We start from the raw sequence: 52,757 nt of genomic DNA on the forward strand, positions 1-52,757 counted from the left end.
AGCAGTGCTGGCTCACACCTTTAATCTTAACACCTGGGAAACAGAGGCAGCCCTGTCTACAAAGTGAGTTCCAGCTCAGCCATGGCTACATAGTGAGCCCTTGTCTCAAAAAAAAAAAAAAAAAAAAAAAAAAAAAAAAAAAAAAAAAAAAAAAAGGCTTGGAGAGCTGGCTCAGAGGTTAAGAGCACTGACTGCTCTTCCATAGGACTGGGGTTCAATTCCCAGCAACCAGATGGCAGCTCACCACTGCCTGTAACACCAAGATCTGACACCCTCATACAAGCATACACACAGACAAAACACCAATACACATAAAATAAAAATAAATAAATTAAAATAAAACAATAAGCACAAAGATGGAACAAGAATGAGGAAGACACTTGCCATCAGCCCTCTCCACACATGGTGCGTGTACACCAACACACACGTGCACACTGACACACACATGCACACTGACACACATACATGCCCACACATGAAGACACGAAAGACTAAAAGAAGGCTGCAATCACAGCTCAGTGATAGAATGCTTGTCTATTATGTGTAAGACCGTGGTGGCAGAGGCAGATGGATCTCTGAATTACAGATCTATAGAGTGAGTTCCAGTACAGCCAGGGCTACACCGAGAAACCCTGTCTAGAAAAAACAAACAAACAAAACAAGCAAACTATAAAAACAAACAAGAGCTTAGATTTATTCCCCTGCAGAAAAACAAAAGCAAACCAGGTTTTTTGAAACACTGAAACTTTTTCAGAAGGAAATCAATCACATTTACAAATCTACAAAAAAGCCGGTTGGTGGTGGCACAACCCTTGAATCCCAGCACTCCGAAGGCAGAGGCAGGCGGATCTCTGTGAGTTTGAGACCAGCCTGGTCTACAAGAGCTAGTTCCAGGACAGCCTCCAAAGCTGCAGAGAAACCCTGTCTTGAAAAACAAAAAACAAACAAAAGTCTAAAAAAAATAATTAGAGAAAAATCTAGCAAAATAATAATAGTAAATAAAGCAGACATGGTGGTACACGCCTTTAACCCCAGCACTCCAGAGTCAGAGGCAGGTGGACCTCTGAGTTCAAGGCTAGCCTACTCTACAGAACAAGTTCCAGGACAGCCATGGCTACACAGAGAACTGAACAACCTCTATGATGAAAGTTAGAAAATAGTAGTTAGCTGGGTGGTGGTGGCGCACGCCTTTAATCCCAACACTTGGGAGGCAGAGGCAGGTGTATCTTTGTGAGTTCGAGACCACCCTGTTCTACAAGAGCTAGTTCTAGGACAGCCTCCAAAGCCACAAAGAAACCCTGACTCTAAAAACCAAAAAAAGAAAAAAAAAAAAAAAGAAAAAAAATTAGTTAAAAGTGTTGAAGAGAAACTCCCAGAATGAAAAGACATCACATATCCATGGAATAGAAGAATTAATTTGTTAAAATATCTATATTTACAGATCCAATTCAATTTTCTACCAAAATACCAACAATATTCTTTTTAAATCAATTAATTAAGATTTTATGCACACCGGTGTTTTGACTGCATGTATGTCTGTGTGAGGGTGTCAGGTCTCTTTGGTAATGGAGTTATAAACAGGTGTGAGCTGTTGTGTAGGTGCTGAGAATTGAACCCAGGTCCTCAGCTAGTGCTCTTAACCACTGAGCCACCTCTCCAGCTCCAACATTCTCCATAGAATAGAAAAGGATGGCCCTGGGAGGAGAAATGGCTCAGGAGTTAAGAGTTCTTATCGTTCTCACAGAGGATCTGAGTTTGGTTCCCATTGCCTGCTACCTACCTCAGAATTATGCAGTAGAGTTCAGTACTTAAGGAGTCAATCCATCAGAGATACATATCTCTTGAAGGATAAGACCTCAAAGGTGATGAGGAATATTGTCACCAGAGATGCACATTTGATTAACATCTGCAACTCGATAAGGAATCTTGCCTTCTGAATGTATTAGCTGTGCTCATTGCAGATTTCTCTCTCTCTCTCTCTCTCTCTTTTTAAGATTTATTTATTTATCATGTATACAGTGTGTGCCAGAAGAGGGAACCAGATCTCATTACAGACGGTTGTGAGCCACCATGTGGTTGCTGGGAATTGAACTAAGAACCTCTGGAAGAACAGTCAGTGCTCTTAACCCCTGAGCCATCTCTCCAGCCCCTCATTGCAGCTTTCTTGTGTGAAGAGCTCTTTACCTCACATTACATCTTGGGGATTTTCCCCACAGCACTACAGTGTGTTAATTGTTTACTGGACACAATTTCTCCTATGCGTTGGTATATTGGATGACTTCTCTCAGAAATGTGTGATTCTGGCAAGAAAGTAATCAGTCAATACCCTTACTCTCTCAACCAGGTCTTTGTATAAACTTAGAAGTCTGCCCCCCCCTGCAATTATCTTCCTTGGCAGACAGTTGGTCAGTGTGAGTGTCTAGGCAAAGAGAACTCAACGGAGACATTCACAGATGCCCAAGGATAAGACTTATGGCATGTCTAAGGTTGTTGAGCCATAGCTCTAAGAGACATAGAGAACAAGAGTGTCCTGGATTCTCTCTGCCAGCAGATAGGAAAGTGCTGTCCCAAGTTGACTTCTCATTAACTTTAAAACACGTCTATTCTTTGCTTGCCAGTCTGTTAACTAGAGATCTATGTCTCAAAGCCTATCTCATTGTACCCCCACCTGTGGCCACAGTTTCACTGCTGTAACCTTGGACCCTTATGTTGCCATGACAATGGCTCTGACTTTATTGCTTAGCCTAGCAATGTGCTTCTGACCAATGAAAAAGCTAACTCTGTAACTCTTTTAAAAAAAAAAGATTTATTTATTTATTATGTGTATAGTGTTCGGCACCAAATCTCATTACAGATGGTTGTGAGCCACCATGTGGTTGCTTGGAATTGAACTCAGGACCTTTTGAAGAGCAGGCAATGCTCTTCTCTCCCACCCCTAACTCTGTAACTCTTATCTTTTGCTTCAAGCCTCTGGGGGAAGAGAGATTTGGAGAGAGGAGACTGGAGAGGTTGTAGTTGGAGGGAGAAATTGGTAGAAATTAGCAGAAATGTAAAAGGAATTAGAATTAAATTTGCGACAGAGAATCAGAGCTAAGAAGCTATGGACAACCAGGACAAAAGAATTAGAACAGAGAACAGTAAAGAGAGAACAATAAAGAGCACATGTAACAATAAAGAACGTGTTGTGAGAAGATTCTCTTCTGTAGCCCTCAGACTTAGATCCTATGCTTATTGTAGCATCTCTTTTTGAACCCTGAGCGAAGACTTTTAAGGCAGGACCTTGACAGCTTCAATAACTGCCCACACCAGGCAGGTCTAAACTGCCTGGACCTCCCACTCTAAGGGATCTGGTGACCTCTTTTGGCCTCCATGTGAACATGCACTCACAAGTGTACACACACACACACACACACACACACACACACACACACACACCACATATACCACACACACACACACACACACACACACATACCAGACACACACACACACACACACACACACACACACACACACACACACAGACATATACACACCATACATCACATATAACACACACACACACACACACACACACACACACACACACACACAATTAAAAATAACATAACTTGGGGCTGGAGAGATGGCTCAGAGGTTAAGATCACAGACTGCTCTTACAGAGGTCCTGAGTTCAAAATTCCCAGCAACCATATGGTGGCTCACAACCATCCCTTATGGGATTTGGTGCCCTCTTCTGGTGTGCAGATATACATGGAAGCAGAATGTTGTATACATAATAAATAAATAAATCTTTAAAAAAATAACATAACTTTGTTTGTTGTTGTTGTTTCAAGACATGATTTCTTTGGGTAGCCCTGGCTGTCCTGGAACTCCCCTCTGTAGACCTAGGTAGTATTGAACCCAAAGATCCTCCTGCCTCTGGCTCCTGAGTGCTGGGATTAAAGGCGTGCGCCACCACCGCCTAACATGAAGTATTTTTTTTTTTAATAAAGAAAGGGAGTGGGGGAACACTTGAAAAGTTGAATGGACCCTCAAAGTCAAAGGAATCCTGAGCAGAAAATGAAAAGCTGAGAGATTATAATACAAGATTCAAAATTACAGAAACTGCCAGGCGGAGATGGCACATGCCTTTAATCCCAGCACTTGGGAGGCAGAGGCAGGTGGATCTCTGTGAGTTTGAGGCCAGCCTGGTCTCCAGAGTGAGTGCCAGGACAGGCTCCAAAGCTACACAGAGAAAGTTTTGTTTCAAAAAACAAAACAACAACAAAACAAAACCTACAGAAACTGAGGCAGGGTGATTCTAACATAAAAGCAGTTGTGTGAACCCAGAAGGGAATCTCTGCACTCATAGCCAATTGATTTCTGACAAAGGTAGTGAGAATACACACTGATGAACCTTCTGGCCTTGCCAGAAATGGTGTCTTCGGTTGCAACGGAGACCCCAGAGTTGAAGAGGTCATGGAGAGAAGCTGAGGGTTGGCACCATGTGGCAGGGTCAGAGACCTTGAAGAGAGGACGAGAGGTCACTGGTGAAGCCTCCTGGGGGACCCAAGTATACTGAGACTCCAGGACAATGGGGCATCTGCCTACAAGACAAACTGCTTGTGCTGAGGATGGTGGGGCCGTAGAAAAGCGGCTGCCCAAGGCCCCTGAAGTCCAGAAGGTCAGGAGTCCATGAGACATCAGACAGGGCTATTCATACTTCTAGAGTTGGGCTTTGCTTTGATTTGATTGGTTGTGCTCTTTGTCCTTCCCTTTTGTAATAAGAAGAATGCAACTTATTTATGATTTTACAGGAGCCTGGGGTTATTTTATGGCCCTCTCTGGGATTATGAAATGCAGGGATTTTTTTGAACAAAGAAGGGAAAGTGCAGTGTTCCACACCATTGCCTCTCAAGTGCGCTACCCGACTAAGAGCAAGTGTTTGAATCCCTGAGCCATCATCTCTCCAGGCCCCATCCTTTCCCCTATTTATTTATTTATTTATTTATTTATTTATTTGGTTTTTCGAGACAGGGTTTCTCTGTGTATCTTTGGAGCCTATCCTGGTATTCGCTCTGGAGACCAGGCTGGCCTCGAACTCACAGAGATCCGCCTGCCTCTGCCTCCCGAATGCTGGGATTGAAGGCGTGAATCACCAACGCCCGGCTTCAAACTTTTGTTTTTTAAGATGTATTATTTATTATGTATACAATGTTCTGCCTGCAGACCAGAGGAGGACACTAGATCTCATCACAGATGGTTGTGAGCCATCATGTGCTTGCTCCCTCTCTCTGCCTATTGCTTCCAGAAGCTGCACCTTTTGGACCCCGTGGAGCCTCCATTTCACAGGATCCTCCCATACTCCATGTTCAGCAAAGCTCCTGGGCCTGTCCTCAGGGGTCCCCTGAAAGGGGGCTCATCCTCTTTCACTTCAATATCAGTGTGACACAGGTGTGACCACACATTGTTGTAAGCGTCACACACACTGTGCGCCCAGGCTACAAGTGATTTATTACTTTTAAACGATATGGATGTGTGTGTGTGTGTGTGTGTGTGTGTGTGTGTGTGTGTGTGTGTGTGTGAGAGAGAGAGAGAGAGAGAGAGAGAGAGAGAGAGAGAGAGAGAGAGTGTCAGATTCCCTGGAACTGGAGTTACAAGGCAGTTGTAGGAACCGAATTTGGGTCCTCTGCAAGAACAACAAACACTCCTAGCCACTGAGCCATTTCTCCACACACACCCCCAACAGCAATTTCTTTAAAAAATTCTTTCTGTTGGTGGGTTCAGCGCCCAAGCCTGTAATCCCAGTGCTTAGGAAGCAAAAGCAGGAGAATTTGGGGTTTGAGGCCATACCGAGCTACATAGTGAGACCCTGTCTCGAAAGCTAAGGGCTGGCAGTGCAGCTAAGCCAGAGAGTACTGGTCTAGGATGCATAAGGCCTCGTCAACTCCCGAGTTCTCTCACCAACCCCTTAGTAAAAATAAAACAAATAAGGGCCCTTTTGCTTACTCTAACTTTTTGTTTGTTTTGTTTTTTGAGATGGCCTCTTGCTATATTGCTCAAACTGATCTGAAACTCTAGGCTTCAGGAAATGCTCCTGTCTCAGCCTGCCAAGTAGGTGACATTACAGGTGCATGCAAATGTGGCAGGTGGCTTCTGTGATCTTGAATAGGAAGCCCCACATTTCTGTGATGTCATTTCCTTCAAGCAGGGTAACTGGCCATCTCCCTGGGTTTTGGAAGCTCTGAGTTGTTTTGGAATGGTCCAGCTCCCAGGAAGGGAGCATCAATGAAGACTCCCCTCCCCATTACCCCCCTCCCCGGTTCCCCCTTCCCTCCCCAGTTCCCCCTTCCCTCCCCTCCCATGTCTCCTCCCCTCTCCTGTGCCCTCTCCCCTCTCCTGTGCCCCTCCCCTATGCCCACTCCCCTCCCCTGTGTCCTCTCCTCTCCCCTGTGTCCTCTCCCCTCCCCTGTGTCCTCTCCTCTCCCCTGTACCCACTCCCCTCCCCTGTGTCCTCTCCTCTCCCCTGCACCCCTATACCCTCCATCTGCAGCTCTACCTGGCATCTCTTTGCCATGCCCAGCTAAGACAGCAGACCCTGAAGCTCAGTTACAAGCAGAAGGGAGCCGCCCTCACTGCCCTGTGTGTTCATCAGCTCCTACTCCCAGACCCTGACCCCAGGAATGCCCTCAGAGTCCAGCTCTCACATGTGGGATACTCTGTACCCCTTACTCACGTCTCAGAAGCTGTGTCCTTCGTGCTCTGTTGACTGGGGTAGTTCTGGTTGGTTTGTCTGGAATATTCTTAGTGGTCACGGTAAACTCGAGCCTGGGAGGGGGAAGGGAGGGTGTTGATTGGTGGAATGTACACCTGTCCAGGTGCACAGGCTCTGCAAACAAAGAGGCTGTGTTAGAGGAGCGCCAGTCAGGAACTCTGCAGGGTGGACAGAGAGGTAAGGAGCTGAGGGCGCCAGGAAGGCAGGGACTTGAACTTGGGTGGGCCCTGCCAGGATCAGGACAGGCAGGGAGGGTGCAGATAGGAGCAGGGTCAGAAACTCATCACCCTTCAGGGATCTCTTTCTGAGTCTGAGGGCTTCCTGCTTCCTGTGGAACTGAGCTGAGGAGCACAGGGTACTGAGGGATGGGGATGGGGCATTAGAACTGTCCATGGGGACCAAGTGGCAGGGTCATCCCGAGCACAATGACTGCTCGGAGCAGGGGAGCAACGTAGAGTCCCAGGAGGGTGGCAGAAGGGAACCCCCCAAGGGAGAGTTTCTGAAAGGGATTAGGATCCCTTCCCCACTCCAACCTCTTCTGGGCACGGATGGACTTGAGAAGTTCCGGTCCACACATACAGAGCACAGACACTACTGAACCCTCCTGAGAACTCCCACACACCAGCAGCCCCCACACCCACCCAAGAGCATATGGCTCTGCCTTCAGCTCGGAAGGTGGAGTACTGGAAGAACCTGGGCATGGGACATGGGCACACAGTGCCTGTCACCAAGCAGTTGTCTGCCTGTTACCACACAACAGGATGGAAGAACTGGTGGGGCTGCGGGAAGGCTCCTCCGGGAAGCCCGTGACTCTGCAGGAGCTGTGGGGCCCGTGTCCACGCATCCGCGGAGGCATCAGAAGTGAGAGCTCGTTCCCCCTGACCCTTCCCACCCCTCCCCTTCTCATCCCCATCCCCCTGACCCTTCCCACCCCTCCCCTTCTCATCCCCTTCCCATCCCCCTTCCTCTTCCCCTCCTTCTTCCCCTTCCCACCCCTCCCCTTTCCATCCCCCTTTCCATCCCCCTCCCCCTTCCCCGTGAAGCCCCCTTGGGATATCACTGACCCTAGACCCAAGATCACTCTCTACCCCTTTGTCTGTGTATTAGAACCTGACCACCCCAGAGAAAGTGGGGACCCCAGAAAGGGGCAGAGGTCAGGCCCAGGTGCTGATGCTCACAGCCAGAGAGGGTCAGCTTTGAGGCTGGGCTAACAGCCAGTGGCCAAGGGCATACCCAGGGCCTGAAGTACAGATGGCCCACAAGCCCTGGGGACAACACGAGGTTCCTGCTCAGACCCTGGTGAGGTATCATCTGTAAGAGGTGTACACTGTCAGGCCCCTCGTTCTCCTCTACCACCTTGACCAACCTTCTGTAAGGCCCCAGTGTGAGCTACAGTGGAGGGACAGACCAAAGGCACCCATGGTGTCACTACTTCACTTTCTGCAGCCCTGCTCAGCCCCTTGCATGAGGCAGAGCCCCTCCTCCTCACCCCAGACTCCAGCTCCAGGCCCCTAGCTTGCTGTTCCTACCCAGAGCCTGAGCAGTCTCTCGGGAAGGAGCTGTGACCCCAGTGTCCTGCCCAGGGGCCCTGGAGTGGCTGAAAGAGCGGCTGTTCCGTGTGGGTGAGGACTGGTATTTCCTGATGGCCCTCGGGGTGCTCATGGCTCTGATCAGCTATGCCATGAACTTCGCTATCGGGCGCGTGGTCAGAGGTAAGGCCTCCCCAGCACACATATCCCCTCAGGGCAATAGGAATCCTACTTTAGGCTTGGGATGCTAGCTGGACAGCCAGGGGCAGTGGGGTGGGGCAGGGCTGTGGGTAGCCAGGCCTGGAGTTTGTGCTGGCTTCATATCTCACCAGTTGTGTGACCCTGGCAAGGTTCCTTTCCCTCTCTGGGTCTCAGTCATGTCACACACACAATGGGGGAAAGAGCCTGAATGCCTGTAGGAGCCTTTACTTCTGGCCACTGTCCCCATCTTTCTCCCCTCCCTCCATGCTGTCTGTTCAGTGGGTACTCACTTCCCCTGGACACTCAGCTGCCATAGTAAGGCTCCGCACTGTCTCACCAAGTCCTCCCTAGGCCTCCTCTGGTCTTTCAGGGACCCAGGGTTTGGGAGGGATGGGGAGGGTACCATCACTGGCTACTGGACAGAGGGGAAACTGAGGCTCAGTCCAGTCACTCAACTGAAGTCCCACAAGTAGGAGTCTGGAAAATTGAGATATGGACCTAGGGACCTGGTCACTCTCCTCTCCCTGGGTGGTGTGGGCCTCTCCCGGTCTGTAAGTGGGCACTGTAGTGTCTGTCCCCAGGGCTGTAGAGGCTCTGGGTGGCTCCCTGACAGCTGGGCATCTCCAGCGCACAAGTGGCTATACAGGGAGGTTGGGGACGGTCACCTGCTCCGGTATCTCTCCTGGACTGTGTACCCTGTGGCCCTCCTGTCCTTCTCCTCCGGCTTCTCACAGAGCATCACGCCCTTCTCTGGAGGTGAGTCATGGTCACTGGTCTCTGGCCAGCCTGCCTTGTCCTGCAGTCCCCATGGGTCCAAATCTTTTCACATCCCGTGAGGATTCTGAGGAGGGAGGGCAGAGGACGGTGCCACATTATCATTAGTGCTGGGGAAGCGGGCTTGGAAGAGCCAGGCCACTTCCACAAAGTCACACAGGGAGAGGGAGAGCAGGGGACCCAGTCATCAGTGGCTTGACTTGACTTCCCTGGGATCCTCTGGGATAGAAAAAAAAAAATGTTGGTGGTTTGTCACCTGCAGGAGCACAGCCCATGATGTCAGGGCTGGGTTGATAGAAGTAGCCAGCTCCCAGGCCCTAGAGCACCCTCCAGCTGCAGCCCACGGGATCTCCCAGGTGTCGCCTAACAATCGTGGGTCCCCTCCCTGCCGCTGTAGCCTTCAAGGCCCCACTCAGACCTTCAGCCATTTCTCTTGACAGCTGAGGTCACATATCCCACTCACAGGGTGTGTGAGGTCCCGAGGATGGTGTCAGAGTGCTGTGTGCATTGTGGCACTGTTCAGTCTGTGCTGGGCATGGAGGCAGTCACTTGGAATAGCAGGAGGATGTCTGCCAGTTCTAGGCTATCCTGGGTCACACAGTGAGACCTAGTTGAGAGAGAGCCAGCCATGGCATGCAGAATGTACCTGATGTCTCTGATCTTGTAGGCAGGGTTGGGATCAGTACTTAGATGGGGGGGTGGGGGGGTGGGGTTGGGCGTGTGGGAATACCTTGTCGTTCCCTTGCTCCAGGGTCTGGACTCCCAGAGCTGAAGACTATGTTGTCTGGAGTCGTCCTGGAGGACTACCTAGATATCAAGAACTTTGGGGCCAAGGTGGTGGGCCTCTCCTGCACTCTGGCAACAGGCAGCACCATATTCTTAGGCAAAGTGGTAAGAACAAGAGAGCCCACCTGCCTTCCTCCTTGTTCCTCCACACCTCTGGACATACAGCTCAGTCCCCAAGTGTGACAAGATGTATCTTGGGATAGTCCTGGGGTTTGGGGTTCACCGAGGACAAGGAAGTGAACGAGAAGGCGGCTGGGCCAGGCTTGGAGCTTCCATTCCCTGGGGCCTTAGGGAGGAAGAAGAGGAACAGGGAAGGGAGGACTCAGCTTCCCCAGGTCACGGACCCTCTGCACCAATGCTTTGTTCCCCACCCCCACCCCCAGGGCCCCTTCGTGCACCTGAGTGTAATGATTTCTGCTTACCTGGGCCGTGTACGAGCCAAGACCATGGGGGAATCTCAGGTGAGGGGTACAAGAAAGAGCCCCTTTGACCAGAAGGGGAAGGGAGCCGGTCCTGAACCCAGAGCTCTGTTTTCCCCAGAATAAGGCCAAGGAAATTGAAATGCTAGCGGCTGCAGCTGCAGTGGGAGTGGCCACGGTCTTCGCAGCCCCCTTCAGCGGTGAGAGCTCCAGGCACCTCCTCCACCTTGTAGCCTCCCCCTGGCCCTGAACTCCCTGGCTTGCCCAGTCCCCCCCACTGCCCCCCTACTACCCCAGTTGGCTTCTGCAAAGCCACCCCAGGGTGGCTGGGGTGGGGTGTCCAGGCCTGTAGACTTCCTTTGAACTCATGTGGTTTTAAAGCCTAGTCTCACTGTGTGGCTCTGGCCAGTGAGTTCACTGCTCCGATCCTGGTTTCTCGGGCTGGTAAATGGAAAACCTCACAGGTGGGGATGGGGACATGAGGGCCTTCTTGGCTTGAGCCAAGGACAAAGGCAACAGGGGCTTTTGGCTGTCCAGGCAGCAAGACAGCAGGTTTGAGAGAGTCAGGGAGAATGTGACCCCCAAATCCTGCAGCCAGGAGATAGAGGCCCTTCTGTGCTGTGTGCCCCCAGGGGTCCTGTTCAGCATCGAGGTCATGTCCTCACATTTCTCCGTCTGGAATTACTGGAGGGGCTTCTTCGCTGCCACCTGTGGGGCCTTCATGTTCCGCCTCCTGGCGGTCTTCAACAGTGAGCAGGGTGAGCCCCATACGGGGACCTAGTCTCTACTCTTCCTTTTCTGCAACTCCTCACCCCATCACCTTCTCCTTCCTCCCTCTCTCCATTCACCCCTCCCTTCCCTTTTTCCTCCTTCTCCTTCTCTTGGTTTCTGGAACATCTGTCCATAAAGTCTAGCTCTGGGTCTGAATGCTTACCTGTACTGAGAAAACTTGCATGCACGTGCGTGCGTGCGTGCGTGCGTGCGTGCGTGCGTGCGTGCGTGCGTGTGTGTGTGTGTGTGTGTGCTTGTGGGCATGTGCACACCCAAATGTGTGTGAATCAATTTGTTTATGGCTTTGGGTTCTCAGTCTGTCTGCACCTTGGTCACCATAGTGTCACAGAGAAGGTTAAACAAAAACCAGAAAACACATGTATTCAGACAGTCCTTCTGGAGTCAGGACTTCCAAGGGAGCCGGTCTTCAAGGCCAGCATGGAATTTTCCTACAGGAATCTTCATTGCTATGATTTCCCCTTTTGTATCCATCCCTAAGTCTTGAGGGGTGCTGTGCCGTCTATCTCTGACCTAGTGTGTACACTCCCCCAAGATCAGCTGAAGCATACAGGCTAAGTGCGGAGCCACTAAGTGCGATGCCTGTGAGCCTAGTACACTTAGCAGTCAAGACTGGAGGATCCTAAAAAGCTCCTCTTGGTCGAGGCAGTATGACAGGATTGGGCACCTCTCGGTTCTCCAAGATGGCTTTGAGAGAGGGACACAAGTGACTCCTTTTGACCTTGGCGTTTCAGCTCTCCTGTCTCCTAACAAACAAGCATGGTGATGAATCCTGCTAGACCCTGGTCGTCTTGGTCACCAAATTGTTACCAGAGCACCCAGACATAACGTGTACCACCTCAGGAGAAAATGACATGATAGATACAGAATGAAAAAAAAACAAATTTACTTATATTTTTGGTCACAACTAGGGAAGGGTCACAACTCAGGGAGAAGCCAAGACAAGCATGAGGGCCACATATGTGTGCACACATACGTGTGCACAGAGTAGGACATACACGTACATGTGCACAGAGTCATTCTGATGGGCACCCAGTCTTCCTGTCAGATGTTGTTTTCTTGTGATTCATTCATTCTTCCTTCCTTCCTTCCTTCCTTTCTTTCTTTCTTTCTTTCTTTCTTTCTTTCTTTCTTTCTTTCTCTCTTGGTTTTTTGAGACAGCGTTTCTCTGTGGCTTTGGAGGCTGTCCTGAAACTAGCTCTTGTAGACCAGGCTGGTCTCGAACTCACAGAGATCTGCCTTGCCTCTGCCTCCCGAGTGCTGGGATTAAGGGTGCGGGCCACCATCACCTGGCCAGGATTCTTTCTTTCCTTCCTTCCTCTTCCTTCCTTCCTTCCTTTTTAAAAAAGATTTTATTTATTTATTTATTTATTTATCTATTTATTTATTTATTATGTATACAACATTCTGCTTCCACACCAGAATAGGGCACCAGATCTTATAACAGATGGTTGTGAGCCACCATGTGGTTGTTGGGAATTGAACTCAGGACCTCTGGAAGAGCAGTCAGTGCTCTTAAACGCTGAGCCATCTCTCCAGCCTTCTTCCTTCCTTCCTTCCTTCTTCCCTCCCTCCCTCCCTCCCTCCCTCCCTCCCTCCTCCTCTCTCCTCCCTCCCTCCTTTCTTCCTTTGTTTCTTTCCATAACAGGGTTTCTCTGTGTATCCCTGGCTGTCCTAGAATTTGCTCTGTAGACCAGGTTGACCTTGAGTGCTGGAATTAAAGGCATGTGTCACTACTGCCCAGCCCTTCTTGGGGAATCTTTGTTGCTAGACTCCCTCCTTGACGGGCAGAAGGGGACCAACAGTGCGCGTTGGGAGAAAGGCTCTAAGGGCAGAAAGAGCTAAAGCTGCCTGAATGGTAAACTCAGGTTGTCAGACTCACAAAGCCAGAGACGCTTGATCTCGGGGCACAGTGCTATAGCCCATGTATGAATTATTCTGGGAGACTCTGTGTGGATATGAGTGTGACTTCAGACTCCCCACTCCCACCCTCCCCCAGAGACCATCACCTCCATCTACAAGACCCGCTTCCGAGTGGATGTGCCCTTTGACCTGCCTGAAATCTTCTTTTTTGTGGCCCTGGGGTAAGTGGGGTCTCAGGCCCTGACAGCCCAACGGGGCTCTTCCAGGCATGAACTGGGACAGCTCTTCATTCACCTCACTGCCACTCCAGGGCCATCTGTGGTGTCCTGAGCTGTGTTTACCTATTCTGTCAGCGGAATTTTCTCCGCTTCATCAAGACCAATCGGTACACCGCCAAACTGCTGGCTACCAGGTGGGCGAAGGCCTGCAGGCAGCGCTACTCCCAAGTCGCCAGAGAAAGCCCCACCCCTACCTGAGTCAGAGTCTTACCCATGTGTCCCTTTAATAGTTTCTATGGGACACCTCACCCACAGTGTCTCCTTTCCTCACCAGTACCCACATCTCCTGCCTGTTTACTGGAAATCAGCCTCATCATGGAACCCTCCCATTAGTCATTGTCTCCTTTCCTCCCTGAGTCCCTTCTCCTGATCTTAGACTTCCTCTTCCTCCCTCCTGACCTAGCAAGGCCAATCCCCACCCTGGCCCGGCGGGTCTGTCATCACATCACTGTCCCCTCTGATCCAAACCCTCACTCTGCCTTCCTTCCTGCCACCTGCGTCTTCTCTGGAGGGGTTTGTCGGTTTCTTTCTTTCTTTTTTATCGGTTTCTTTGCCCTGCCCTCCTCCATAGTTCTTTCCTCGTTGTGGGGCTGTCTCTGGTAAGGAGCTATGGTGTCCCCCACATTGTGGGGGAAGCAGAGGAGGCAAACTGGAACTCCCTTTCTCTCACAGCAAGCCCTCGTATGCAGCTCTGGCTGCCCTGATCCTGGCCTCCATCACCTATCCACCTGGTGTGGGGCGTTTCATGGCTTCCCGGGTAAGGGGCGCTGAGCGAGGGGGTGGGGGGTGAGCCCATTTGGTGTCTTCTCTGTGTACATCGTCTCATTCATTCCCCAAAACTGTCTAAGGGAGCTTCCTGTGGGTCACTTTTCAGATGACCAGGTTGTAGCTCAGCAATAGCAGAGCCATCCTCAGGGTCCTCAGCTAGATAGGGGAGGGTGAGACTCAGGAGGATGATGGGACAGATGGGACACGCTGACTGACTGACTGATTGACTTACGGCTGCCTCTGCCCCAGCTCTCCATGGCGGAGCATTTGCGCACCCTGTTTGACAACAACTCCTGGGCCCTGATGACCCGGAACTCATCCCCACCCTGGCCTGCTGAGCCTGACCCCCAGAACTTGTGGTTTGAATGGTACCACCCACGGTTCACCATCTTTGGCACTCTGGCCTTCTTCCTGGTCATGAAGGTGGGTCCCTTCCGTATGCAGATCTGGGGGAGGATGGGGCTGCCTCCACAACGGGACCCTGGAGCACTGTCCACTTTCAACCAGGTCTCTGATCTGAGCCTGACTCACTGTGCTCCTGCACAAGTCACACTGGTTGCTTCAGCCTCAGATCCCTTTTGCATTTTTAACTCCGTTTCTCTATCTTTACCATGAAGGAGGGGCTGAGGCGATGGCTCAGTTAATACAGTGCTGGCCTTGAAAGCATGAGGCCCTGAGATGCACCCTCGGCACCCACGTAAAAAGGTGGGCTGCTGGCACACTTATAATCCCAGCACTGGAGAGGTTGGCTCTGGAGGATTGCTGAGGCTCACTGATCTGTCTGTCTAGCCCGATCCATAAACTCCAGGCCAATGAGAGACTAGCAAAGGAGGTGAACAGCTTTCAGAGCATGACATCTGAACTTGTCCTCTGACCACCGCAAAGATGCGCACATGCAAATTCGCACACACCGTTTAAAAACAAAAACAGAGTCAATGGGGTAGTTATTCTTTCTACGCAAAGGGCAGGCTAAGGGTGAGAAAGTGAATGACTTAGCATGTGCCAAGCACACAGTGGGAACTTGACGAGCGCCTGTTTGATGTTGTCTGTAACTCCAGACGGTGCTTCAGGCCCAATACGGGCACCGTTTTCTCCGGGAACTTTCCACTTGAGTCCCATTCCTCCCTCGGCCACTTCTGCCCCGTTGCCTATGACCTCTGCCCTCTGGTCCCTTCTTCTATCCCCGCACAGTTCTGGATGCTGATCCTGGCCACAACAATCCCCATGCCTGCTGGGTACTTCATGCCCATATTCATCATCGGTGAGTCTGGATTCCAGGGAGATTTGGGGGTGTGGGGCAGAACCGTGGTTCCTGTACACCATCTGTCTCCCAGGGTGGTACTGAGAGTGGGGGTCAGGTCAGCCTGACTCCCCTTCACTCTGAGTCTGTGGCAGGAGCTGCCATCGGGCGCCTCTTGGGAGAGGCCCTGTCTATCGCTTTCCCAGAGGGCATTGTGGCTGGAGGTGAGGTCAATCCCATCATGCCTGGGGGCTATGCTCTGGCAGGTGAGTGGACAGCAAGTGGGAAGACCTCATGGGCTAGAATATGGCTGAAGGGCTGACGTTTGTCTATGGCACGAACTGTACAATGTGCCTCCCACTCCCCGAGCCCCGTCGTTCTCGGAAACTTCCAGCTCTCTTAGCTCTGTCTGTTTCCCCCACTCTATACCCTCTGTATCCCTCTCTCTTGCCATGCCTGGGTATTTCTAGCAGTTTCCGGTATGTGCCCTCTGGATGCTGCTGACATGAGCCATGGTCACACTATGCCCACCTTGCCCTCTGGGTGAGCCTGGCTGCTGGCCTGAGTCACCCACGGTGGCTCTGTCCCTGCAGGTGCTGCTGCCTTCTCGGGGGCGGTGACCCACACCATCTCCACGGCACTGCTGGCCTTTGAGCTGACCGGACAGATTGTTCATGCACTGCCTGTGCTGATGGCGGTGCTGGCAGCCAATGTCATCTCCCAAAACTGTCAGCCCTCTTTCTATGATGGCACCATCATGGCCAAGAAACTGCCATACCTGCCGTGGATTCGTGGCCGCAAGATTGGGTGAGCCTCGGGCTGGCTAATGGGCTGTCCAGGATGGTCTTGGAGTTAAGGGACCCCCCAAATCAATGCAGTTGTCCTCAGGCCACCCTCTGGCTATCAACCTCCCCAGAGCCTCATGTGTTTGGAGAGGAAGCTGGGTTCAGTCAAGTGTCTGCCTTGCTTCAGGTCACATGGAGGTTGAGGCCTCTCTCCTCTCTCTCTTGCTTGGTTCTCCGAGCTGGGTGGTCAGGATCTGGGGTGCAGATGGGGTCTGCATCCACCAGATTGTACCCAGTGGTTTCGGTTCCCGAAGCTGTGGGGCTAGAGGCTCAAGATCCTCTGTGTTCTGGGTCCAGCTCCAAGCTCGTGCAAGCTACTGTCCTGCTCCAAACCCATCACCTCAGCTGTCATGCGGGCATTACTTTTGTCATGTTCTCAAAAACTAAAATTCTCACTGGACGTTGGTGGTGCACGCCTTTCATCCCAGCACGTGGGAGGCAGAGGCAAGTGAATCTCTGTGAATTCATGGCCAGCCTTGTCTGCAGAGCAAGTTCCAAGGCAGTAGTTACACAGAGAAACCCTGTGTTGAGAGGGGGAAAAAATCTTAGAATTCTCTCAGGTTTGAAAAACAAACAAAGCCCAAACCAAAAAAGTTCCCTGGGCAGAATTCTGCTAGGCGATACAGCCCCCAGTGAAGCTAGTGCTGGGAACTGAGGGTACAGAATATGCCCACTAGTGAGACAGTCTCTTTGTTCCTTCCCATTGCAGGGTCCTGGGTGCCACTCATTCCAGGATCCCTTCAGTCCCGCCCCCAACCCCTCTCATGTTGCCCTCAGAAACCAAAAGTATTTGTTACTTTTCTCCTTGGTACAATAAAGCCCCTGACAAAGTCAACTTCATGAGGGGAGGGTTTATTCCAGCTCACAGTTTGAGTGTGCACAGTCCCCCATGGAGGGGAAGGCATTGCAGCGGGTCACATGGCATCCACATCAGGGAGCAGAGAGAGATGGGCACTGGTGCTCAGCTCCCCTAGCTTTTGTGTTAAATTCAGGACCGTAGCTCGGGGGATGATTCTGCCCATGCTTAGGGTGGGTCTTCTTCCTGCCTCAGCTGATAAAGTCTAGAAACTATTTTGCTAAGGCCTCATGATTCTAGGGTTTTTGTTTTTGTTTTTGTTTTTTCGAGACAAGGTTTCTCTGTGTGGCTTTGGAGCCTATCCTGGCACTCGCTCTGGAGACCAGGCTGGCTTCGAACTCACAGAGATCCACCTGCCTCTGCCTCCCAAGTGCCACCAACGCCCGGTGGTCTCATTAAGGTGAAAATGATACTAACTATTGCAGGTGGGTCCTTCCCAGAAAGGTCCCCTGCCTCTCCCTGAGGTCTAGCGGGGCCTGACAGGTGCCTCCCTCTGCCTACAGCTCCCACCCTGTGTCTGTGGAACACTTCATGAACTCTACCCTCACCATCCTGGCCAAGGACATGCCCCTGGAGGAGGTGATCAAGGCTGTGACCTCCACAGATGTGGCTCAGTTCCCTTTGGTGGAGACCAGAGGTACTCAGCTGGGGTCCGTGGAGGCTGCCTGGGAGGCTGGGTGGGGATTCCCTCTGAGTGTCAGAGGAGCAAAGGCAAGCAGGGAGTTGGATTTTCTGTGTGACCTGGGAAAAGTCACTTCATTTCTCTGTGCTTTGGTTCATTCATGGATGAAATGGATATAATAACCATGCTATTTCCTAGGTTTGTGTCATGTTTAGAGCCGAGCATGCTTTTGTAAAGCAGCCTAGGGATGGCTCTTGGGATTCTAGTCAGAGATGATGTAGCCATCTATAGCTGCCAAATATCCATGTCTAAAACTGAATTTCTGTAGGCAGGACAGTTACCCCACTGTGCCTCTCAACCTTCCTTATCTGGAAACTGAGTGACCAGTGTCCTCAGAGACAGGAAAATTGTGTAAATTCCTCTGAGATAAGAGCACCCGGCATGAGGCTGAGGACACAGCCGCTGGTTAAGAGCATTGCTGTTCTTGCAGGACCCGGCCTTGGTTCCCAGCACTCCCATAGCAGCTTACATCTGTTCTTCACTCTAGCTCCAGGGACTCTGGTACCACCTTCTGGCCTCTGTGGGGACCAGGCACACAGTATACACAGTGCACGTATACATGTATGCAGGCAAAACACTCATACACATAAAATAAAAATAAATACATTTTTAAAACAAGCACCCAAGCCAGGCATTGGTGGCACACTCGGGAGGCAGAGGCAGGTGGATCTCTGTGAGTTCGAGACCAGCCTGGTCTACAAGAGCTAGTTCCAGGGCAGCCTCCAAAGCCACAGAGAAACCCTGTCTCAAAAAAACAAAAAAACAAAAAAACAAGCACCCAGCATGTTCTTGGCACTTAGTAAGTTCTCAGGTAGCGTGGCTTCTGTATTCATAACATGTCCCTCCTAGAGTCTCAGATCCTCGTGGGCATTGTGGAAAGGACTCACTTGGTGCAAGCCCTCCAGACTGAGCCAGCGTCCTGGGCTCCAGGCCAACAGGTGGGTCCCCCTGCCGGGTGTGGGGACAGGGTGGAGGTGTGAGCAGGGTTATGTAGGGGGAGAGGAGTTTAAAGAACAGGAGCCTGGGAACTGTAGGCTGTCACAGGTCTCCATCATCTTTCCCAATTCCCAGTGCTGTCTCCAGGATGTCTTGGCTGGTGGCTGTCCCACACAGCCAGTGACCCTGCAGCTGTCCCCAGAGACCTCCCTGTATCAGGTAAGGGAGAATTAGAAAAAGTGGGTTGAGAAGAAAGACCTGGTGGGAGTGTTTGGGCTCCACCTCCTCCCTCTGTGCAGTGTCTCACCACACACACACACACACACACACACACACACACACACTCACACACACACACACACACACACACGCACGCACACGCAGGCACACACATGCAGGCACGCACACATGCACACACACATACAAGCGCACACACCATACCCACTCATGCATGCAAACACACACACATGCATTCATGCACTCACATGCATATACACTCACGCACACATGTATGTGCACATAAACCATACTCACACATGCTTGTACGTGTACTCACATACACATGAACACACACACCATACTTGAGCATGCACACATGTGCACACTTCTCACCTGCAGATGTTCCCAGCAGCCCCCGCCTGTGAGCCTGTGAGCAACCAGGGTTGCTGGGGCGATGCAGAGGAGACAGGGCAGAGAGAGAGCCTGGGGAACACATGCTTCTGGGTGGATACACAGTGTTAGTTAGAAGCATCCCATGGAGCTGGAGAGATGGCTCAGCTTCAGGAACACTGGCTGCTCTTCCAGAGGACAAAGGTTCAGTTCCCAACAACCACACAGCAGCTCACAACTGCCTGTCACTCCAGTCCTAGAGGAGTCAATACCCTCTTCTGGCGTCTAGGGGCACTGCATGCACGCAATACAGAGGTATACATGCAAGCAAATACCCATACACATAAGATTATTTAAAAAAAAAAAAAAGCTGGGAGTGGTGGCAAATGCCTTTAGTCCCAGCACTTGGGAAGCAGAGGCAGGAGGGTTTCTGTGAGTTTGAGATCAGCCTGGTTTACATAGCAAGTTCCAGACTGCCAGGACTATATAGAGAGACCCTTTCTGAAGAAACAAAACAAAACAAAAAATGTTTAAAAATTTAAGCATCACACAGAGATCCAAATTTGAGGAACTTCGCCTTCATCCGCCTCTCAGAGCAGGCACTTGTGTGGGGTGGTGACAGAAGCAGCCTAGGGACCTGCTATGGCCCCAAGTTTTCTTCCAGGCATTATATCCTAGAGGCTCAGTAATCTGGACCAAAGGATTCCTTCTACCGGTGAGGCCTTGCTTCTCACATGGAGTCTGGCTACCACCTAGCCAATGTCAGACTAGACATTGCAGGCTGGGCTCTTCACTCACCAAGGCACAGAGAAGGGTGTGGGCACAGGGGTGTTCCCTGACTCCATCATTTCCTGTTAACTGCCCCTCCAGACACACACCCTCTTTGATCTGCTGACCCTCCAGACGCTGTTCGTGACATCACGAGGCAGAGCTGTGGGCTCTGTGTCCTGGGTGGAGGTACTAGGGTCTCCAGGGTGGGCAAAGTGGGTGGTGGGGCACCAACATTCTCCCTTTCAAAGATTGGGAGCTACAAAGAACTCTGATGTACCCTACTCCTTGGATTAGAGTTGCCGCTGAGCCTGGGGATCAGCCTGTCACTCTTGGGTTCGGTGTCACTTGTGCCATTGAGTAGGGACCATTGAGGGTACTCTCAGTGATGGAGGCCAGAGCTGTCTCCATCCCCTCAAACCCTCCCTCCTCTTCCATCCCCTTGTCTCTGCTGTAGCTGAAGAAAGCAATTTCCACCTTGATCAACCCACCAGCCCCCAAGTGAGCCAGCCTTTGGGCTGCAACAAGGACCCCGGCTGCCTGGCTCCAACACACCCCTTCCCTCCTACTCCACCCCTCCAACCCAACGCAAACCCTCAGTGCGGCAGGCAGCTCTACCCAGCCTGAACTGGGCTCCACATTATATAGCCCACCCTGAGGGGACAAAGGAAGGGGAAAATCTCACCCTGGTGGATGTGCCTTCTGAGATGCTGTGTTCCTGAGAAAATAAAGTGATGCCCAGAGCCGCTGCTCACTCCTGCTCTCCCTCAAGAGTACATATTTGACCCCTTGGGTTCTTGTGTTGGCCTGGGTTAAGCTCTTGGGGCACCTGATGCTCACAAGGGCCTTGAAGGCTGGGCCTGGGGCTCTTCAGCCCCCACACCTTAGAGGGAGATGGAGGGAAGTGAGGGTCCCTACCAGGTCCTATGACACTTGGCCTACGTATAACAGGACCTTGGAGGTGAGGTTCTACCTTCCAGACTTGGTCTCCCTGGCTGTGGTTCAGCTGGTAAAGTGGGGTCTCTGGGGACAAGAAGATGCCCTGGCCCTCCTCCTTTGAGGGCTCTCAGGTGTTTGTGTGTTGGAGGTAGGAGTCTCCAGTAAACCCCTCAGACCCTCATCCTGGGCTCAGCAACACGCCTTCCCTGGGAGACCAGGTCAAGTTCATCCAGGATGAGCACACTACTTTAATGTCACCAGAGAACCCTGTGGGAGATGAAGGGCAAGTGAGGGGGATGTGAAGTCTCTCAGTTGGGGAGCATGGGGGTCACAGAGGAGCCAGATAAGAGGGGAGGGACAGACAGACCCTCTAGAGATGGAAGGAGTCGAGGAATGGCTTGACCGGAAGAAACAGTCCCACCTTCCATGGAAAGGATGCAGGATGCACAGAGTGAGTTGGGAGGGGCTGAGCCCAAGTCAGCGTTGGCTCCCCAGGTCCCCTCCAAATGACCCTCCCAATCCTTCCATGGTGTCCTCCTGGGGGCCTGTTGCCCTGGTGTCTGCTTAGAGCCCAGGAGCAGGCTGAGGGCAGAGGTCCTGGAGGGGCCACACAAAGCAGGGGCTCCCGCTGTTGAGGGCAGGTCCACAGAGGCGCTGAGTGGTCCACAAGAATGAGGGCCACCACCCCAGCCACACTCCACCTTGTGTTTGTCCCCAGGAGTCAAGAGATGCCCAGTACTGGACCGATGCCGTGGTACAGCTGGGCTCCCAGCAAGGTGTGCAGACACCGGCTGGCCTCAGTTATAGAACACTTCATCCTCCTCTTCTGAGAGAGAGCCACTGTCCACTGATGGCAGGGAACCATGTAAATGGGCCCCGCCATCAGGCCCCTGAGCCCCTGGCAGTCGCTGCCGATGCTGCTGGGTGGGGCTAGGGGGTTCCTCCGGTGAGGGCCAGCCGTCATCGAGGGTGAGGCCAGGGGAGCAGGCTAGGAGGCTGTCATCCTGTGAAGGGCCACTCAGGAGGCTGTCCTGAAGGTAGACGCTCTCCAGGTCTAGAATATCAAAAAAGGGGATACAGGTTAGAGATGGAATCCTGCATCCTGCATTCCTGGGTGTGGGAGGCCAGGCAAGGGTCGGGAGACCTGTAGGTCACTGCTAAGCTGTGTGATCCCAGGCAGGTCTCCAAACCTCTCTGAGCTCAGTTGTCTCCCCATGAAATGGAGCAGAGCAGTCAAGAGCAGGATGTGAGTATTGGGACAATGGATGCTCCTTCTGGTCCTCTGTCCCCCTCCCCTCCTGGTCATCGGGAGAATCAAGTGAGGTATGTCAAGGCAAGCTTCACCAGAACTCAGGTTTGGGAAAGCAGCACCCACAATGCACCTGGCCTCAACTCAAGCCACACCACAGGCAGACTTTTCCTTTTTGCTCAAGGCACTTCCTGGGAATGTGCAGGCCAGGACTGCCAGTCCCAGGTTACTGAGGAAGAAGCTAAGCCGTGGAGAAGGGGGGATGGCGAAAGGAGCCGCCTGAGCAACCAGGGCACTAGCTCAGTGCTCCCCTGCCCACCCTGCCGTGGTATCGCCAGCTGTACCTTGAAGCTGGAAGGCGCCCTGGGTACTGTCCTCTGGCTGCATTTCTTCATCATCCAGGGAGGACCAGGCACTCAGAGTGGCCTCCGTGATAGCAAACTGCTCCGCGACACCTAGGGGACAGCAAGATCAGGCTCAGTGAGCCTGCGGGTGGGAAGGGAGCACTCCATGTCTACACAGGCCTCTCTGGACTGTCCCTTTCTGCCCAGGTAATGAAGGAAGCTACCTAGTGTCCCATCCTGTGCTTCACCCCTGCCGGCCCCACTAGGTTTCCCTCCCTGCTCCCCCGCTCACCTGCAGCAAAGCGGGCCTCACGCAGCTCATCAGGGAGACAGCAGTAATGGTCGTCCTCGGCTGGGGACAGCTCCCAGCCTGACTGCTGGGCGCTCCAACCTTTCCACTCGATGAGGTGAGCCACTCGGCCGCGAGCCATGGCTGTGGGCTTTGTGATGTGGTCCTTCATGCTCTGTACCACCCCTGTGAGGTCACAGATGGCGATAGGTGACCATCCCCACGCAAGCCGCAGTGCACAGGACGCCAAAACCTCAGACCATCATGTCCTGTATCCCAACCGCCCCTGATCTATAGGCCTGCACCTGTTGGCTCCCCGCAGCCATGACCAGGGGCTGCTTTTCCTCACGGGACCCACGCCCTGTGCCGCACCCTCCCCAGCCTATGGCCCTACTTCACTCCCGTGCCGTTCCCAGGTGTGTGCCCCACCCCTCCCAATGTCTCATGGAATCTGGATCAGGGTTCCCAACTGGCCACTGCTTTCTCAGACTGGCTGTGACCCTCAGTTCCTCTTGGACCCAGCACCCTCCACTCACGAACTGACAGTTCTGAAGGAGTTTCCCCTGTGCTCCCAGCTCTTCAGAGTGAGACTCTGGTGTGGAGCACTCAGGGAGGGCTTCCTGGAGGAAGTGGCCTAGAATTCCGCTCTGAAGTCTTACAGTGATGGGAGAGCAGGCTGTTTCACAGATGGGGTCAGAGGCATGGGAAAGCAGACATAACACCAGCACACAGGGTGGCACACAGGGACAAGAGGCTGGAGCCCCACAGGGGCCGGACAGATTAGGGCTAGAGCCACAATGACAACTCCATGTTGTCTACACAGTGATGGAGAGCCCCGGCAGACATGGACCAGGGAAGAGGGAGATTACATCTGTTACTAGGAACAGCAACATAATTGAAAGATCAAAGCTCAAGGGTGGAGATGGGAACAATTCTGGGCGATTGCGGGAACCCAGCAAGAGGCAGGCCAGGGCTGGGCAGCGGAGAAGGACAAGGGCTGAGGGAGTGTATGACTTGACTGGCTGTGTGTGGAGGGCGATGGAGAGGAGGTGGCAGGGACAGCTCTGCATCTCCACTAGCTGAGGCAGGGTCAGATCTGGGCATCCCCAGTGTCCCTAAAGCCATGCAGACATGAGGCCCCGGAGAATGTGAGTCCCAAGGACAAATGAGCCATCCACAGGAACGAGGCACCAGGGATGTGGGAACAATGGAAATGAGAAAGAGGGGAGACCTGCTCCCCCAAGTGGGTGCTGGACTGCGGAGTGCGTTTGGAGAGGTGGCGTTTCTCAGGATCTGGGGGGAGGGTGTGGGGGGCAGGCGTTTCAGGTGGAGGGAGCTGCAGAGACAGGGGCGGAGGGAGGCGGCCAGGTCCTGTGGGAACCTGGAAGGGTGTGGTGTGGTGGAAACTGCAGTGCGGGGAGCTGTGAGAGGAGCCTGGTGGGCCAAGTGGCCTGGTTGTTGGCTGAGGGGTGTCGACGGCCAAGTACAGCAGCTTGAGTCCCTTCTCCGCCTGCGTGCTCTTCTCCTAGCCATCTCAGTGAGCTGCTCCTGGCACACTCCTACACCTGCTCCAGAGAACTATCATAGCTTTGGGTGCCACCTCTTCCCTCAAGGAGGCACAGTCCTCATCATGGACAACTGAGGACTGATGCCCAAACATGTCTTCAAGCGCCATCGATCCTTCAGGCTACCATGCTACAGAACTCCCAGTGGGGGTTGAGGCAGGGAGAGAACTGTAACGGAGTCTTCACTGAGCAAAATCCTCAGCCTCCCCTGATCCTTCACTCCCCAGGGACCTCCCAAGAGCATTCCCCAGGGGGGCACAGTCCCCACCTCAGGCTCTGCTTCTAGGGAACAAGACCCAAGGTGACGTGGGAGACCACGCAGTCAGACACCCAAAAACTGCACACACATCCCCCTCTGAGGCATCTCCAGGGCCTGAAAACCCAACAAGTCAACTCCTGAGGGAAGAACCCAGCCTGAAGTCTGGCAATTAGGAAACGTTAAAGCCAGCATGACTATGATCCTTTGCCTCCCCTTGGCACGTGTCCTGGGAGGAGCCTACAATCCTTAAGGGCTGGAGGGGGACTGTGTGGACCTACCCACAAGGGATGAGGTGGCCAGGGCAGCCACACTGTAGTTGCTGGGGCAGGCTCTAGAGTCGGATATGTAGCCGTTGGTGGTCTGGAAGCACCTCTGTAGAAAAAGAAGGGGTGGTGGGAAGGGCAGCCAGCCAGAGGACATTGTCTCCTCACCCCCCCAGACCATTGTTACCACCCACTTATCCTTGGTGGCTAGGGACTAAGTACAGAAAGGTAGGGAGATCCTATCCATTCACACAAGACTTCCTTCCCTGGGCTGGCAGGACTGTGAGCCTGGGTGGGCACAGCAGAGGAAGCAGGGATGGTGGCATCAGCTGGGCTGGCTGGAATGCGGGAGAGCAAGCACACTGACCTGCCACGGATCCCAACAGAAATCCATCTGCTTGTCCTGAAGCAAGGGGAGAAAGGGGACCAGTCAGGGCTGGGGACGTTGAGCACACAGCCAAGTCCCTAAGCCCCTGCAGAGCAGGGTGGTTCCACCTTGTGACCCTTGGAGAGATCAAGGTCACCTGCTGTCCCCTAGCACTCAGAAAAGGAGGTGGGGCACAGTGGCCTTGGGAGGAGAGGGAATCAGTGCAGGTAATAGGTCTGACCTAGACCAAGTGTACTTTTACAGTTTCCTGATACCTGGAGACTAGGGACTTTACAAAACAAAAGCAAAAACCAATGACCTAGCTGGTGTAGCGGCACATGCCTCTAATCCCAGCACTAGGGAACTCTGTGAGTTCCAGGCCAGGCAGCACAACATAGTGAAACCCTGTCTCAAAAAAAAAAAAAATCAAATAATAATGATGAAACAAAAAATAGAAAATAGCATCTTGAGGCTAGAGAGATGGCTCAGTAGTTGAGAGCATTTGTTGTTTTCCCAGAGGACCTGGGTTCAGTTTCCCAGCACCCACAAGGTAGCTCACAATCATCTCTAGTCTCAGGGGATCCAATGCCCTTTTCTGGCCTCCACAGGTACTGCATACAAGCTGTGACCATAGACACATGAAGGCAAAAACTCATACACATAAATTAAAAATAAAGAAATCTTTTTTGTTTGTTTTTTGAGACAGGGTTTCTCTGAAGCTTTGGAGTCTGTCCTGGAACTAGCTCTTGTAGACCAGGCTGGTCTCGAACTCATAGAGATCCACCTGCTTCTGCCTTCCAAGTGCTGGGATTAAAGGCGTGAGTCACCACCGCCCAGCCCTGATTTTACTCTTGAGAAGCTGTTGTTAGTTACTAAGCAGAACTGGGCTGGCAGTGGAACCTACTGTCTGCAAGGCTGAGTTAATTTGGGCAGGAAGACCTCTGGGATGGTATTGTGTTTTCTAAATAAGTCTGGCACCCATCCAGCTGAATGCCAAGCCCTTGGGTCCCCTATTACCCAGGAAGAAACTGGGGTTGGCAAGGAAGAAGGGAGCCAAGAATGGCCTCTGCTTGCCCTAGAGAGATAAAAGAGCAGCTGGAACCAGGGCAGGCAGGAGGAGGGTGATGAGTGGCCGGTTACCTTGCCAGCAACACGGTCTGGAGCCATGACAGGTGGATGAGGGCTGGAGGGCAGATCCCGATTCAGGAGGGCTGTGCCCTGTGACCTGGGGCAGTCTTTGTGGGCACTGATGAACAGATCTGGAAATAAAGATGACAGGAGAAGTTAAAAAAAAACCCTCTGACTTAGCCATAGTAATTAGGCAGGGGAAGACATAGGCACATCTGAACTGAAAAGGAGGGAATATGTTTTACCTACAGAAAAACTAAAGACAGCCGGGTGGTGGTGGTGCACACCTTTAGTCCCATCTCTCGGGAGGCAGAGGCAGGAGGATCTCTGTGAGTTTGAGGCCAGCTTGGTTTACAGAGTGACTTCCAGGACAGCCAGGGCAGTTACATAGAGAAACCCTGCTTGGCCATAAAAAATTTTTTTTAATGTTTTTTACCCTTCTGCAGTAACAGATTAATATACAAACACATTCTACAACTATACAGAGATATTTCCTTTTTACTTTGAGACTAGGTGTTTGTGTGAGTGAGAGAGAGAGAGAGAGAGAGAGAGAGAGAGAGAGAGAGAGAGGGAAAGGGAGAGGGAAAGTGTGTGTGTGTAAGCTAGAAGACAACCTTGGGTGTTGTTCTCCAGGCACTGTCTTTATTTATTTATTTATTTATTTATTTATTTATTTATTTATTTATGAGGCAAGGGCTCTTACCAGACAGGAACTTGCCACATAGGTTAGGACACCTGGCCAGTGACCCTCTACCTCCCTCTGGCCCTAGCACTGGCACTGCAAGTGCAGGCTATCTTGCCTGGCCTCCTAAAGTGGGTTGGGGGAACAGAATGTAGGTAAGCTGCCAACTGAACATCTCCCCAGTCCGAACTTCACCTATTTTATTGGCCACAGCAGCCCCTGCACCTGCCACAGGGCCCAGCACACAGCAGGATCTCATAGGGGCTTCACAAAGGGCTTCACACAGCAGCACAGCAAAGCCAGACTTTGTTGCAGGCAAACAAAAGCAGCTGGGCTCTGTCTCCAGGCATACTCCACTCTAGACGCCAACGGGTCAGGGAAGAAAGGGGTCCCGACAGAGGAAGGGCCCAGGGCTCACACGGCAGGCACATCCAGCCCAGCTGGAGGGAGTAAAGCAAGTATGGACCTGCATTCAAGGAGACTTTTCAGCCAAATCGCATCCTGAAAGAGGCCAAAGGATCTGGGACCTGCCCCAAGGCTGGAATGCATGGGCCAAGGCAGGGAGGCTGGAGCCAGGCTGTCTGGGACACCATAGGAGAGGAAGGCAAGGTGATGGTCAGTGTCTCTCTTGCCCCAAAGTGACCCAGACATAAGGAGGGCAGGGCATGGAGGACCACATGGGTTCTGAGAATGAGGGCTGGACCATGTGCACACAGCAGGCAGTCCCCAGCACAGCCTGCTGTGTGCCAGTCCTGGCCGCGTGACCCGAGTTAATGTTGCTCTTCTCGGGGCTCCAGGACCTCCCATCTTTACAAAGGAGGACTCAATGGCAGGGCAGGGGCCGCGTCCTTCAGTGGCTTGTCCATTCATCAGGCTTGTTTTTCACTTATTTGCTGCTTACTTACTTGGCCATTTATTTGAATGGTCTCCAGCCAGAGACCAGAACTGACGCCTTATACATGCTGAGAAGTGCTCTTACCACTGAACTACACCCTCAGCCCTCTTTTCACCAGGTCTGTTTAAAAAATAATAAGATAAATATTGAGTAGAATAGAGTGGATATCATCAGAGCTGGAGGCAGCCTCAGATCATTCAGTCTTGTGTTGTGGAGCTCCTATGTGTCACAGGCACATAGGTGTGTGTGTGTGTGTGTGTGTGTGTGTGTGCGCGCGCGTGCGCGAATTTGCACAGGTGAGAATTTTCTAGATGTGTATACTGGATCAAAATGCAAAATATATTTGTTCCTACAGGTCTGCCTTAGTTACTTTTCCATTGTGGTGCTAAGATACCATGACTAAGGCAACTTATAGAAGAAACAGTTGACTGGGGATTAAGGTTTCAGAGGTTCATGACCATCATGGAGCAGATCGTGGCAGCAGGCAGGTATGACGCTGTAAACACGGCTGAGAGCTCACAACCTGATCCACAAGCACAAAGCAGAGAGAGAGCTAACTGGGAATAGCATGGACTTTTAAAACTTCAAAGCCTGTCCCCATAACAGGCCTCCTCCTGCAAGGCCAAACCTCTCGATCCATCCCATACAGTTCCACTAACTGGGGACCAAGCATTCAAATATATGAGCCTGTGGGGGCCATTCTCACTCGCCTCCAGGTCTAAAAATTACAGTTTGAAAGCTCAACCAGCAAGATGCCTCAGTGGGTTAAAGGTGCCTGATGCAAAGCCCGATGATCTGAGTTCCATCTCTGAGAGTCATAGGTGACAGGAGAGAACTGACTCCCAGTTGGTCTATGACCATCACACATGTAAGGTCACATGTGCACACCCACATACAAACACATAGCAAACAGGTAATAAAAATTAGGGGCTGGAGAGACGGTCTAGTGTTTAAGAGCACTGGCTACTCTCCCAAAAGACCTGGGTTCGATTCCCAGCACCTACATGGCAGCCCACAACCACCTGTAGCTCCAGTTCCAGTGGCTCTAATGTCTTTCCCCAGGTCTCTATGGGCACTAGAGACAGACATGATGCACACACATACATGAAGGCAAAACTCATATAAAATAATTTTTTTCAAATTAATTTAATTTTTTTTAAGTTTGAAAGCTGTGACTAGGCTTGGTGATTCTCGATTGTGATCCTAGCACTGGAGACTGAGGCAGGAAGACCAGGTGTTTAAAGCCAGTCTGGAGTATATGGTGTATTCCAAATCAGCCTAGAATATACAGCAAGACACCACACACACACACACACACAAACACACACACACACACACACACACACACACACACACACACACCCCAAACACACATATACCACACACACACACACACACACACTATAGACACACACACAGACATACACAGATACACAGAGACACCACACACACCACACACACCATACACACACACACACACACACACACAGACACCACACACACAGAGAGAGACACCACACACACATACCATACACACACACACCATACACACACATCACACACACACACACACCATACACACACACACCATACACACATACACCACACACACACACACACACCATACACACATACACCACACACACACACACACACCATACACACATACCATACACACACACACCATACACACATCACCATACACACATACACCATACACACATACACCATACACACACACAACATACACACATACACCACACACACACACACACACCATACACACACATCACACACACACACACACCATACACACATACACCATACACACAAACACACACACCAAGCAACAAAAAGCTAAGAGAGTTTGATCTGGGATTCCGCATGTTGCCCAAAGCCAGAGTCTGTGTAGCTACGGGGTGCTGCTGGGTACCTGGATGGGTGCTGGAATGCTTCCCTGGGTACTCCTGAAAGCTGTGAGCTCTCCAGCTGCAGAGCGGGGGTGAGAAGGATGAGAAGGGGGAGCCAGGGCAGCAGGGACACCAGATGTTTCCTGAGGTGGTGGTGGGCTGGTGGCCCCTGGCTCCAGCCCCTCCCCTGCCTGCCTGACCCATCTGGGACCCGGGCGCTTCTACCAAAGTCTCCTTTTCCCCCTGAAGACTTTAGCCCCATGATGTCATGGGCTGGTTGCCATAGAGACGTCAGGTAATGAACCAGCCCAGGGTGAAATCACAGGCTGCTCTTAGCCCAGCAGGGACCCGGCCACATCAGGGCCTTGGTGGCTGGAAAAACACACTGCCATGCAGGGTGGGGCAGGGGACAGCCCAGGGGACCTCTGATGCCTGCTTATTTTGGATGCCTCTCCCAAGGAGTTGTGTGGTGACATTCCCCTTCTGTCACAGTGTCCTCCCTACTTTCACTCAATGTCTGAGACCCTTTCTTGGACCTGCCCCTCCCCCACCTCCTCAGGCTACAAGAGTGACAACCCTCTTGTTGACATGGCAACCAGAAGACCATTTTGATCCTTCCAGAAAAGTGGTGCCATCTAGAGGTTCCCTCCATCCCTCTGTCTATCAAGGATGTTTCCTGCCTTTCTACCAGAGTTCTCCAATGAGAATGTCAGCTTAACCACCCAGACAGTTCTCCATATAGTCTAACCTAAGCTCTTCATGCTGCGGAGATCCCCCTACCAGCCTTTTTTTCTGCTTGGTCCCTGGGTGACCCTGAAGACCAGTCCCTCAGACTCCTGTCACTTGCTTTCGAACTTGTAGCTATTCATTAGGGCCCTGTGTCCCAGCCCATTCGTCACCATGGTTGCCACCTGCACCCTGAGTGTTTCTCAGGAGCAAGAGAATTAGCCTGCAGCCACTTGGGAGGAGACAAGTGCAGATGAAGTGAAGAGAGCTCTTTCCCGGCAGCCCAGGGAAGGCAAAAAACAAGTGAGCAGCAGCCTGGGCACAAAGCCCCTGGCGCTGTCTCCCTGGAAGCCAGCCTCCCCAAAGAGGCTCCAGGCACCAGGTGGTCCCGCCCACTGTGAGGCGTCAGCCACCCCTGGCTCTGCACAGAAGCTGCCTTGGGCTTAGTCCTCTGGACCACAGTCATGTGTCACCCACGTGCACCCCACTTCTCACCCTGGTGTGCTGAGGGCTACAGCAGGAGGCCACCGCTGTGGCCAGGGCTCCCTCAGAGAAACTGCTTGCTCTGTCTCTCAGTTTGTCTTTCTGGACAGTGGGACTCCTGTGTCGCGCTCCCAGGCTGGAGATTGCCCTGGGGACCCTCTGAACCTTACAGAGGGAAACCTAAGAGTGTGAGTCTTTGGCCTCTCTGCCCAGTGAGTCCCTGCCAGGAGAGCAGGCCCCGGAACTTGGCAGAGGCCCATTCTCCAGTGTCTTCCCAAACCACCTGGGCCATGATGGTCTTGCAATGCTCTGGTTGGCTGAGCTCAGAGATGCTCATGGGATCCCTTTGTATCCCCAGCCAAGGGCTTCCACTCACCCCAGCTCCTTCTCCTTCCCTCTCCCCTCCTGGGACCCATTCTACTCCAGTCACACCAACTCCAGGCAGCCTGCCAGGCTGGCCAAAGGTGACGAGGTGACTCCCTTGAGGGAGAAGCCTGACCTGCAAGGACACGCTGCCTGTTTATCAAGCATACGCTCCAGATCAGCCACCATGCTGATTCCTCACCCAGGATTTCACTTTGAACTCTGCAAAGTAGGTAGAAGCATGCCCACTTTACAGACGGGAAAATGAAGCCTCAGAGAGCCTAAATGACTTATCCAAAGCAACAGGTAGTGAGCGGTATGGATGAGTTTCAGACCTAGGGGGCAGGAAGAAAGCCCAACTACCAAATAGTGCTGATCTCCAGAAAGGGACCTCCAGTCATTTCTTCTATGGTGTGTGTGTGTGTGTGTGTGTGTGTGTGTGTGTGTGTGTGTGTGTGTGCTCGCGTGTGCTCGCGTGCCTGCTCGCATTGCTTTCCCCCACTAAACTTCTTCACTGTGTCTTTCCCCTCAGATTAAACTACAGGGCGAGTCCCATCTACTCTTTCCTAATTCTCCCACAGACATCACTGCAGTGTTGCTCCCAGCAGGGGCTCTGGCAATCTCCCTCAGGATCTGGGCCTTCTAGACACAATTAAATGTTTGATTCTTCAGAAGAAAGTCCTCAATGTCCCACGTCTGCTCTCAAAGGAACCAATGCACTGGGCACTGGAGACCCCCAGGGTAGACCAGAAGGCTGACTGTCTAGCTGGAGGAGAGGACTGTGGTGGGGGGGTCAGAAGTTGAGGGGCCAGGAGGCATTAGTGAGCACAGAGGGACCCTGAGATGGAGAGGGGTAGATACTGACTTCCTAATGTCCCACACTCTGCGTCACTGACAGTGCCAGGAAAATCTAACCAGACAAGAGGCCTCAGAGCTATTCCAGAAATTGGTTCTGGACTGTTGGCCATGTACCAAGAGCTTTGGGAGAGATCCGGAGTCTTTGAAAAAGCAAAGGGCAGGGGCTTCTTGCTCAGCACTGGGGCCCACAGATCTGGACTTGAGTCTGCCTCTCTGTACTACCAGATGGGTGACCTGGGTGAGGTTCTGCTCCACTCTGAACCTACTTCCGTCCCCGGTTCAAGGAGAGCTAACTGGGTCAGGAGAGCCAAGACCTGGCCCAGCCTGGCTCAGGATAAGCATCCAATGAGTGGCAGCTTAAAAATAGATGAACCAGAGTTTCTCTGGTTGTAGCTCAGTTGGCGGAGTGCTTGCCTAGCATGCATGAAGTCCTGAGTTCAAGCCCTTAGCACCACATACATGAGGCATGCTGGTACATGTCCGTATCCTAGCACCTGGGAGGTAGAGGCAAAAGGGATCAGAAGTTCAAGGTCATCCTCAGCTACACAGCAAGTTCACGGTTAGCCTGGGCTATTGGAGACCCTATTTAAACAAGAAAAAAAAAAAGATAACTGGGGCAGATGTGGTGGCCCCAACATGAAATTCTAGCATTTGGGAGAAGCAGGAGGATGACCTTGAGTTCAATGCCAGCCAGGACTACAGAATAAGACCCCTGTCTCGAAAACCAATAAACAAGAAATGCTGAAAAATACAAATAGATACGGAATACAAAATAGTTCCTAGATGCAGTGTGTATGGCCAGTATCTCACTGTCCTCAACGCAAATGCCTGGCACCTACTGCTCCCTCAGAGGCACGAGGAGTCCCCTTTACCACCAAGAAGGCCTGGAGCAATTGTCTGTAGGATGCACCAGCCCATGAGAGGAGTGGCTATTGAATGTTGGCGGTGCCAGCACTGACGGTGGGGTGGTCTTTGCACTGAGACCCTCTCGACCCCATGTTATACTCCCACTCTATTACCATCCCCACTCAACTTGGTGAGCTCACACACTTGGGGACAGTGGGTCAGGGACTGCAGACGGGTCTCCTGATCCCCCAGATCTCCCAGGTGTCGCCTGCACCTGGAGTAGGAGGAACTGGGTAGTCCCAGTTGGTTGCAGGCTCCAGGCTCTGTGAGGCATCAGTGCCAAGTTCATGACCCCTGACCTCTACTACAGGCTCTGAACATGGCCCATGCTAACCCTTGGCAGGTGGGGACTATGGCCAACAAGTGGTCCAGGTGTGCAGAGGACCAAGGAGGCCACGGAAGCCTGAGACGACCCACAAGGCCAAGGGTGCTGAGGATGACGATCAGGCTGGCCTCGAACTCACAGACAGCCTCCTGCCTCTGCCTCCCATGTGCTGGGATTAAAGGAGTGTTCCACCAGCACCCAGCTCATACCTCTCACTTCTAAGTTGCTGGAGTACATGTTGAGACTGTCAGGCTCTGTCCTCTCCGGATGGGGAGAGGGTTAGAAAATGCAGCCTGATCTTGGGGTGGCACTCAGGATGCAGGAGGAAGGGTGGAGAGTGACTGTCTCAGCCAGTGTGACCTCGACAGCCCTGGCTGAGGGGTCGTGGAGGGAGTATGGGAGATGGGACACCCAGGTCTCCACCTCATAGTGTGACCTTGGCAGGCGTCCCTGCTGTCTGTCTGGCCTCTGTCCTGTACTCTGTGGAGCCTGTGCTCCCAGGCAGGTGCACTCGGGGCTGGAATCCCACAGCTGTGAGCATGGGTTGACCAAGGGACCTGTCACTAAGGAAACATCTAGATACCTAACTGCTAGAACTCCGGCCAAGGGAGACTGCAGGGTTTCTGGGGAGGCTCCGACTCTGAGAGCCTAGAGTTGAGAGACCCATCCTTACACTCCACCGAGCTTCACAGGCCGGGGTATGCTGGGTTCCTCAGGTCGTACAGGACCACACTTCTTCTAACACAGTGGAGGACACCCAGTAGGTAGCCCTGCTATGTTACCATCAGTCAGTCTGAACCAACTTCACACAGACTGACCCTGCTCTTCCCCTCCCCCACCCATGACCCCACTGCTGACACCTTCCAGGGACCTGAGTCACCTGCCCGAATACTATTCCATGAACTTGGGACAGAACTCCCTCAGAGTGCAGAGGAAGGGGGAGGAATGGTTTTTCAACATTCCCCAGACCAAGGTTCCCTCTAGGGCCTGCCCAGCCCCCTCTCAGACCAGTTTATCCTTCTCTGCTGTGTAAATTTCTGGAGCGGCCAGTGGAATCTTCTAAGACCTTGGGTGAGGAGACTTGGTCTCTACACTCTCACTCCCAGTCTGCCCCCTGCTCCCACGAAGGGTAAGAGTCCCAAGTGGGACAATGGCCCAACCTTTTTTTTGGTGGGGGGCGTTGTTTTGCTTTGACACAAGGTCTCATGTAGCCCAGGTTGGCCACAAACTGTGCTGTGGGTGCTGGCCTTGAACTCTGGATCTTGCACTCCTGAGATTACAGGCATGTCCCGACACCTTCCAACCTCTTTTCTAAAAGATTACCCCAAAGACAAATATGCCCCTCCCCCAGCCTCCGTGAAAGACCCTACACTCGCATTCACAGACAGGTACCGCCCCCCACCCCACCCCCCACTCCGCGCGGCGCGCGCCAACAGATAGAGTCACTCTCGTTCCCTGGAATCACCTTGGGGACAACCAAGGTGCCAGGTCAGAGACAAAGGCCCAGGGGTTACTGGGAACATCAACTGTCCTCTCTCCACTCCTGTCCCCTGGGCAGAGATGGAGGTGGGGATGGAGTTAGGGATGAGGGTGGGGCAAAGCCAACCTTGATAACCTGTTCGTCCCTCCTGACCCCCCAAGGGGTTTCTAGGGCTGAGGACAGAGGCACCGGGAGGGAACGGGATCCCGGGCTAGGAAGGCCTGCGTCTTGGGGAGCAGGAGCGAGGTCTGCTATCTTCCTGGAGCTCAGTGGCCCGTAAGAGGACCAAAAGAACCGGAAGCCGCCCTCCCTTCCCAGGCACACTGCAGGAGGCGTGTGGCTGCAGGGAAGAAAGCATGGCACCGGGGACCTTGCTTCATGCCACCTGCCGGGTGCCGAGTGGGGCGTGGGGTGTGGAGACCTCCGCCCGCTCCGCGCTCTGCACGCTGCCCGCTCTCCTGCCGAGCCCGGTCCCAACGGAGCACGCGTCCCCTGGGGCGCTACTGGTCCGTGAAGGGCGGACACCCACCCTGGGCGTCCCCGGGGCCGCGTGCTGGTACCCCCGCCCCTCGCCGCGTCCCGGGCCGCTGGGTCCTCACCTCGCGACACGCAGGAGCCCATCACGGGGCGGCGGGGCCGGGCCACTGCGCCCGGGTGCGGCGGGCGGCCGCGCGCTCATGTCTCCGCGGCCGGGGCTGCTCGGCTCGGCCTCCGCTAGCGCCTGGGTCGTCGTCCCCGCTGTCGCGTCCCGATCGCCTCGCCTCGCCTCGCGCCGCGCCCGCAGCTGCCAGGACCGGGCGACGCCGCTGCGGGTGGGGGTGGGGGGGACCCAGGGAGCGCGGAGGGCGGTGCTGGGGTGCGCCCCGCCCCCTCCGTGCCTGTGCACCTGTTGTCGCAGCCCGGGGTAACCTGGACTCGGCCCTGTAAGGAAGACTTCTAGCCTCAGACCTGAGCCGCACCTGCTGTCTGGAGCTCAAGGTCAGGGGAGGGGGCTGGGACCGGGGAATTCTGCAAGGAGGAATCTCATCCCACTGTGCACACTGAGGATGGAGACTTGGTGTGTGTGTGTGTGTGTGTGTGTGTGTGTGTGTGTGTGTCCGCGTGCGCGCGCCACAGCATGAGTATGGAGATCAAATGACACTTGGGGGAGTCTATGGGGAGGCTATTTCCTTCCACTATATGGATCCTAGGAACCAAACTCGGGTGGTCATACTTCCCGGAAAGTGCCTTTACCGGCTGAGCCACCTCCCCCAAGTCAGAGTTTTTTAATAGTCACCTGTGCATAGGAGGATGCTGGCCCAGGATGAGCGTTCTGAGGGAGGACCAGGATATAGTGGCCTCCTGGCTGGATAGAGGGCTCATGCACACACCCTCCTGCACATACGGTCTCCACAGCTCACACATACACTCTTGTGTGCAGTCACATGCGCCCATTCAGGATTTCAGAGTGACCAGCCACTCCTTGGCAAACGTTGCCAGGCTCCCCGTATCTGAGGCAAATTTCATCTCACTCCATCCTTGGGCAGAGGGGTCACTGGATCTGTTTACCCAGCATGGGTCACTAGAGCCAGCCCTGAGGGGTGGGGAGGGCTTAAAACAAGGTTCTGGGTGGGGGCTGAAGGCCCTGTGCAGAGCAAAAGCCAAGCCTGGGGGGTCTGCTCAGGGCTGCGCAGTTGAGCTCTTGAGGAAAGTCCGAGGAGAGATGGCTCTGTTCTGGCCCTGCTGTTATCAGATGTAGGTTTATCCAGCTCAGATAAACCGTGTTACTTAAACACACAATTGAGTCTGGAAGGAACATATGTGGTCATCACTGCTCCAAACACAACGCAGAACGACCGCATTTATCAGACATGGGGCATCGCAAATAATCCTGACACAGTTGGACGTACAGTGCATGGGAGCAGGGGTGATGTCACTCCTATAATGCCAGCTCTGGGGAGGTAGAAAGAGGAGAATCAGAAGTTCAAGGTTATCCTTGGTTATATAGTGAGTTCAAGGTCAGCCTGGGCTACATGGGATCCTGCCTTGAAAAAGAAAAGGATGAGAAAATAAAGTGTATGGAAGGTTGTGCATGGGTTATGAGGCAATGCTGCACCAAGGGGCTGGAGCCCCTGGGGCTGAATCCCTCGAAGACCTCAAGGGTGGCTGTCATGACGACAGCATCACAAATTACTGCCGCCTCCCACACCCATGGAGGCAACTAAAGCCACTGCTTGTATGGAACACCAACCACATTCAAGTGTGAACAACACTTGAGTGTCCATCCTCTAGTGGGTACAGGGTTCTAGTGGGTCCCAGCTGCTCAGAGCCTGGTACTTGGCCCTCCAAGCCTAGCCTCACTGAGGTGGCTGTGAGGGGAGCATCCGTTATTATAAGGACCCCAGGCTCACCACTCAGTATTAGGGGTACTCTTGCCCATGTGGGGAAGGAGAGACAGACCTGCCTATGGTCAAGCTCTGGTCCTGTCCCGTGCATATGGTCTGGCATTGAGCAGGCAGATGTGTCTGCCCTTCTTGTCATCGTTCTAGAGAACCAGCGGACATGGCTTGGAGGCAGGGCTGTGACTCACCATGACGTAAGGGCAGGAGCTGGTCACAGCTGCTGATGCTTCTGCTGGCAACGTGACAGTCCAAGGACTGGGGTGGTGGTAGTGGAATCAGACCCCTGCAGAGAGGAGGGAGAGGGCAGTTCACAGAGTAGAGGGTACCTGGGATGGCGAGAGGTAGATGAGATGAGCAGAGCATTGTCCAGGGTCCCTGTCGGGCTGACTCAGAGGCACAGGTGGGGTGGGATGGATGCGTCTTCCTGCCCCATGTGTTTCCTGATCCAATCTTGTTACTGTACACACTGGTGCTCAGACAGGGGCAGGGGTTTGCTTACAGCTTACTGATGATAGTGGGACGGGGACCAGGACAGAGGTCCCCTGATAGACACCCCTGCACTGGTACCATCCTGAGACTGGGCCATCCTGGGGGAGGCAGGTGGCTCTTCCTTGTACGTCCACATTCACCTTCCCAGTCCTTGGAATTCTGCTGAAGCAAACGATGTCCAGACAGCTCCAAGATGTGTGGCTGTCCTCCCTGAGATGCTCTGTCCTTTGCCAACTCACCCCACAGCCCATCTGCCCTGTGACCTTTCACTGCTCGCCTTGGGTGCCCTCCTGCCACACCCACTCGTGGCAGAGAGAGGAGGAAACCCAGGGAGACAGTGCCAGGACACACCCTTCACCTCTCCCATTCTTTCTGTTCTTTCTGGCATGATCTTGAGGACCCAGACAGAACCCCTTCCCATGGCTATCCATCCACAAACAGACATCTGCCGCCGAGAGCGCCTGCCCTGCTGTGGGCACTGAAGCATGGAGAGGGGACAGCACAGGGCTGGACAGGAGGAGGGTTAGTCTGCAGGATCCACTACAGGGATGAATCAGATCAGTGCTTGCCCGGCAGCCCCAGGGTCAGCAGGGACACCGTGGAGAGAGCCATGTGTGAGATGAGCTCAGGGTCAGGGTGGGAGGTGCTACTTCCCTAGCCAACAGAGCCTGTGAAAGGAGAGCTCCTGCCAAGGGCCAAGGGGACATGGGGACAACTTCAAGTCTACGGTGACCCTGAAAACAGATTTTGAAGGTTGAATAAAGTGTTGGCAGCTAGAACTAATGGAAGGCTTTCTATACATAGAGGTTTAAAACGGGTGCTTGGGGATGCTCTGGGCACATGTGACATCTGGGGAGCAGTAGCAAAGGGGAGGCTGTATCCCCCCTAATTAGAGGACCCTCTATTGAACAAAAAACAGCAGCAATTTTCATCAGATCACAGGTGCCCACTTGCAAGAGGTCGCCGGCTACTGACTGCTGATGTTGTCTCATGGAGAGCATGGGAAGGTCACTGGGCCCTCACTGGGGTTTCACACTCCTCTCAGCTACCTGAATGCCCGCACGAGTTGCTAGACTATAGAGGTTAGGGAAAGTTGATTGAATGGGGTCCCATCTATATGGCTATGGGGAAGCCATCATCCATGCTGGGTGAAGTAGCTGTTGCATGCAGGTACTTTGGGTTCCCACCAGGCTTCTGCAAGTAACTCCCCACCCACACTCTGTAAGTGAGCCCAGTAAATTCAATAACTCCCCAGGGTGAACTGTAACGGAATCCCCCTTGGGCTTGTCATTGAGACCTTGCACCCTTGGTCTTGTCACTGAGACCTTTCAAGAAGTCTCTCCAAGAGGGGCAAAACAGAAAGAACAGCAGAGATCCCAGCAGACCTGTGTGGGCATCCTGTGGATGGCAGGATCCTTAGTAGGTGCTCAGTTAATAGGTGGTGACTGAATGTGACAAAGTGAGACCTGCCTAAGGTCCCATGTCTGGAAGATCCATTGTGGTCAAGACCCAGTCAGCTTGTCCCTCACCAGCAGGTACTCTCTGATGTATCAGGCTAGGGATATGGCAGTGTGGAGGCCCCTCCACACTGGAGGCTACAGTCTCAGTGGAGGAAGTAGGAGTTGGTGTTTTCCAGCAGTGACCAGTGCCCACTTGGGACCACTGGCACCACGGGACAGGTAGGCCCTTGAGGAGGAGAAAGCAAAAAAGGTAAATAAATAAATTTTTTAAAAAATAACTAAAGCGGGGCTGGAGAGATAGCTCAGAGGTTAAGAGCACCGGTTGCTCTTCCAGAGGTCCTGAGTTCAATTCCCAGCAACCACATGGTGGCTCACAGCCATCCGTTATGAGATCTGGTGCCCTCTTCTGGTGTGCAGATATACATGGAAGCAGAATGTTGTATACATAATAAATAAATAAAATCTTTTTAAAAATAACTAAAGCTTTGCTGGGCAGTGATGGCTCACGTCTTTAATCCTAGAACTTGGGGGCAGAGGCAGGCAGAACTCTGAGTTTGAGGCCAACCTGGTCTACAGAGTCAGTTCCAGGACAGCTAAGACTGTTACACAGAGAAACCCTGTCTCGAAGAAAATAAAAAATAAAATAGCTAGAGAAGGAGAAAGACTTGGCCTGGTCTTATCTGGGGCTTGGAAGGTACAACCTGACAGTGATGAGCATGGAGCCCACCGTCCAATCATTTATGAGGCTTAGAAGGAGGGAGGGAGAGAAAGAGAGAGAGAGGAGGGACCCATGAGACTGAAGAGAAAGAAAGAATCTTGGGTGGGTTCCAGCAGTCAAGAGATTGAAGCCTTTCCAGAAAGATCTAGAAATAAGGCCATGGGCCAACCTCAGAATATGTCCACTCTCGCTTGGGGCTGGGGCTTCCAGTGAACCCTCAGATCAGAAGTCTCCCTGACCCCCAGACAACAGGTGGACTAGAGACAGGAGAGATTGAGAGAAAGAGAGAGAGGGCATGCACACTCTTAGTCTGATGGGAAGACAGTCCTGAGGGAGCTCAGGCTGATGGAGGCAGTGACTGCCACTGGCTGTACTAGGTGGGTCCTGGGACACCAGGGAGACAGGGAAGCCTCTAGGAGTAAAGAGAGCTATGGAGTATAACTAGTGTGGGCCTGGTCCATAATGACTGCTTCGGGACAGGATCCCTTTCTCAAGATCCAGGGGGCTGTTGATGTAACTCTGGTTCTGATCATTTCCACAGGCAGAAGAACCCCCGCTGCCAGAACCAAGCCCTAGATGACACTAGGATTCTTGACTTGTGCATGTCACACAGCATGTGACCACCAGGGGGCAGACTGAGACAGCATCATCCTAAATAGTTTTCTTGCTCCTTTTCTGCCCTTGGCCAATTGACACAGAAAGTACCGTGCTGGCAACTCTGAGCCAGCCGGGGCTCAAGGTTGTGTACACTGCGACCTGAACTTAGGGCCTGGTGAGGGGGAGGGACTGGAACATTGCCCCCGCTCTGGCCACTGGGTCCTGAGGTTTACCATGGAGCTGTCTGCCTCAGAACTGTGCCACCTCTCCTGAGCCATGACTACAAAGTTGCATCAACCCAGAAGAAGGCAGCTTTGTTCTATTAGAACATCTCTGTATAGACCACTATCCCTCAGTCTGAGATCTGCTTGGTCCTGAGCCCACTGTAGGGCTGTGGAGACTGAGAGCCAATAGAAGGACCAAGGCTAGGTAGAAGAGCTGGGATTTGAACCCACAGCCATGGGTCCCTCTGATCCAGTGCACTCATGGGGGTGGGAGGGGCGGGCATGGCTAGTGCTAACTTTTGGAGACCTACCTGGCCTGATAGTCCCAGAGGCCTTTCTGAGGAGGCTGAGAAAGTGACAGTCTGATCTAAGAAAGTCACACACAGCTAAAGACTGGACAGGGGACTTCCAGTCAGAGTCAGATGTCAGTTAGAGCCTTCCTTAGACATCCAGGTGGGCTAAGTAGAACAAGGAGTTCCCAATCTGACAGGAGAGGGGGGTGGTAGAACCCTTGGGGAGCCCCAAGTCTGATGGGAGACACAGCTGACTGTGCTGAGGCCCTGTCCTGAGCCCTGGGGACACTGGCATGAGATTATCCAGCTTTGAAGAAGCTCACAGGTGTAGTGACACCTGGTCGTGAGGATGGCCCTTCCCATCGAGGAGCCTTGCTGAGCCAGAAGATGCCTTGGCAGGATTTAGGGGGTAATTCAGGAGCTTGGGTTAATAACAGCATGGTGCATTGCATGGCATGAGCCCATTTAATCCTCCAGTAGCTCAAGAGGTGAGTTCACACCATGGCCACATGGAAAGCTCTTAGAAATGCCCACTACTCTATGGGCGGTGGTGGCACATACCTTTAATCCCAGCACTCGGGAGGCAGAGGCAGGCGGATCTCTATGAGTTTGAAGCCAGCCTGGTCTACAGAGTGAGTTCCAGGACAGCCAGGGCTACACAGAGAAACCCTGTCTAGAAAAATCCAAAGAAAAAAGAAAAGCAACACCCACCACTAAGCTACACCCAGCCCAGCTCCCCTTCGTCATGACCTCCTGGGGACTCTGGGACCAATATCACCCTTGCCGTGTTGTTCCTGCCTCTGGATATTTGCACAAGCCATACATTGCCTCTTCCTCAGACCACACCATACATGCCTGGCCTCTGAGTCCTGCCCACCCCGCCCACTCACCTCTATCTTTATTCTTCAAGCTCCCTGCAAGGTGCTAACTACACACAGAACGGGAAGCAAAGAGCACACCGGCACGAGCCTGCAGCCTTGGAGACTGAAGCTGGCCTTAACGAACTATGGCACACAGTCTGTTTCTGCCAATGAAGTTTTATTTAAGCACACTCAAGCTCATCTATTTGCCTTTATCTTCTTTAGCCGTTATGCTTTATGACATTGGAGGCGTGACCCTCAGAGCTGAAGATGGAAACATTCGCCAGTGTTTGGTCAAGACCCTGGCTGAGGGGGTATATAGCAAATCAGTGGGATAAATAAGTTGACAGCTCAAAAGAAGTACCAGGAGGGGCAGAATGGGGGTGGGATGGGAATTGGGATTGTGGGGGTGAGACTGGCTGAGACATTTCTTTCTTCTTCTTCTTCTTCTTCTTCTTCTTCTTCTTCTTCTTCTTCTTCTTCTTCTTCTTCTTTTTGTTTTGTTTTTCGAGACAGGGTTTCTCTGTGTAGCTTTGGAGCCTATCCTGGCACTCGCTCTGGAGACCAGGCTGACCTCGAACTCTCAGAGATCTGCCTGCCTCTGCCTCCCGAGTGCTGGGATTAAAGGCGTGTGCCACCAAAGCCTGGCTTGGCTGAGACATTTCTTATCCCACTCTCCACCCCCAGGTGCCTGTGTAGGTAGAAGGTGGGCAGAGCACACGCTTGGCCCCTGTGAAGGTCAGGCTGGGCCTGGATTTTCCTTCCCAGTTGTTGCTCACACCCAGCAGCATGAGTGAGGAAGGTCCTGTTGGTGTCTGCCCTTTGGGAGTTACTGCATGCTGGACAGACACTGTGACTCTTTTCTGGGAGCTCACCGAAAATTGTGGAGAGCTGCCCAAGCTAAAGCCCAGATCAGGAGTCAGATCCAATGGTGCCTGACCTCCCTCTCTTCCTCATCTGCCTTCCAACCACTCATGAACATCCCCCAGTGGTCCAGGAGCAGGACATACACCCCTTTTATAGACAGGCTAACAGAGGTCTGTGGTGTTTGATGAATCGGCCAAGCCTTTGGTCCATGTCTGCAGGCGAAGCTCTGATTGTCGTGGGAAAACCCCCCAATGATATTTAGGACAATGGATTCTGGCCCAAGACTTATTCGGGCAAGTCTGTCCCCTCTGGGCCTCAGTGTGGTCGTCAGGAACCAAGAGGGCTGGGTAAATGTACCTGGGAGATCCACCAGCTGCACACGCTACAGCTCGCCTCTTCCCTTTCAGGCCTCAGTTTGTCTCTGTAAAATGGGGAAATGAATGCTGGTCCTCCCACACTCTTGCCGCTGGTCCCAGTCCAGGGAGATCACAGATGGGAAAGAGCTTTGAGCTCAGTGGAAGAAAAGAATTCTATAAACCTAGGGGGTATTATTATGTTGCTGATTTGGGAGCAAGCATGGGCTCGCACCCAGAAGACAACAGTAAGTTTAGTCTGGCCAGTAGAGGGCAGTATGGGGAAGCTGGGTGGCTCTTGAACTGGAATCCATTTGGTCCTTGAGAGGATCAGCCCAGATATCAAGCCTGCAGTGAGGGCATGGGGGCATGGCTGTGAAATGTAGGGGACCCAAAATGCCTTGGTATAGTGGTGGGGGCTGGGTAGGGTAAGAACATGAAACAAATAAGCCTTAACCTAGTAAGGTGGGGGCTAGGCTGGGCACTAGCCAGGCAGAAAGACTCTCTTGCCGGAGAGCCCAGGGAAAGGTGAGGAGAGATGTCCAGCCTGGAGCCTAGGTCAGAGGTCTGGCCTGGAGAGCCGCCAAGAGCATGGGGAAGCAACACCTTCAGGCTCCAGGATCAGGCTGCACCGCCTGGGGGCAAGTTCCTTCACTTCTCAAGGTTGTCCCTCCCCATAAAAGGAGAAGCATTGCTGGGCAATAGTGGCACACGCTTTAATGCCAGCACTTGAGAGGCAGAGACAGGAGAATCTCTGTGAGTTCAAGGCTACTCTGGTCTACAGAATGAGTTCCAGGACAGCCAGAGCTACACAGAGAAACCCTGTCTAGAAAAACAAAAAAGAAGTGTCCCCCCCACCCCCACCCCCAGCTTCTATGGCTTGAGTAACCAAACCCTGAGTGACAGCTCTTAGGAAGGGGCTGGACTCTGCAAACCCCATCTTGCCAAAATGGATTGGTTGATGATCTAAAAGCTGATAGTGGGTCCTACCCACTCTCGCCTTCCCGGTCCTGGATAGAACCAAAGCCCTGGGAAAGGTTTCCCAGCACAGGTGTGGGAGGGGGTGAGAAGGGGGTCATGGTGGGCCTTGTGGGTGGCCCCTGGACATGTGTGACAGCTGATGGCTCTTCCCAGGCGGTGAGACAGTGGGCATTCGAGTCATTCACTGGGAAGAGCATCCTAATGGTACCCTTTCCCCACCCATGCTGGGCTGGAATAGCACTGTGCTGAAGATACAATAGACGGAGGCAGAGGCTGAGCTTCAGAGAAGCCAGAGCTGGTAGGAGACGGGGAGGAAAGGGACCTGAAGGAAGAGAGGAGCCCGCCAGTCTACCCAGCCAACCCTCCAGGACCCTGCTCTCTGAGACCTTCATCCGAGCCTCAGTTTCCTTGTCTGTGAAATGGAGAGGCTGCCTCTTGAGTTCCAGGGCTTCAGAGATAGCATGAGTCAGCCTGGATCTCCAAAAGGTCTGAATGGTCCCTAGCATCTCTGGTAAGTTCCCTCAGCTCACAGAGGCCTAGAGCTGACCCTGTCCCTGCAGCCACAAGGCCTTGGGTGTAGAAAAACAGTTTGTGAGGAAAACCCCCAAAACAAACAGAGCCCAGCTGGCCTACCCTGCCCAGACCTACCTACTCTTATCTTTCCAGCCCTGGCTAGAGATGGGTAGGAAGGGGAGCCAGAACTCTGGGAAAGTTTCCCCAGCCCAGGTGTAGAAGCGGGTAGCCAGCATGTCAGGGTGGACCTCATGGGGACCCCAGGAAATTCAAGAGACTGATGGCTGAACCAAAGACACAGTGAGTCATCAGGAATTACTCACTGAGAAGCAGGTTAAACAAGCCGACTCCAGAAACTTCCCTATGTCTAGTGAAGGGCATAAATCCTTCTGGAGAGTGGCCTAGGGGGTGACCTACAAGGTCCTTCGGTGGGGCTTGAGACCCCTGGGAAGGACGAAATTGAGGAGGGGCTTAGGTGGGTGGGAGGCTCTGTCTGAGGTTGGAGGCGCTTACAGGGTCCAACAACGGAAATAAGGAGGAAATAAGGAAGCAGGAAGTTCAGGGGGCAGATCAGGGCCTTTGTAGACACACACACACACACTCGCACGCACACTCACACACACACACACAGACACACACACACACACACACGCACGCACACATACACACACACTCACACACAGACACACACTCACACACACACACACACGCACGCACACACACACGCACACACACACACACACACACACACACACACACACACACACACACACACACACATACACACACACACACACACACACACACACACACACACAGACACACACACAGACACACACACACACACACACACACGCACACTCACACACACACACACAGACACACACACACACACGCACGCACACATACACACACACTCACACACAGACACACACTCACACACACACACACACGCACGCACACACACACGCACGCACGCATGCACACACTCACACACACACAACACACACACATACACACACACACACCACACACATACACACACACACACACACACACACACACACACACACGGGCAGGCGGGCAGGCAGGCAGGCGGGCAGTGGGGGCTGGTAAAAGAACAAACCTTGGGGCCTGGAGTGATGGCTTAACAGTTAGGAACATTGCCTCGCTCTAGCCTTGAATCTGAGTTTGGTTCCCAGCACTCACAGGGCAGCACACAACCATCTGTAACTCCAGATCCAGAGGTTCTTACACCCTTGCTGGCCTCCTTGGGCATCAGGCACACACATGGTGCACATGCAAGCAAAACGCTATACACATCAAACTAATAAATTAATAAAAATTTTTAATTACAATTCTTTGTTTTGTTTTTTGTTTTTTTTTTTGTTTTGTTTTGAGACAGGGTTTCTCTGTGTAGCTTTGGAGCCTATCCTGGCACTTGCTCTGGAGACCAGGCTGACCTCAAACTCACAGAGATCCGCCTGCCTCTGCCTCCCGAGTGCTGGGATTAAAGGCATGAGCCACCAACGCCCGGCTTAATTACTATTCTTATTGGGTGCAGTGGCATATATCTGTAATCCCAGCAATTCAGAGGCATAATTACTGCAAGTTCAAGGCCTGTCTAATCCACATAGAGAATTCTAGACCAGCCAGGGTTTTATAGTGAGACCCCAGGCAGCTCAACAGGTTGCAGTGTCCTTTCCAGGTGGCTCAGTTGTTCTAAACCTCTTCCTGGCAGCTTCTCTGGTCTCAGAGTCTTTGCAGCTCCGCTTTCCAAGACCTGAGACCCTCAGCTTTTATTGCTTACTCTAGCAGTGCCAAGGCTACTGAATCTGGTCAGTTTCAGAGACTTCCTGGAGCTATTTTGAGTTGTTCACCTTGTTATTTAAAGGGCTTCCCTCCAGATACAATGTTTCAAGCTCAGAAGAAACTGTTACTGAGCATCCGGAACTACCTGTGCTGAGTCAGACTTCATTATGCAGTCAGGGGTGTAGGGAGGTCCACGTAGACCATCCGCCTAGTCCCACCTGCTCCCACTCCCACCAGTGAGAGGCTCCATCTGGGGTTATGCTTTGGAAGCCTTGGAAGGTTGTAGCGCTGCGGGAGGGTAGCAGGTGGAGAGGCGGCCAAAGCAGAATCCAGAAGGGCTATGGATTCAGAGCTTCAGAAATGCCCTGGCTGGGGACACATCCTGTGATTTGGGGCCCATATCGGGTGCCTTCTCCTTTTGAAGTCTTTTTTTTCCACCTCCAGTGTATGGGTGTTTTTGTACCAGGTGTGGGCCTTGCCTTCAGAGGCCAGAAGAGGGCATAAGATCCCTCTTATGGGACTGAAGTAACTGACCACTGTGAGTTTCCATATGGGTGCTGGGAATCGAACCTGAGCGCTCTCTGTAAGAGCAGCCAGTGCTCTTAACTTTTGGGCCATCTCTCCAGCCCCCAACTGAAGTCCATTTTCAACTATTGGACCCTCTTCTTCCTCTGTCACCTCTCACTGTCAGCCTCTGTCCCCATTGTCACCACCATGGGGCCCAAGTGCCATCCGATCACTTGTACCTCCTATTTCCTCTTGTGTCCCCAGCCCAGGCTGGTGCCTCCTCCCCCCCCAGGAGGGGGGGTGCTGCAGAGCAAACAGGAAACACTTTTCTGAATAAGAGACACAAGAAGCTCAGAGATGCTGAACTAAAAAGGGAGAGTCGGGCTGGGGACGTAGTAGAGTGATTGAATAGCATGCAGAAGGTTCTGGGTTCAATCCCCAGCCCTATACATGCCGGACCTGGTGGTGCACACCTATAACCCCAGTGCTAAGGAGCTGGAGGCAGAAAGATCAGAAGTTCAAGGTCAATCTTGACAACATAGCAAGTTTGGGTCTACCCTGGGATAATCAAGATCCTATCTCAAAATTAACTAAATGAATAAATAATAAGTAGACTATTGAGATGGCTGGATGGGAAAAAGTGCTGGAACCAAGCTAAGGTGGAAGAACAGACTCCACAAAGTGGTCCTCTGAACTCCACACCACCCACCACCGTGGTGCACGTGCCCCGCCCCCATCATACATAGGATGGCAATTAAGAGAGAGCTGGTGGTGGCCAATCGAGTTAACGTCCTGTCTCAGCTCTAGGGCTTGAAAGACCTGCCATGCACTCAGGGAAAGTTTGCAGCTACTGTTATTGAATGTCTCTCACCCCCTCACTTCTCAGGAGAGACAACCAAGCCCAGAGAAGGTGTGGCCCTGTCCAAGGTCACACAGCAGTCCTCTCCTGTCAGACTCTGCCGGGCTGGCGCCACCCCAGGGTGGGTCCCTGGGGGCAGCCTCCATTGTGCGCTCTCCAAGCAGGAAACCGCTGTGCTCAGCAACCTGGGCAGAAAGAGAGGAGGAACGAGTTTGGCTACGTGACTGGCAGGCCCTGGAGGCTGAGCCAGGCCTGAGTCTGGAAAACAACCTATTGGAGTGGGCTTGGGTGGAGGCCTCCTTGCTTGGAGAAAGGAGTGGCTGAGGGCAGCTCTCCCCAGACAAGGCTGGGGAGGCTCAGGGCTTGTTCCCTGCCTTTGAGGGGGTGGCTGGAAGGCTTTTTGTATGCCTGAGCTGCAGGGCTCTGGGGAGCAGTGGGGAACGTGGGTGGGCAATGAAGCCAGTAGGCACAGCAGGTAACCCTGGGGTGACCCATGTAGGATCCTGCTTCTCATAAGCCCTGGTTGGGGGGGCGAGCAAAGCTATGTCTGTGGGTTACTTGGTTTCTTGATGACTTTAGGGACCCAGGCCCAAGTCACAGGGGCTGAGCGTCAGTCAAGTTTCCCTGCTGTGGAACTCAGAGCAAGGTGAAGGCCCTCTGGGGCCTCATTGCCTTTGTCCGCCTTACCTCTGTTCTCTGGCCTGACTCAGAGCCAGGAAACCAGCTTTGAAAAAGGCCCTGAAGAGGGCTGGAGAGATGGCTCAGCGGTTCAGAACACTGGCTGCTCTTCCAGAGGACACAGGTTCAATTCCCAGCACCCATATGGCAGCTCACAACTGTCTTTAACTCCAATTCCAGGGGGTCTGACACCCTCACACAGACAGACATGCAAACACCAAAGCTATAAAATAAAAATAAATGAATTGATTAATTCATTTAAAAAGAAAAGAAAAAGACCTGAAGGCCAGGGAAGTCAGGAGTCACCGAGAAGGTATTGAATGCCAGCCCTACCAGGGGCAAAAGGGAGCCATTGATGGTCCAGCACAGGGGAAGGTGACAGATGAGGCTTTGGGAAGGGGAAGACTAGAGGCCAGAAGCCAGATACAGGAGGGGAGACTCAGGTGAGGAAGGAGACCCTATTTGGGCATCGGCATGGGACTGGGGAAAGACATAGCCAGGTTTGATGGATGTAAGTGCGGGCACAGAGGGGCCTTGCTTGGGCTCCCTGTGGTCCCTCCTCTGCAGCTGTGAAGTTAAGCACACCTTGTCCCAGACGATGTGCCAACCGCCACCTGTTAATTATGCATAAAGACAAGGGGAGGGTGGAACTGGGTCAAAACCTCGGGACCTCCCACCTTTTCCCCTGAACACCCCAGCACTAACTGCCCCAGGCAAAGGGCACCCTGAACCCGGCACAGGGCACAGCTACAAGGCTAATGTCAAAGCAGCTGCCTGAACGTCAGAGGGCCAGCAGGGAAGCTGAGCCCTGGGGAGGTCCAGGGGCCTAGAGCAGCCCTGGGAACTGGTCATGGTGGGCACTGGGCAAAGTATGAGCCTGTATATTGGAGTTGCTACATCCTTGGCGTTTGGAGCTGACTCTGTGGTTTAAGAAATGAAACTCAGGAAGGGCAAACAGGAGAGACGCGTTGCCTGGTTGCGAGAACTGCCAGAGATGGGCACCAACATCTCCTGCTTCACCTGGGTCTCCCTTGGCTCTCTGGTTACTTGTCTAAAATAGGCTCTGTGGGCGCCGTATCAAGGGACTAATGGCAAGAATTAGCGAGTCCGGTGCAGGGGCGTGGCATTATCGAAAGTACAACTGACAGCCAGTGGACAGTGCTTGCCCTGAGCAAGCCCCAAGAGGCAGTGCACCCTTCTCATGCAGAAAGAGACTGAGGCTCTCTCTAATGGGTTAAGGCAGGGGTTCTCAACCTGGGGGTCGCAACCCCTCGGGTGTTGAATCAGCCTTTCACGGGTCGCATATCAGCTGTCCTGCATATTGCATACTTACATTACAATTCATAACAGTAGCAAAATCTCAGTTATGAAGTAGCAATGAAATAATTTTATGGTTGGGGTCACCACAGCATGAGGAACTGCAGTAAAGGATCGCAGCACTAGGAAGGTCTAAATCCACTGAGTTAAAGGGACTTAGGATCACCCTATGACTTTAAGCCTGGTGTCTTAGTTGGGGTAACTATTGCTGTGATGAAATGTCATGACCAAAAACAACCTGGGGGGGATTTATTTTGCTCACACTTTGTCATTAAAAAAAATGAGGGAAGAAACTCAAGCAGGACAGGAGCCTGGCAGGAGGATCTGATGCAGAGGCCACGGAGGGTGCTGCTTACTGGCTTGCTCTCCATGGCTTGCTCAGCCTGCTTTCTTTTAGAACCCAGGACCACCAGCCCAGGGATGGCACCACCCACAATGCGCTGGGCGCTCCCCTGTCAGTCACTAATAAAAAATGCTCTCCAGCCAGATCTTATGGAGGCATTTCGAGGTTTGTTCCTTCCTTTAGGATACTTTTAGCTTGTGTCAAGTTGACATAAAACTAGCCAACACACCTGGATTCTCTGCACTGTGGAAGGAAATGGGCACTCAGGTGGGAACAGGATATGGTCACCTCTTGGCTTAAGCCCCCTCCTCTAACTCTTCTGTCGTCTCTCCCCATCTCGCCCTTACCTGAGGCGGCACCAAAAGGAATCAGGCTGGCATTCTTGACTTTTAGGGTCTAACCTGGTCCTTCCTGCCCAGTGATAACCCACTTTGCGCCATTGATATGGGATGAAAGCCTGCCAACCCTACTTCTGCATGTCTCATGCCTTTGGGCCCAAGGGTGCCCTGGCTCTGCCAGCCTGCCCTGCTGGGAACTTCAGCACCCTCCCTCTCACATCCAGTGGGTCTCCAAAAGACCCACTCAGTTCCCCTCTGGTGTCTACACCCAGCAGAACAGTGCCTTGACTTCCAGCTGGAACCCAGCAGAAGCCAGCCAGCCTGTCCTAGCACACCTGGCCAGGTGAGAAGGCAATGACGCCAGGAGCCAGCTCATCACTTGGGTGTAAACAGTAGGGAAGTGGGAAGTTGGCAGCTGCCTTCCCAGCCCTTTCCCCAACCCTATCCCTCAAGCCCCACCCTGGGGACAGAGGGTGTCCCAACTTGTTGGAGAAGTTTCCATCCCACACCTGTACCCATGCTGGGTGTGTATTGGGGGGATCACGGACGAGGTCCCCAGATCGTCTTTGTATTCTAGACCCCCAGTTGTATTGTGCTGGGATGGCCCCCATCTCCCTACAGGCCTAGAAGCCTTGGGCTACTTGTTCTAGGTCCCACCCCCAGGCAGAGTAAGGGCTTTATGGGAGCTGGAGAATGCCCTGAGGGGGCCTCCTGGTTCCTAGTTCCCACCAGTCTGTGTTCTGGAAGGGAGAAGAAAACATATCACAAACACTTGACCCAGCTCCCTGGTCCCTCTCTATTTAGGGAGACCGAGGCCCAGGAGACTAAGAACTTGCCTGTCATTGCCTGTCTCAGAGCATACTTTGTTTTGGGTTTGGGGATTGCTTGTTTCCTTGTTGAGACAGGATCTCTAGGTAGTCCTGGCTGTCCTGGAACTTGTTATGTAGACCAGGCTGGTCTTGAACTCACAGAGATTCGCCTGTCCCTGTCTCAAGTGCTGGGATTAAAGGTGTGCAACACCATGCCTGGCTTGTTTTTTGTTTTTTGTTGGTTTGGTTTTGTTTTTAATAATTTATTTCTTTTTATTTTATGTGCATTGGTGTTTTGCCTGCATGCATGTCTGTATGAGGATGTTAGATCCCCTGGAACTGGAGTTACAGACAGGTGTGAGCGGTCACGTGGGTGCTGGGAAATGAACCTGGGTCCTCTGGAAGAACAGCCAATGCTCTTAACCACTGAACCATCTCTCCAGCCCCCATACTTTGTTTTTTAGTAAAGATTTTTTAGTGTGTGTGTGTTGCCACATCTGTATGCTGAGGCCAGTGGAGATTAGGTCCCAGGTCCCTGAAGCTAGAGTTACAGATGACTGTGAGCCTCCTGAGGTGGGTTCTGGGAACCAAACTTGGCTTCTCTGAAAGAGCAGCAACTGCTGAGCCATCTCCCTAAACCCAGTCAAGGTAAAATTGTGGAGCGGATGAATAAGGCTCAGAGAGGGCAAATGACCTAGCTAAGACCACACAGCCAGGAAAGAGCTCAAATGGGAACAGAGCCAGGCCAATTTGAATCCTGAACCCAGACCCACCTATGGAGGCTAGAGCAAGGTACAAATAAAGCACCCGTAACCACCTCTCTCCCTGCTAGAGTGCTGCCCCCCCCATGCGTCCACACCTACCCTTTCAGGGGCACACTGAGTACCCTGCCTGCCCACATCACGCAGGCCCATGTCGTAGGTGCTCCCCCTGCCATCTCCAACAGATACACAAACTTCCTTCTATGCTGGTTTCATGGCTTCATGTCACCACCCCGTCCTCCACGCCTGCTGCAGGCAGGATAGTACATGCCCTTCTCCGCCCCCACAACCCATGCCCTCTCTGCCTCTCTGGGCCCCAGCAGCTCCCTGGGATGTTTTGGAGAAACTGAAGAACCACAAGTCACGGGTGCTGAGGGCCCCATGGCATGCAGCACTGGGGTGCAGGCTGTAAACAGTAGCCTCCCTTCTGGGTAGTCGTTCTGAGACTGGGCGGTGTCAGTTGCTG

At 52.7% G+C, this 52,757-nt stretch overlaps 2 protein-coding genes across 5 annotated transcripts; one reads left to right on the plus strand and one right to left on the minus strand.

Moving 5' to 3' along the window:
• Window positions 1-8,254: 8,254 nt before the first annotated feature.
• On the plus strand, window positions 8,255-20,854 carry LOC100753449 (chloride channel protein ClC-Ka). 4 transcript variants are annotated; one of them, XM_035438884.1, is made up of 19 exons: window positions 8,255-8,469; window positions 9,115-9,243; window positions 10,013-10,152; window positions 10,431-10,508; window positions 10,588-10,666; window positions 11,099-11,224; window positions 13,255-13,339; window positions 13,429-13,530; window positions 14,069-14,153; window positions 14,414-14,587; window positions 15,356-15,425; window positions 15,560-15,670; window positions 15,998-16,211; window positions 17,609-17,742; window positions 18,637-18,725; window positions 18,859-18,942; window positions 20,203-20,289; window positions 20,558-20,637; window positions 20,701-20,854. In XM_035438884.1, exons 1-18 carry the CDS (start codon window positions 8,400-8,402, stop codon window positions 20,603-20,605), a joined length of 1,905 nt encoding a protein of 634 aa, XP_035294775.1. In that variant the 5' UTR covers window positions 8,255-8,399; the 3' UTR covers window positions 20,606-20,637; window positions 20,701-20,854. The 4 variants fall into 4 exon arrangements, with proteins under 4 accessions (XP_035294775.1, XP_035294776.1, XP_035294778.1 ...); XM_035438885.1 differs by lacking the exon at window positions 20,203-20,289; XM_035438887.1 differs by lacking the exon at window positions 15,560-15,670.
• A 906-nt stretch (window positions 20,855-21,760) lies between these two features.
• Fam131c (family with sequence similarity 131 member C) lies at window positions 21,761-35,752 on the minus strand. The gene is made up of 7 exons (XM_027399912.2): window positions 35,731-35,752; window positions 26,516-26,634; window positions 25,376-25,411; window positions 25,024-25,117; window positions 22,925-23,107; window positions 22,633-22,743; window positions 21,761-22,093 (listed from the first exon to the last, which is right to left on the minus strand). Exons 1-7 carry the CDS (start codon window positions 35,750-35,752, stop codon window positions 21,837-21,839), a joined length of 822 nt encoding a protein of 273 aa, XP_027255713.1. The 3' UTR covers window positions 21,761-21,836.
• Window positions 35,753-52,757: the final 17,005 nt, after the last annotated feature.

This window comes from Cricetulus griseus, chromosome 2 (assembly GCF_003668045.3).
Source record: "Cricetulus griseus strain 17A/GY chromosome 2, alternate assembly CriGri-PICRH-1.0, whole genome shotgun sequence".
Lineage (NCBI taxonomy): Eukaryota > Metazoa > Chordata > Mammalia > Rodentia > Cricetidae > Cricetulus > Cricetulus griseus.

Excerpts from the sequence above, each read along its gene's own strand:
- Fam131c (XM_027399912.2), bottom strand. The coding sequence starts at position 35,752 with ATGGGCTCCTGCGTGTCGCGAG. Across the intron at positions 26,635-35,730 it reads GGGCTCCTGCGTGTCGCGAG|ATCTGTTCATCAGTGCCCAC; the intron begins GTGAGGACCCAG and ends CTTTATTTCCAG. Across the intron at positions 22,744-22,924 it reads TGAGGCCCGCTTTGCTGCAG|GTGTCGCGGAGCAGTTTGCT; the intron begins GTGAGCGGGGGA and ends GCTGTCCCCTAG.
- LOC100753449 (XM_035438884.1), top strand. The coding sequence starts at position 8,400 with ATGGCCCTCGGGGTGCTCATGGCTCTGATCAGCTATGCCATGAACTTC. Across the intron at positions 10,153-10,430 it reads CCATATTCTTAGGCAAAGTG|GGCCCCTTCGTGCACCTGAG; the intron begins GTAAGAACAAGA and ends CCCCACCCCCAG. Across the intron at positions 13,340-13,428 it reads TTCTTTTTTGTGGCCCTGGG|GGCCATCTGTGGTGTCCTGA; the intron begins GTAAGTGGGGTC and ends CTGCCACTCCAG.